This window comes from Ornithodoros turicata, chromosome 2, assembly GCF_037126465.1.
Source record: "Ornithodoros turicata isolate Travis chromosome 2, ASM3712646v1, whole genome shotgun sequence".
Classification (NCBI taxonomy): Eukaryota; Metazoa; Arthropoda; class Arachnida; order Ixodida; family Argasidae; genus Ornithodoros; species Ornithodoros turicata.
Window position 1 is genome coordinate 57,097,940 of NC_088202.1, and position 72,089 is coordinate 57,170,028.

Genomic DNA, 72,089 nt, shown 5'->3' on the forward strand with positions numbered 1-72,089 from the left:
CTACTTTGTCGGCTTCATTGTGTCCATAATTGGTTTGCTCGGAACACGAAATATGTCTGCATTCGTGAGGCATGATCTCTTCAAAAAAAAAAAAAAAAAAAAGAACTCTCCAGTGCCTTATTTAATGGGCAGGGTGCAGACAAAGTACCAGAGGGACAAGAGCGTGTTAGTTGAAATTCCACATGGTAAAAGAACCCGCACGGACAAACCACGCACGCACGCACACACACGCCCGCACGTATCCGTGTGTGTGCGTGTTTTCGTATCCGCAGTCAACATCGGTTTTATGTAACTATATCACGGAGAGTGTCATAAGCCAGTTTTAGTTAATGATAACGGTTTTTGGTAATGCCACTTTCAACTTCGCGCTCTTCGTATTTCTTTGATAGAGAATTCCAACCGTGACGTCGAATTATTTTGGAAGTAGCGAGTGCCTTTTAAGAGTATTCTTATATAGGTAACTTTGAAGAGTAGGTATTTAGCACTCTAATGAGTTACTTTGTTTCCCGGTATTCAGTAACTTTCCTTAAATACTTTCTGTGAGTTGTTGTTGTTCTGCGAGTAACTTAGACAAGCCTGTTCTCGAGCAAGTCTTTCGCGCGAGACCGGTTGTCTAGACAAGGAACAAAATATTGCGGCATTTCCAAACGTTGCGCAATGCTACCCGCTTCCTGCAGCCCCCTTCGCAGCTTCCGTCTCTTCTCATCACTGCGCTTGACCTTGTGTCGATGCAGCGGGTTCCCTCGGCACGTAGTACGCAATGCAGCCTTTCCATGGTCACATTCACGGTTGTCGCGAAGCAGCATATTTGCGTTTGGAATAAGAAACGCGAAAGCGATACGCTGAAGGAAGCCTTCAAGCCACGCAATACACCTATCACATCATACCGCATTTGTAGCTGGAACTATCGCGGAGGTTAGAGAATAACGTTTTAGAGAAGAGGTTACATTTCAGAGGATTACGTTCCAGCGAGAGGAGAGCTCGCTTGATCAAATTATGTCCGAAAGCAGGTGCCTCAAACTCAAATCGAGTCGCGTGCCGCATTGACCTTTCACCATATCATGGAGGGCTACGCAGAAAAGAAGTGGCGGTAATTTGCATAAAAGATCCTGATATACAACATCAAATAACAAGAAAATATAGAGAAAAACTAGGAGCGTTGTACGTAATTATTGTAGAGCTGGACGCTCTGTGCAGAATTCATCAGAATTCATAAAAATTAAAATACGATGGCCTTTGTTCATAACTGTTCCGTCTCTGCTTCGTTAGTCTTTCCCTATTTGATTTGTCTGAGATGAGACCACGTTAATCATCACATTAGTTACGGTGGCAGTTTACCAAAGTGCACGCGCAGACCAGGTTGCTGTGTGCGTAACTTGATGAGGTTCATGAGCCACAAGAAGCGCTCGCATGCGAAAATTCTGCCTAACATGGACAGGGGCAGCAGTACGGCGGGCAAGGCTAAAAACAATGCCTGAAAATGTGGTTTTATTCCGAATTCCTTTTTTTTTCTTTTTTTGGTATGGTGGCTTCCGTCTGCTTGGTGGTGAAGGGGCCGCAAGCCACAGAGTAGATCATCGCGGGCCACATTCGGCGAGCGAGCCACGTGTTTGAGAACTGTGTTCTGGAGAATAGGGGGCACTTCTTAGAGAACACCGTTCTCGCGAATGAATTTCAACACACCTTTTGCTGTTGTTGATGTTCGACACATATTAATTCGATAGTGCTAATTTGTGCGATAGTGCTAGTGATAGTTAATCGATAGTGATATCGATAGTTTTGCATCACTAATACTAGCTCCTGCGATCGTATGGTTCGTAATTCATTCAGTCAGTAATTCATTTTTTGTCTTCCGTGATGCGCTTGGGCGTATATTAAAAATATCTTAATAAGAACATTATAATTGCGTGTCAGGGAAAATTCACTTTTTAAAATTTTCTTCTGAATCGTTCCGAAAATCGAAATTTTCTTGTTGGACCTGCCGACTATAGATGTAATTGCTTCAAGAGTTTCATGACTTTGTACTGACGAGCCCAATCACCCAACCTTCCACACTTCTGAATGTCTATGCATCACGACAGAGAAAGAAGGCGGAATAAAACAACAAAACCAACAGAGAGCTGACTAGAAAACATTTATTTCCAGATGCTTGAAGACATGGGCGTACTAAGAGGGGGCAAGTCCCCCTCCCCCCGCGGAGCTTCAAGGTCACTTGTGAAAATTGCACACTCTATCGGTCATACGTCGTCGCGGTTGTTCTCAGATGTCATAATGGTATTGTGAGACGGAAGACGTAGCATCGTATCCCGCTCATTCGCTCTCACTCTCTCTCTCGCTTCCTTCCAGATCTGGGATCTCAATAAGCGGTTCCTTGGTTCCTGTTTCCTTGCCACAATATGAACCTCTGAACACCCGCGCAGCCCGAAGCATCCGTCTCCACCAAAATAAGTGAGGGGGTTGCAGGCTTTGCAGCCCCCTTGGGAAGAAATCCTGCGAGCGCCCATGCTCCTAGACAGTGATGGGTAAAGTACCTCAAAATTGTACTTAAAGTACAAATTGTAATTCTAAGGAATGTACAAAGTATATGACATCATTTTGACTTGAAGTACAGGAGAGAGTACTTAAATAGAAATGTACCTAAAGTAAAGTATTCGGAAAAGTACTTTAAAGTATCGACCAAGTACATCGTAAATAATGTCGCTATATATACTGTTTTGTGTGGCAACAGTTACTAGGTGAGGTATCGTTTCATGTGGAGGAGTTTCAGAACATTAATCCAGCCGCCGAAAAAGAAGTTCAATTTTTCTTAACCGCACTTTTTTCTTGTGTCCACATTGGAGTTTGAAACTGACGCTGACTTTACTATGTCCTGCCTCCTGGGGGCAGTGTTGCGCTGGTGTTGACACCCTAACATACAGGCACGGTGAGCGCACTTCGTTTTCGCACCGCATTTCGTTTCTTGTGCATCCAGTGCGGTAAAGGTGCAATAAAATAGGTTCAGCTATAGTTTAACCTATTTTTTTGCACGTCAGTGCCCAGCAAGCCATATATATCCAGAAAACGTCTACAGGATATCCTGTTTCGGAAGTTGGGATATCCCACGGACTTTGCCACAGAGCCCATTTACATCCCCGAGACGTTCTGTGGACTGGCACTTCTTTGTCATTTGTAGATCCTGCGAATATCCCGGGAACGTCTTTTTAGGATATATGGACGTACGTGGGACATCATGCAAGCAGGTCCAAACATGCACTTGCTTTTAGTTGATACGTATCTGACATGACAACACCACCCTGATATGTATGTAAATATATATGTATTCGCATACGTATTATGTCAATGTTAATTTTTACGTGTTGTGTAGTAATAACAGGTCAAAAATTCAGGGAATGCAGTAAGCCCCGCCAGCGTTCGACCAAACTTTGACGCACGGTCCACCAAGGCTGACCATGCTACCACACGTGCTTCCACCCTAAAAAGAGCAGGCACCCTTTTTGTCCCCTCCACCGCGTACGCGAATTTGAAGGAAGCATTCACAACAGTTTATGCTGACAAAATGCCCAGAGCTTATAGTGAAATAAAGGCTGTTGGGGCAAGTTCGTTACGTATTTGGGCCGTGATACACCTGTAACGGTGAGGAGGTGCTTATTTGCAATTAACCCGTGAATCTGCAGAGACATGGTATAACCAATAATGTTTCTCACATTCCTTCATGCCCGATACTGTGCTTTTTAATTCAAGCTATTGTCTATAATGGGATTAGCTGCTGAGTGGAGCTATCAAAGTGATCAAATTCCACTGTTGCTTGACGATGGTTACGAATATAGATAAATACTTTCACGGCTAGCAGCACGCGAACGATAGAAATATATAACGATTTTGCTTGTTCCCCCCATGCAATTAACGTTTACAGAAGTTTTTGTTTGCTCTCAGCAGAACAAAAATGTGGCTGTCAGAACAAGATGTCATAAACTTCTCGTTTTATCGCATATCTTCAGTCAACGTCCTGGCGACGTTCCTGTGACGTTCAACCAGTGCCCAAAATCTCGTATACTGGATCTTTCATGGGTATCCAAGGGATCTCAAGGCTTTTCCTCCATTCAAATGTCCAAAGCGAGATATCCTGCAGACATACCCAGGACATCTGTGATTTACTCGATAAAATAGAAACGCGAATGTCGTTCTGGGACATCCCACAGATATTGGATGGATGTCCAGATATTCAGGACGTTCACGAGCTTGTAAGGATATCCTAGGGATATTAGTGGTTTACTGGGTGGTTACACATATTATCATGCTTATCGACCATACTGTCCGTTATCTGCAACTGACAAGTAGTTATCTCAAGTTTATGCGACCAGCGTCTCCTGCACGCCGCGATTAGGCGTTGGAAACCAAGGCGTCTTTGAAGCCATTTTTCGTCCGCCGGATTGGCTTCGAGCTTCCACTCAGTGTTTCCTGACGTTGTATGGTGTCACCGCTGTGTGACAGCTGCGTTTGGTGACATTTGATTTCGCTCTTTTGCTCTCGGACGAAGAATAAGAAAATGATACGATACTGAGAATTCGTGGTCCTAATCTATGGTGAACTAGTCCTTCTAGTTCGTCGTACCTAATCAAACGCAAGTGTGCGATTTTTCTTCTCCTTCTTTTCTTCTTATGGCGATAAAAGTACTTTGCAGTAAAGTACCCCCAAAAAGTACTTGAGGTCCAGCACAAAATACACGTTCAAGATTGTACTTGAAGTAAAGAACAAGTACTGAGAAATGTAGTTAAAGTAGTACTTAAGTACTTGGTACTTTAAGTAATACCCATCACTGCTTCTAGAGCACGCTTTTAACAAACTCTCCGTCTGGGCGCTTCAGCGTAGAGTATTCAAGCGTAGAGCATTCAAGCATCACCACAACGGGATCTTCGAAGAGGTAGACTAGAGGGAACGCAAGCGCCACGGAGCTGCCGCAAAAGATTCGTCGTTTGCGAGACGAGATTGGTGTTCCGTCGTCTCGTTACTTCTCGGTGCACATTGCGTGCTACCCTTCTCCACTCCGTACCCCGTCTCACCCGCCTACCCTTCCTCTCCATTCCTCTCTCTCGCTCTGGGAGGCATGGCCGCTGTCGTCTCCTTTACATGTACGGAGAGGTGAACTGTTGTGTTTGCTCTGTCTGTTTCCTGTCCTGCGTCCGCAACTGAGTCCGTTGCTGTCATTTCACCTGACGATGGCGAATCGCAACACCAAAGTCGTTATCGTCGGTGCGGTTGCCGTTGGAAAATCATGGTTAGCCACATTCATCTCTTGAATTTCTCTCTTCTCATGTAGAGATAACGATGGCATCCCCTGTCTCGTCGCACAGCTGATCGTAAGCGAGTGGTGACTTGGGCGGCCCGCGGCGACCCTATCTTCAGTCGTTCGCTCTAGACGATTTCATGTTGATGGAAAATTGTATGTATGCATATTTATTGTTTACTTATACGTCAAAGACTCCATAAGGCATTACATAACGGGGAAGCACTCACAAAAGGCTGAACATTAATTTCGCACACGGGAAAAATTGAAAGAGGAGATAGCGTGGTTGCAGTGAAGTAATATCATAGTTGATCAGTTACCAGGTAAGTCACAGATAAGAGATGAATCGAAGCGATCGAGGTTAGTTGTGAGAGTTATATGCCCCGGAAGAAGATTCCAGTCGTTATATGTTTTTTGTTTTCGGGAGTAGGTGTTACGAAGGAAGTCGTGTGGCATAGTGGCACTTTGATCTTGTGGATATGGCTGTAACGTCGGGATACCGTCTGGATTTGCAAAACGGAGCTCTCTACTGGATATGCTGTTATATATTTTGTGAAGAAGCGACAGCCCAGCGACATGGCGCCTGTCAAAACGTTCTATACCAAGGTCAGTTTTATGTTTAAAGGCACTTGGAAGAGAGAGTAGTTAGACGTGATGCACACACATGATGTGTTAGAACAGATGTGTCTGAACATTTGATATATTAGGTGTTCTGCCCTCACGCGTTCACTGCCCTGCCTCATTGGTCTACTAAATGAAAACGAAAAAGACATGTTCGTTTGTATAGCTTTCGAAGTGCTGTTTGTTGGTGCTTGAAAATTCGACAGAAAGCACTGTAAATGTAAATCAGTTGACTCAGACACGGAAGCAGGGCGCACATAACCGAAGGACGCGCAAGAAGAGAGCCCACATCGTCGGCCTGGCAAAGAGCCAATAGTACCTCGGTTTGTGGAATGTTTTGGTGGTGGATGAGCTTATATGCATTGTTACAGGACGTTCTGAAGAAAGCGGTCTGGCAAGATAGGATAATCATACCATGCATTCGCATACCCGATAGTGACCAGAATATTTTGGCGGTAAATGCGCAAAACGTCACAGCTTTCTGCTGCAACATGAGCTCTCCACGACATGTCTTTCCGTGCTTTTCTAACCATCGAGGATATCATACGGCTCCACCTGCAAGATATTCCGTAGCAGATTACGCGACCAATGGTGTTGTCTGCTATGTGTGCAGTACGCTATATCAGAGGTGGCATCCTCACGATTGCAGATGAATGTGAGGATGCCCACACCCTCACATCATCCTCACCTCACGCACATGGAGGTGAGGCGAGGAAAATTTTCGAGAAGCAGGTTGAGGTGATGTGGAGTGTGGAGGTGAATTGCGGGTCGTTTGAAAGGACACGAAGAGCCAGCTTTTTTTATTATCAAGGTAGCGGCTTTTGTGCTGTAAGCACAGGCTCTCTGCACCAAAAATGAGTCCGCTGTAACTCCGTTAGTTTAAGACTTTCAGTTGAGTCAGATACACGAGAGATGTGTCAGATCAGATACATGTACGAGTGAATATAGCTTACGTCTGCTTTATGTATTTAGTTTAAATTTCAATACAGTCAAACTAGACAGTGAGTCATATTACATGATGTGCCAGATACATGAACAGGTAAATACAGGGTGTCCCAGAAAACGTGTCATCGAATTATAATAAAAAAAACTACGCCACCTAGAATCATGCGGTCAACGGCATTTGTTCTTTTGCCAACTCCTGAAGTGAATGTCATATATCGTACGATTAATTATGAAAATATTTGCGAACTGAACTCGAAATTTGCCAAGTAAAGGTCACCTTTTTACCCCACCAATATGAAGAGCGTGCCGAATTCACTCAAATTCATGATAATTGACAGTGATATCCACGAGCTATCCCATCGGAAAAAATAGCCGAACATCGTGCTTTTCGGAGCACTGGACCATAACGCGCAATGACTTTTTGAGCGCAATCGCTCTCAGTCCGACGAAAGGAGGTTCCAAAGCCAGCCCACAGAGGGTGCGTTCCAAAACAAACCCTCGAGTCGAGTAGGTCACATGACCGAGTTGTACCATGTGACCACAGAGTACGCGCCCGGTCGAGTAGCTTTGGGAACACATGGGGGACTCCGACTGAGTTAAGATGGAGGCCGGTGTCGGCACCGCTCTCATCTCGCGCGCGTCACATTTGTTTTGCAGAGACGACGATAACGGCGACTAGGGATGTATTGTGAGCTGTCTACAGGAGTCACCACGCTCCTTCGGACATAGTTGATCTCTGTCTTGTCGGCCCAGTGGGCATTTGGCCTTTTTCGGAGAAAACCCATTTCCGCAAAGAAAACGTTAGGTTGCCTCGTGAAATTTCGAAGTTCGATTTAAGAAATTAACTTTCCGTCAATTGAAATGATATAATAGAGTTACCAATATGTGGCAAAAGTTATTGGCAGAAAAAAATCCCTTGACCACATGTCTCTCCGGGGGCGTATTTCGAAACCCTGACCGATACAGAAGAGCGGCGGCGGCGGCAGCAGAAAACCCCGAAAACCCGATGCGTTTGCTGTACGGACGCCGACGCCGACGGTGGCTATTTGTAAATTGTACGCATCGCCCACAGGGCAGGGCGGAGGGTGGTGAAATGTACTGGAGAACAAGGTTAGGTTGGAACACGCACGTAATTTTGAAGTTCTTTACTATGTGTTTGGATTACAAGCAAGGGTGGGTCAAATTTGACTACCCCTTGGACTGTAGATGAGACGGAACGTTACGAAGTTATAGTTGAAACCAGACAGATATTCGGAGAATGTGTTACGCCATATAAAGCAAGAGGGCAACAACTTTTAATTTGAACGTTCGGAAACTGTCACACAAGGAACAATATGTCCTGTCGCACTGTTAATGTCAATGTCATTCTTTCCCTGTCTGATTTAGTATGTGCCTCCACCCACATTCGAAGCACATCAAAACAGTCTCTTGCGTCAAAACAGTTGTCATTTAGGAGCCTCCACTGATAATTCATATGCTGTGAGTAAACAGGGTACGTAGATTTGATCCACTCTACTGAACTGTCAATACGATGTGTCATGCTATGTGTTGCTTTATAGTGTGTAATGCTAAGGCTGAGACATACACTGAAGGCAGGAACACAAACAGGCTATCTGTATTTCAATGCAAAAGTGAAGACCTTGTTGTACTTATTATATCTCCATACAGATAATAAGTACTTACAAATGTCAGCACACACTAGTAGACAGGTCCCAATAGTTATTATACTCTAGGGAATTTTTGTAAATTTTGTTATATTTTGCAACATCAACAACCGCAACAAACTTGCAGGCGAGTCAATCGAACGACAGATGTGGCATGACTTGTATTAAAGGAAAATGATATTGTGTCAAATAAAGAATAATGTAATGATTGGATATTTGTAATAAAGAGACAGAAATTGTAATCGAGCAGCATCGCTTTGGGTGAGACTGACTTTGAAGGCTGGCTGTCGCTGCATCGAGCTCTTCTTCCGAGTGGGCATAGAGGACCTACAGTCAGGAAACAAGTGTGTGTTGTTCATACTTGACACATATATTTCAATCGAAACTGTCAAATTAATTCTCTATGTCTTAAGCTGGGTTGCACTACTGCAGATTAGACCTCCGTAAACTTGAGAGTGCAGTGCCATGGACTGTGCAGGCAATGGCTCATTTGTATGTGCTCCTAATTGAATGAAAATTCTAACATTTAAATTTTACTAGTGACACTTTTGGAATGTATGTTTTACGTATCGGAACCTTCAGTGAAAAATATTTAAAGAAAACTATGTTGGCAATTGGTGATTTTTTCAAGTTATCGGTTAGTTACAGTTTACACATTTTTTGTACAGAGCAGTGTCCAAAGCTTCAGCTCACTTGACGTATCCATGGCATGTTCATTTGTCTGTCACACAAACAGGGGTGACAAAGGATAAGACAGCGTTCACACAGGCCGACGTTCTGCACCAACTGCACATTCATGACCGACTCAAATTGGAGGGAATCTGTCACCGAACGAAACCTTCAGAAATTGGTTGTGCATTGGCAAGTCAGCGAGAGGAGCATTGTCACATGACTTATGCCCTCACTTCGAATGGTGATGCAATTTTATTTGTGTCATAGTGCCGAACTACTATTATTAGATTGCATTGGTTACGAATTGTGCAGGTGTAGCTGAAAAATAATAGTTCTTAAAAGGTCAAAGCCGCAGAGGCATCCCAGTTGGCATTTCTTAAGAGAATGTTGTTCTCTTGGTGGAATAAGATGATGTGAGATTGTTTGTCTGCGGAGCTGCCTAGTTGGTACTTGTGTATACGCAGATGGCACCGCCTCGAAGTGGGTCTGTTGGTCTCTGTGAACACTGCTTAAGGAACAGCCACAAGGCATACTTTGGAATCCTTCTCTACCTGACTTGTAAACAGCAATGGCTATGATGTCATTCCGCAGGTGAGACAGCACGTTTGCATCATGAGACGACACGAGTGCTGTGCACCAGTGCGGTAGAGAAGACCAGTGGCGTAGCCACGGGGGGGCTCGAACCCCCCCCCCCATACCTACCACAGGCTGACCCACGCAAATCGTGCAAATCCGAGGAGAAAAAGTAATATATATATATATATATATATATATATATATATATATATATATATATATATAGCGGGGGGTCCAGCGGGACGATTACAAAAGTTATTGCAGTTACCGGCGTCTAACCAGCATAGTTGAATACTTTTGAAACTATGAGCTTTTCGAGCTACTTGAAATCTCGTGAGGCGGCCTCACAGCTCATGACACCCCATATATAAACTCATTATTAAACGTTCAAATATTCTGTATTTTCATCTCTCATCTCGCTGTGTGCGCAAGCATGAGTTTGTGGGCATACCCAGGATCAGCGGAGGAGGGGGGGATTTTTTTTTTTTATATGTATCTAGCTCCCTCTACCTTGGAGGTCTGGCTACGCCACTGGAGAAGACGAATGAAAAGCGAAGTGTATCTTCCATGTGACCCTTAATTTCCGCCCCCTATGTGTGAACCACGCGGATGAACACACAACTGACAGCAGCCAAAGAGCACATTTGTACAATGCTTCACGCAAGAAATATGTAAACAGAATCCAACTAATAACTTGAAAAAGTCACTTAGTGTCAATGCAGTTCGTTCTCAGAATATTTTTTGCTGGAGGTACTGGCCCACTTGCACGAAACTTCTGCTAGGATGCTTACCTTGAGGCATTTCCTTTGACACAGCTCTGGCAGTGCATTTCGCTTATAGCAAAGTTTATGTCAGTAGCATGTGACACAAGCACTAGCAAGCCTGCGCCAAAGGGAATTCCTCAAGGTTAGGACCCTAGCAGAAGTCTAGTGCAAGCAGGCCCAGGTACTTACCCAAAAGTGTTCAAAGTAAAATTCAAAAGTTATGATATTTATTTAATTAGTGAGCACATGCAAATAAGCTACTCACTGCACAACTTATCTTTAGCGATAAGAAAGCTCTCCAATAGCACCAACTGATTATGAACTCAGGCTGCGGCCTCATACTCCCACATTTCATCAGTGTACGAGCAATGTGTCAGTAAATAAAAAAACAAAAAGAAAAAATACTCAGACTGGGGACCTTCACGAAAGAAGTCCAAAAGAAATGGGACGTGGACAACAAACGGAGTAACAATTAAATGGAGCGTTTACACTTTGGCAGTTTATTCCATGTAGCAGCTGCAGTTTTTGAAATATAATCTGCAATATTGTAAATTGTGGTAAGCGGACTTCTGGTAGGACTCACAGGATGTGAGGCCATATTTAGGTATGTTTGGTATCAGAGGGGTAGTGATTCTATTAGTAAATATATTGATGACACATAACAGAACCTTCTCATTTAATAGACGCTACCTGTAGTAATCAAAATGCATGTAAATCCTGTAAAAATATGCCTTATGAAAGAATATAAGGTGCCCTGTCTAATGCTTATGTACGAAAAGGGGGGCCATTCCCCCAAAGCCCTGAGATCAAGAGGAAAGTCTTCTCCTGCACCCACCTTCCAACACCTGCATACATACAGACATACATTATATCAATGTAAACAAAGGGGTTGTGTTGATAGGCCTGGTGGTTATGATGTTTTCATTGTCATCACGCATGCTTGTGTTTGATCAAAAGTTGACTACATTGAAAAGACAGAGCTTTTGTTAAAAACGCTACACCACTTGTTTTTCTTTGGTTTGTCTTTCCCTTTTCTTTCTTTCCTGGGAATAGGAAGCCGCCATAGCAGAGGCTAACCTTTCCCTACTATTTTTTAATATAATAAACATACCCCCCCTCCCCACACACACACACCACTATCCCTTGCTTTTACGAAAAGTGTGCTCTGTAGCCTGTATAATGGATGAGACCTGCGCTGGGTATCTGCAACCACGTATAAGACTATGCAGTATAATAATAAAACATAATAGTATATAATTAGTTATATTATTAATATTAGTTTAACAATACTAGTATAATAATAAACAACAAATATAACAGAGCATGTGTGGGCTTGATCATTTCACTCAACAAAATGGTTGCTGTGGCTGCAAGACATGAGCTTTATTAAACACAATTGTGTTACAACATTGTGTTTCTTCATCTGTCTTTCAGATAGTATAGCAAAGACAAGTGCTATCTGGTCTTAGAAGCAGGAAGCATGACCATAACAAACAAACAATAATGTATTTTTATGTATTTGTCCTTTCTATGTGTTCCAGCCTTAGAACATTAATTCTCTCATGTTCAACAGTTGCCACTTGTGTCGATACCGTCGTATGAATGTGTGTATGAGTGAGCAAAAATGTAAGAGTGAAAGAAGGATGAGTGAGAGAGAGAGTAGTTGATGTGTCCCTTCAGATGACGCACCCTTGGAAGTCGCTGGGGAGGTGTGTTAGCTTAGCTCAGTTGGTAGAGCCCTGGACCGGTAATCCAGAAGATGTGGGTTCGAGTCCTACAGCTCACTAGCCTTTTCAGTGACTTCCATCAATAATGTGGTTGCATGACAATAACTTGACCTACAATCACTGATAGAACAGCATAAATGCAGGCAAGCTGGTGGACAAACTGCATGGCAAACAACCCTGAGCAATTTGCAAATGTTGAAGACAACACGAAAAGACTGCATCCTGTCATGTTGTTTTCAGAGTACGTCCATTGATGAGGCCTGTTTACCACAAAGCATGACCTACAAGATTTGCAGAACAGTCTGCGTAAACTTCTAAAATACTTTTTTTGCGGGTTTCAAAAAATGGTGCAGTACAAAAGCAATTGCCAAAGTTCATCAAGCATCACATTGCTCTGCCCTGAGGGCATAAATAAACAAATCAGAAGGAAGCAGCATAACGAAGCAAAACGAATGGACTGGCCCTGCATGCAAGTTTTTCATATGGGCATAATTGCAAGACGTTGTGTAGAACACCAAATTACAGTAGACTCATTAATTCAAACCCCAGGTCATTACATATTTTTGTTCAAATTGTCATAAATTACTCCAAATATATGATGCAGCTCACATTTTTTAGCCTTTCCTCTAAAGAAGCACAATTACGAGTGGGGACACAAGAAAGCAGGCATAAGTTAATAACTGCAGAGATATTCAAAAGAAGCATGTCGATGGTTACTAGCTTAACACGTCAGTCCTCAAAACTAAATGTCTGATGTCAGCTAAAGCCGAAGCAGTAAGGGTGCCTTCTTTAAGAGGCAGGCATCTGGAGGTGAGCATTATGTTCAAAGGAGGGTGTCTCAAGAGGTGGCGTCAGCAACATGCGGAAGCCATCTTCTGCCAGTAGGAGGGTTTCACAAGGGAATGAAAAATGTTGATTAGGCAAAAATGCCGTTCAGTTAATAAGCTTTTCAATACACTGAAAACTGTGAGCTAAACATGGAGGTGACATGAAGTATGCAAAAGTATGAATTATCGTAGCTCGAGGTAATGAGAGAACACCTACATTAAAATGTAGCAGGTACCAGACAAGTTTTGTCGGTTGTTTGAGGTCTATCTTATTAACTGCCGTGAACTTGCCTGGGCTATACTAAAACGCAATATATTTACCCTTTCTTGTGCAACGATGGCCCGCTTAAAGACACGTCCTGAAGCTCACTAACACAACTGTTACCAGATAGCCGTACACATGCCAGTACTGTACATGTTCATCGCATTGCCCTTGGTGGTTTGTTTTTCTTTTCGTTTGCCTTTCTTTGCTGGGAATAGCAACCCGCCGTGGCGCAAGCTAACCTTTCCCTCCTATTTTTTTTTACATAATAAAGATACCCCCCCCCCCCCCCTGGTGACCTTTTACGACTAACCAATAGATGTATCTTTGTGTTGTTGAGGCTGTGTGTTCTTCGAGTTTCCCCCTACAATCTGAACGTTATAGCAGTGAGTGGGACCAGAATTCATCAAAACCATGCTCTTAAGCACAGAAAAATCAACACTTTTCAAAAGAAAATCTCATCGATTTAAAGCTTTCTGGCAGGTGTTTACACAGCCTATAGGAAAACCAAAAAGTTGTAACTCTAGCGATATGGTGCTACCATAATTGATATGTTGTTTGTGCACAGCAAACTGAAATATTAAAAGGCCGTTATTAGCGGCAAAACATGGGGAATACAGTTGTAATGTTTTTGTATTACACGGAATTACGGACTTCACTGATGCCGTCCAACTGCAACGACATGCATGAAGCCCAAGCAAGTAATTTATCCTGCAACATGTGGGGGTTTCGTGGAAACGACATTGCTGTGTGACATTGCAAGTATTACTCTAGTGACATGAATAAATAATCCCTTTTGTTTGCTTGTAATGAAAAAAAGAGAAGAAATTGAACTTGTCTCCAGACTTGTTCTGCTGCTCCTAACATAAATTCTCATCCCCTCCACTCCCTAAAAATACTGCTCATGTGCTCTGCTCGCAAGTTTCCTATTCACTATGCACATGGTCGCTGTTCAGAAGTCCACTAGGCATACGTTCACTAGCAGTCCACTATTCACAATTATCCCAGGATCATGCACAGAGAATCCTAAAAGGTTGTATCCATCCCACAGCTCTGAACACAAGTGCCTCCAAGGCAGCATCCCTAGTGTTCGGTGCCCAAAGTCCCAACACCTTCACTATATTGAAGACACTGCTGTCTAGTCGAGCCCTTTTTGTTTCATAACCTGGCAGTGCATGTTACTGTTTTACAGAGCTGCAGTGCCTTTGCATTTGTGAGCAACATGTTGTACTTAAAGCTTAATTTATGTGCATACATACGTACAGCATGTGATGGTGTGGGTATGATCAAGATTGGGTCAAGTGGGTGCAAACACTGGCACTGTATTTTTTTTTAGTTAACCCACTCCCTTACCTTGATCAGTAAACATGTGAACCTAGACACCTTCCCATTCCTATCTTGGTTTGATAAGTTAACAAGTTTCTAAGTTTGCTAGATACCCCCTTGTAGAAGCCATTGTATGACAGCTTTCCTAAATAATAAAAACAAGAGCATTGTGTCATGTGTTAGTTGCCAAAACTGAGGGCTCCCAGTAATACCCAGCCAGCAGTGGCCCCAGCCAAACATGAAAAGCAAGTTGTAAGCATCTCATGACCATGTCAAATACATCTTGTCACTATTCCTAACCAAATTCACTTAGACATGTTTTTCTGGAGCTACAATTCTAGTTATGACTGGTAATGGTCAATGGTTGTCTCCAATGAACAATTCCGTGGTGAATCTGGTATGTGAATGAGGTATTGCATAAACAGGTGACGGGTGAAACTGATGATCTTTCGTCCTGAAGTGATAACCACTTTTGTCTCTTTGTCCATTACCATCACAGTCATGAGCTGACCACAGTCATGAGAAGCTACATCACAGTCATGAGAGTTGACCATGAGACACAGAGACTGTCATAGCCATGGGATACAGAGTAAAAAATGAAATCAGATAATATAATTTACACAACAAATGGCGATTTCAATATTCCTCATGGAACGTGCAATTGCTAAGTCACAAAGTTACCAAAGTAATGTCTTGTTGAGCTGCGTAGTAATGAACTAATCTAAAACAAGTAACTAACTAATGCTTGCGTTCAGTTTGTGCAGTTCAAATGAGAAAACAAACATTTCAGGAATAAATGTGTGATAAAATTGGTCACTTCTCGTTGGGTGATATCAAGTGAGACACAAGTAGCTATACCTAAATGTTCCAACTCGTCAAAGCATCCCTTCTCTCTCCAGAAAACAAACAATGTGAATGCCATTCCTCATCATAAGATGACCAATGCAGTGATACTGACTTCATTATTGTTTTTGCTTTTACTGGTAGCTTTTGTAGAAGTATGCTTTTCATTCATTTTAGTCTTGCTATTTTGGTGCACTTGCCTTTTTAGGTATGCATGTGTATATTATGCATAATGTTTTCTCAAGTTCAGGCCACAGTTCCCTGTTAGCAGTCAGAAACACTGAATAAGGGACAAAATATAGCAATATAAAAACCTGTGTAGATTCTTTATCATGCTGTGTACATTTATCCACAACATTTAGTAATGAAAGGCAAGTGTAGTCGACTTTTTGCCAACATGTAACCACAAAAGTAAGCTGTATCAACACTATGGCCATAAAAGCTTATAAATATTGGTACAGAAAGATATGTGAAGTGCACTGAAATGCACCATAAATACAGCCTGATTACGTGTTATACCCGATTCCACCCCAGAGTCTGAAGAGTTCGTGTTAAACCAAGTATCGCCCTGAATTCAATCACGTTTCAATCATGAACTAAACTGGGTGCACATTATTTGGATTTGACGCTCAAGACCACTACATGCAACTTTCTCTGCGAGAGAAAAAAAGACAAAAGGAATATAACCTGAAAACGTCAGAGTGTCACACACACAGTCTTTGTGCACGCACTACGCACAGACTTCAGTACGGCGCCTTTGCTTTTGCAGATTCACTTCAAACTTCTCTACACGCCGCAAGGACCGATTTTCAGTTTCTGTCCCACTTTTACATTCGAACATTTTCAACTTCCATGCCGTGTATTAATGGCAACTACCACCCAAATAGCAGCACAACATCGCTCTCATACACTGAAAACACCGACTCTCTGCGGACTCACGCTTTCAAACACAAGTAGCATAAATGTTGGAAGAACTTGCGCGTTACTTAACGCGTAATCTCAAGGCACGTCAACCAGCAAGCCAAATCTCTCTGTTTCTTTTCGCTCAACCCATCTGTCCCAACCCAACACCACAAAACGTAACACCGCCTAGCAGCGTCCTGCCCAACGCGACGCATCGGCATCGGGTTTTCAGGGTTTTCTGCCGCCGCCGCTCTTCTGTATCGGTCAGGGTTTCGAAATACGCTCTCCGGGGCGTACGTTTTTTACTATGAATTTCTATCATGGTTGGTGGACCACCCTGTAGAGCTGTGACTTTACAAGGACCACGTGGCTACAAGGCAGTGAAATAAACATTGCAGAACAGCTGTTAGTGAACATATGCTAAATAGATTATGGAAAAGCACGTACATGAAGACAAAATAGAAAAGCGCACCAGCGAGACTGTCCTGGGAAATGTATCCGGCTCACATGTCTTTTACGCCCAAAAGACATGTGAGCCTGGTCCTCAAAAACCATGTCGCACAATCCCCATCGGAAGAGTGTTGCCATTTCGGTGTCCAGTTGTGTATTGATAACCCGTCGTGGAGGTCCAGTTTTTTCGACAACCACACGTTCAGGCTTCAGCTGGTTTCGATACCGCGCTTTCGCGGAAAAGACCAGACGACCAAAGCATGACGTCATTACTTGAGCGAACCTTCCCTGACCGGCCTTCGGAGGAGAGTTGAATCGAGTTAACTCTCTGGTTACTCCACCTTGTTTTGGAAGGCGGGTAGTGACGTCATCGAGTTACTGGACCCGGTTTTCGAACGGCGCTTCGGGTAGAGAGCTACTCCCGAGTTCACTCGAGTAGGTTTTGGAACGCACCCAGAGTGATTGTAGAAAAAGTAACACTTCCTAAAATTGGGAGAGAGAACGCACTATCCCAGCGAAAGTCGGACGCGATAAGCCATGACTCTCTTATCTCTTTCTGCGATGCCGGGGTGGCCTGGGTTTCCAACCTCCTTTCGTCGGTCTGACAAAGATTGCGCTGAAACATTCATTGCGCGCTATCCTGTGAGAGCTCCGTAGACCATGATGTTCCGCTATTTTTTCCGACTATAGCCGACTATATATTTCCAATGGAATAGCCCCTGAATATCCCTGTCTGTTATCATTAATTTGAGTGAATTAGACACGCCCTTCATATTGGTGGGGTAAAAAAGTGACCTTTACTTGGCAAATTTCCGACTTAAGCTCGCAAAAATTTACATAATTAAACTTACGTTACACGACATTCACATCACGAGGTGGCAAAAACCTAGTAACAACAAATGCCGTTGACCGCATGACTCTAGGTGGCGTAGTTTTTTTATTATAATTCAATGACACGTTTTCTGGGACACCCTGTATAGTTTGTGTGCTTGGTTTCAACAAAGCTAAACTAGTCAGACTGTAAGCAGATATGTTTCACACATTACTTGGAAAGATAGTAAATGACAACCAATGACCTTAACAGAGACTGATGTAAGAAATGGAGGCAATAACACGCGCTTTTAGTGCAATAAGCGTAGAAACTGGCATACATTCCGTATTGTCACAAGTTGAACGACTGTGCTTTTACTAACCACAGTTATTAGCAATGAAGTTTGGTGAAAAGGCACAAGAGATTTGTGTGTTCACAATGTAATTTTATTTGTCAGTTAAGACATAAGTAACTAGCAATCTGTACAGCTCGCCTACCTGATGGCTTCAAAACCTTGTCTTCAAGACAAGGTCCTCGAATTCCAACTACAAATGAATACGTCTGCTATTTAAATAGCATTGGTCGATAATATGAAGTCATACCAGACAAAAATGCAAGATGTACAAGTAAATTAGAAGTATAGCTGCACACCGTCCCAAACACAACCTTCGCAGCTCCATTATCATTCTCGCTTGAGATATACTCGATAAAAGTAAGTCCTGTTTTGCCAGTATGAAAAACAGAAACAGCTCAAAATTGCTCGGTTTGAGCGACTTCTCTACCAATGTGCCCTACGTTCAATTTTTAGTGTTTGTACATGCATGCAGCGGATATTTGATAAAAGACGGATGAACCAAGCAAGGTAATGAATCTTAATAGTGGGTACTTGTACCTTTTTGTCAGGAATGAACCAACGAAGCAGTAAAAAAGACCTGCTACGACACATACACCTACCCACTCGTAGTACTTTTCTGATTGCGTGTTAGAGCGGCTTAGCAACCGTGGCTATGAGCGTTGCCGCTCCTAATAGAAAGAGCAATTGTGAAGTGAAAACGTTTTGTAGAAATATGCTAAGACGAGACGAAGCAAAAAAATTATGACAAGCAGGTTGAGGTGAGGTGAGGAAGATACTTTAGAGAGAAGGTGGAGGCGAGGTGAGGTGAGGAAAACTTTTCAGAAAAAAATTAGATGAGTTGAGGAAAAATGTTCTGGAAAATGTTGAGGTGAGGTGAGGTCAGCAATGTGTTTTATAAAAAAATTGAGGTGAAGTGATGAAAACTTCCCCAAAATTGAGGTAAGGTGAGGCGACGAAAAACATCTGGGACGAAAATTGAGATGAGGGCAAAGATCTTGAGGGCATTTGCCCACTTCTGTGCTATATACTGCCGAGACTCCGGCGGCCGGCGAACGCTCAACATAAGACGCGGTTAAAACCCTTTAACGGGCGGTCATAGAACGCAGGTTAAATGCATTTATTCAGCTTCCACATGTCGTAAAAGTGCAAAGCTGAAAGCGCCAGGTCGCTGGAGCGGTCCATTTAGAAATTACCACAAATTTGTGGAAATTGTGAAAATTTATACAAATCTGATGTCAGTGATCTCAATGTGTCTCAAATACGTTTACAGACCGGTAGACAATGCTACCAACGCTTAGAAACAGCCAATAAGAACGGGGAGTAGCCACCGAAGCCATGCAATTCCCAATGGCTGCATAACCCCTAAACGGGCACTTAGACAATTTTGTATAGGTCAGAAGTGCGTGTTGACAGAGAGCCCAATTAGACGAGGGAGACATTTTTTGTCTGCATGTGCTAGGAGGGCCATATTACAAAAAAAAAAAAAAAAGAAGAAGAGAGAGAGAGAGAGAGAGACTTTTGCATGCATTGCCGGATCTCAGTCTGGGGAAATATCCTGTACAATGACGCTCCTACTCCAAAGCGCCATAACGTTTGGCGCGCGATCGTCGTCTCTCTTTTTAGGTGGGACACGTTTCGTCACGATACTTAGTGAAACAACAGAACGTTGTTTCAGAAGTAGAATGTAGGTGTGGGCACTCTTCAAGCACTCTCCTCAGACTCAGAGAACGACAGTTTGAACATGCTCAACAAAATTGTCGAGCTGCCTGTTAAAGGGTTCTTCCGCCTCATGAGCATTTTTTTTCCGCTTTTTCTCCCACTAGTGAATATATGAAGTACCGATGAAGTATATGAAACTATGAAGTGCCGATATCGCTCACGTGAATACAGGGATACATCACAAGATTCGGTGACTATAGGGGGACAAAATTTCAAGCAGCATATTTGAAAGAGGTCAATTAAACTGACGGATGAAATGTCGATTTTCATAAACCTTTAAAGGTCGGCTACGCCGATATCCTAAACATTTCAAACGTTTGTGATATTCTGAAAGCCCACATCGAACTCTCCCCAAAATACACGTTCACTCTCCCATTTCGCTACATTATCACGTGAGAAAACAGATAATTCATTCCGAAACACACATGGGGCGCGGCCATGTTTTATAACGTTGATGCACCCTACCGGGCACTGTGACATGTTCGCGTCTTCGTACTTGTCAGTGGATCACCTACGGCTTTTCGTGGGTTTTCATATCTCTGTTTGAAGGTGGCGGACGGCGGGGTTCCGCGATGAGTGAACATGTGCGGCAGCTGCGAACTCATCGGTGAGCCCGAAAAGTTGAAAGGAAATTGGCTGACGTTTGACAGCCGTCCTCTGTTTGCCCTCAAAGTTGAGACAATGTTAACATCCAAACAACGTCAGCCATAGGTCTCTAAGACATCCTGCGTTGGAAGACTCCTTCCTGTCTGGGGAGTCGGTTGACAAGCTTCCTGGCGGGGTTGCCATTAAGTGTTTCTCCCGTGTGTGTTCTGTTCCGTGTGAAAGGCTGAGCTGCGCTACAACGTTTTTTTCCCTTTAATTTCACAGTTTCTTCAATACATTCAAGAATGATGAGGGGAGCACAGAAGCGTTTCTAGCATCTGTCACTACAACACTTAGTAAGGCTTTTCGCATAATTTTCGTGTGACTACTGGTGTGGCATTGCACTGGATTGTATAATACTTGTGGTCAAACTATTTCGTTTTCTTTAGCTCCAGACATGTTTAGGAAGTTGGTCAACGTCGACAACACGGAGCTATGCCTGGAAATATGGGTGAGTCCTTATTCGTGTCAATGACAACCATTCAAACCAATGAAGTATCGCTTTCTCAGAGTTGCATCTTTGTGCCTGTGTCATTAGAATGATATTGGGGATATTTTTGTTTAATTTTAGCTGCCAAACATCTGCCAATGTTGAGGTTATCCGTGAGAATCGGCTTGCAGTGTAACTGTAACACAACTGCAAAAACGGGATCAGTGCTGTTTTCATGGCACCTTGTTAAAATTTGGTGCGGATAAAAAACACCTCGCATAATCTCAGTAGCAGTCTGCCGCTCCGTAGTGTTCGTTCTGAATTCGGCCCCAAGCAAAAGCTTAAAAAAAGATACAAAACAAAACATACCCGCATGTTTTATGGTGGTGCTCAGAATCATTGCGCAAAATATTTAGCCTCAAATTCGCAGCCCATTGTGCATATGCAGAGTTGTACACCTGACCCTGTTGCAAGCAATGTGTTACTGTGTTAATCTGTTACTTCGTTTGATGGCGAAGCGTTAGCCGCTCTACATTTTTAAATCGGTAACTAATCTACTATTTCCGTAACAAATGTACGGTTGTGCTATCATTTAACCTTACCCATACCGATATTCTCATGGTCCGCCGCCGCCATTTTCACCAGCTGCATTTCTTACTTTGGAACCCTGTCGTACCGCCTAGCGCGCTTTACAAAATGCTGTATAATGGGCCGATGTGTTCCGTGACTAGGATCGTATCACAACCAGGAACCGTGCTTCAACAAATGTTCGATTGCTTTCTTGGTACCTACAGGGAATGACCAGTGCAACTCTGTTATCAATTCGGTCAGGGCGTTGTGAACCGCAAACCGAGGTCAAGGCATTGCACGCTGTATATACAGGGTGTCCAAGCTAAATGCGAACGTATTTTTTAAAAATATATATATATATCACTTTTTTAGATGAAATCAAATGCAATATAGCATATACTGAAGGGCACTCCCTAGGAGGGCACCAGCAAACTCCTAAGCCAATGTCCTAATTAACTTTCAATATTGAACTTTTTCATTATAAAACCTACGAAGTTGTCCCAATGAGAACATCTGGTCCCTTCGGTCACCTGGTACCATAGCCGTTTCCAGAACAAAAATCCGTTCAATAGATCATCCGCAAAAAATTCGTGAAGGAACACAATTTTTTCCTTTATTTTGTTCAATACGCATCTCCAGAGGCGCGTCCTCCCTTCACTCCCGATGTGAGAGGGTGAAGGAGCACAGTGCCGCCTCATGCGTCGAAGATGAGCTTTAATACGAGGGGTGTTCAAGTCAAACCGGGACTTTCTGTCTCCTGGCTGTACAAATGACTCGCGCTGCTTCTTTTTGGTCATTTTCACACGCGACAGGCCTCCGCGTTCACCACGTGGTAGTCCAAAGTTTGTGCAAAACAGAAGACACGTGCTGGACAAGATGGCCGACAACGAGGTGAGCGCGCATATCGAACAGCGAATTGCCATGAAGTTTCTCGTGAATGAAGGCGTAAAGTCATCTGAAATTCACAGAAGATTTCAGGCTCAGTATGGCCACGATACACCTAGCCGCAACAAAGCGTTTGAGGGGTGCAAACGGTTCCGAGACGGCCGTACATCAGTGCAGGGCGACCCCGGCCGGGGCGGCTCAGAGCTCAGTGTCAGAGTTCCTGAGAACGTCCAACATGTGATTACGTGGAAAAATAAAACTAATTTCTCGCCTGTAAGTTCATTTTACTTTTGCGAAAAATAAAAAGTCCCGGTTTGACTTGAACGCCCCTCGTAGCTTGCGTAAATAAAGCAAAAACAAACGCTGTCGAACACTTCCCTTATCTCGGGTTGCATTTCCTGTTTTCTGTTCATCTTTTTCAAGGAAGCCAACCTACCAACCTTCCTGTACCGCGCTCTCCAAGTCTCTTCGTCAGCTGGACTCTCGCCCCTTCTCCCTACCGAAATTGCTTGGTCCCTGGCCCAATCCAATCCAGCAACGCTGTGCGCTCAAAGGTCTTTTGCATTTGGACACCATCAGACTTCGATCGTTATTGTGAAGAGGCTCGTTATTTTATTCCCCACATTCCCACCAGCAATGGGGTAGAGTATCGCCTCTGGCGATGAACCTCCCCAAAATCCAAAGTCAAAATAAAGTTGTTGTTGTGTCAAGGAAGAAAGAGGCGGCACTGTGCTCCTTCACCCTCTCACATTGAGAGTGAAGGGAAGACGCGTCTCTGGAGATGCGCAATGAACAAAATTAAGAAAAAATGGTGTCCCTTCACGAATTTTTTGCGGACGATCTATTCAACGGATTTTTTTTCTGAAAACGGCAACAGCATCAGGTGACCGAAGGGACCAGATGTTCTCATTGGAACAACTTCGTGTGTTTTATAATTAAAAAGTGAATTATTGAAAGTTAATTAGGACATTGGCTTAGGAGTTTGCTGGTGCCGTCCTGAGGAGTGCCCTTCAGCATATGCTATATTGCAATTGATTTCATCTCTAAAAAAGTGATATATATATTTGTTTTAAAAATCTGTTTGCATTTAGCTGGGACACCCTGTATGTAAGTAAAGGGCTAACTGGTTTGGGGTATGGTAAAGTTAATATAAAAACGAAAAAGTAGAAAGCGTCCAAGATTACAAACAGCTAGGAAAACACAAGGGAAGTTTATTGCAGATTATGGGAGAAGTCGATGTTTCAAGAGGAGCAGCCTTCAACAGGACTTGGAAATGCTGAAAATGGAAAAGATATGCTGCTGTTGCAGTGTCGAGTTGCGCCTTTAATAAACTCCCCTTGTATTTTCTGTTTGGAATCTCGGATCCATTCTACTTTTCTCTGCGTATACATGTATATATATATATATATATATATATATATAAAGAGGGGGAAAAGCCATGAAAGAAATAAGTAAATGACGCTAGACGTGTTTGAAATTCAAACTTAGATTCAGATGGCTTCTATGGCTGCACGTAGAGAAACAGATAATGAAAAAAATAGCCGGAGCTCTTTGGCTGCACGTATAGCATATGTTTGTAACTCAAACGTCGCCATGCCAGTACTGGACAGCTGTTTCGGCCTTGTTGGGCCATCATCAGCAGTACGCAGGCAGGCAACGTTTGAGTGGATGGCGTCAGAAGGTCACGTAACACGTGATTCCTCCCGTCAGGGTGAGATAACTCACTCACTGAAAGCCCAGTGCAAAGCCAGTGAAGTATAAAATGAAAAAAATAGCCGGAGCTCTTTGGCTGCACGTATAGCATATGTTTGTAACTCAAACGTCGCCATGCCAGTACTGGACAGCTGTTTCGGCCTTGTTGGGCCATCATCAGCAGTACGCAGGCAGGCAACGTTTGAGTGGATGGCGTCAGAAGGTCACGTAACACGTGATTCCTCCCGTCAGGGTGAGATAACTCACTCACTGAAAGCCCAGTGCAAAGCCAGTGAAGTATAAAATGAAAAAAAATAGCCGGAGCTCTTTGGCTGCACGTATAGCATATGTTTGTAACTCAAACGTCGCCATGCCAGTACTGGACAGCTGTTCCGGCCTTGTTGGGCCATCATCAGCAGTACGCAGGCCTGCGTACCTGCCTGCGTACTGCTGATGATGGCCCAACAAGGCCGAAACAGCTGTCCAGTACTGGCATGGCGACGTTTGAGTTACAAACATATGCTATACGTGCAGCCAAAGAGCTCCGGCTATTTTTTTCATTTTGTACTTCACTGGCTTTGCACTGGGCTTTCAGTGAGTGAGTTATCTCACCCTGACGGGAGGAATCACGTGTTACGTGACCTTCTGACGCCATCCACTCACACGTTGCCTGCCGGCGTACTGCTGATGATGGCCCAACAAGGCCGAAACAGCTGTCCAGTACTGGCATGGCGACGTTTGAGTTACAAACATATGCTATACGTGCAGCCAAAGAGCTCCGGCTATTTTTTTTTTTCATTTTATACTTCACTGGCTTTGCACTGGGCTTTCAGTGAGTGAGTTATCTCACCCTGACGGGAGGAATCACGTGTTACGTGACCTTCTGACGCCATCCACTCAAACGTTGCCTGCCTGCGTACTGCTGATGATGGCCCAACAAGGCCGAAACAGCTGTCCAGTACTGGCATGGCGACGTTTGAGTTACAAACACATGCTATACGTGCAGCCAAAGAGCTCCGGCTATTTTTTTTTTTTTCATTTTATACTTCACTGGCTTTGCACTGGGCTTTCAGTGAGTGAGTTATCTCACCCTGACGGGAGGAATCACGTGTTACGTGACCTTCTGACGCCATCCACTCAAACGTTGCCTGCCTGCGTACTGCTGATGATGGCCCAACAAGGCCAAAACAGCTGTCCAGTACTGGCATGGCGACGTTTGAGTTACAAACATATGCTATACGTGTAGCCAAAGAGCTCCGGCTATATTTTTCATTTTATACTTCACTGGCTTTGCACTGGGCTTTCAGTGAGTGAGTTATCTCACCCTGACGGGAGGAATCACGTGTTACGTGACCTTCTGACGCCATCCACTCAAACGTTGCCTGCCTGCGTACTGCTGATGATGGCCCAACAAGGCCGAAACAGCTGTCCAGTACTGGCATGGCGACGTTTGAGTTACAAACATATGCTATACGTGCAGCCAAAGAGCTCCGGCTCTTTTTTTCATTTTATACTTCACTGGCTTTGCACTGGGCTTTCAGTGAGTGAGTTATCTCACCCTGACGGGAGGACTCACGTGTTACGTGACCTGCTGACGCCATCCACTCAAACGTTGCCTGCCTGCGTACTGCTGATGATGGCCCAACAAGGCCGAAACAGCTGTCCAGCACTGGCATGGCACGTTTGAGTTACAAACATATGCTATACGTGCAGCCAAAGAGCTCCGGCTATTTTTTTCATTTTATACTTCACTGGCTTTGCACTGGGCTTTCAGTGAGTGAGTTATCTCACCCTGACGGGAGGAATCACGTGTTACGTGACCTTCTGACGCCATCCACTCAAACGTTGCCTGCCTGCGTACTGCTGATGATGGCCCAACAAGGCCGAAACAGCTGTCCAGTACTGGCATGGCGACGTTTGAGTTACAAACATATGCTATACGTGCAGCCAAAGAGCTCCGGCTATTATTTTTCATTTTATACTTCACTGGCTTTGCATTGGGCTTTCAGTGAGTGAGTTATCTCACCCTGACGGGAGGAATCACGTGTTACGTGACCTTCTGACGCCATCCACTCAAACGTTGCCTGCCTGCGTACTGCTGATGATGGCCCAACAAGGCCGAAACAGCTGTCCAGTACTGGCATGGCGACGTTTGAGTTACAAACATATGCTATACGTGCAGCCAAAGAGCTCCGGCTCTTTTTTTCATTTTATACTTCACTGGCTTTGCACTGGGCTTTCAGTGAGTGAGTTATCTCACCCTGACGGGAGGAATCACGTGTTACGTGACCTGCTGACGCCATCCACTCAAACGTTGCCTGCCTGCGTACTGCTGATGATGGCCCAACAAGGCCGAAACAGCTGTCCAGTACTGGCATGGCGACGTTTGAGTTACAAACATATGCTATACGTGCAGCCAAAGAGCTCCGGCTATTTTTTTTTTTCATTTTATACTTCACTGGCTTTGCACTGGGCTTTCAGTGAGTGAGTTATCTCACCCTGACGGGAGGAATCACGTGTTACGTGACCTTCTGACGCCATCCACTCAAACGTTGCCTGCCTGCGTACTGCTGATGATGGCCCAACAAGGCCGAAACAGCTGTCCAGTACTGGCATGGCGACGTTTGAGTTACAAACATATGCTATACGTGCAGCCAAAGAGCTCCGGCTATTTTTTTCATTTTATACTTCACTGGCTTTGCATTGGGCTTTCAGTGAGTGAGTTATCTCACCCTGACGGGAGGAATCACGTGTTACGTGACCTTCTGACGCCATCCACTCAAACGTTGCCTGCCTGCGTACTGCTGATGATGGCCCAACAAGGCCGAAACAGCTGTCCAGTACTGGCATGGCGACGTTTGAGTTACAAACATATGCTATACGTGCAGCCAAAGAGCTCCGGCTCTTTTTTTCATTTTATACTTCACTGGCTTTGCACTGGGCTTTCAGTGAGTGAGTTATCTCACCCTGACGGGAGGAATCACGTGTTACGTGACCTGCTGACGCCATCCACTCAAACGTTGCCTTCCTGCGTACTGCTGATGATGGCCCAACAAGGCCGAAACAGCTGTCCAGTACTGGCATGGCGACGTTTGAGTTACAAACATATGCTATACGTGCAGCCAAAGAGCTCCGGCTATTTTTTTTTTCATTTTATACTTCACTGGCTTTGCACTGGGCTTTCAGTGAGTGAGTTATCTCACCCTGACGGGAGGAATCACGTGTTACGTGACCTTCTGACGCCATCCACTCAAACGTTGCCTGCCTGCGTACTGCTGATGATGGCCCAACAAGGCCGAAACAGCTGTCCAGCACTGGCATGGCGACGTTTGAGTTACAAACATATAAACATATATATATATATGTTTATAAGTCCCAAACGTCGCCACACCAGCATTGGACAGCTGTTTCGGCCTTATTGGGCCTTCATCAGCAATGCGTAGGTGGGCGACGCTTGGGCGAGTGGCGTCGGAAGGTCACGTGGAACGTGATGTCCTCCCGTCAGGGTGAGCGACTCACCTCTGAAAACGATGCTGGTGTGGCGACGTTTGGGACTTATAAACATATGTTCAACGTGCAGCCAAAGAGCGTATGCTATTTTTCTCCATTTAATACTTTACTGGCTTCGCACTGGGCTTCCAGAGGTGAGTCACTCACCCTGACGGGAGGACATCACGTTCCACGTGACCTTCTGACGCCACTCGCTGAAACGTCGCCCACCTACGCATTGCTGATGAAGGCCCAATAAGGCCGAAACAGCTGTCGAATGCTGGTGTGGCGACGTTTGGGACTTATAAACATATGTTCAACGCGCAGCCAAAGAGCGTATGCTATTTTTCTTCATTTAATACTTTACTGGCTTCGCACTGCGCTTTCAGAGGTGAGTCACTCACCCTGACGGGAGGACATCACGTTCCACGTGACCTTCCGACGCCACTCGCTCAAACGTCGCCCACCTACGCATTGCTGATGATGGCCCAATAAGGCCGAAACAGCTGTCCAATGCTGGTGTGGCGACGTTTTGGACTTATAAACATATGTTCAACGTGCAGCCAAAGAGCGTATGCTATTTTTCTTCATTATATATATATATATATATATATATATATATATATATACAGGACAATATATCAGACGGCTACGAAGTTGAATAAAAGTGAAATAATGAGTCGTGCACTACAGATTACAGGAACGTTAACAAAAACTAGTTTATTTAATGGGTAATTTAACACATAGGTTAAACAAGAATGGTCGACGTTTCGACAGTGGCACTGTCTTCGTCAGGACAAAAAGAAAACTATATATATATATAAATATATATAGAAGTTGCAGAAAAAGACGCGGAAAGATTTTACGGAGGCTACAAACACTAGTTTATTATGTAGGGAGATGTTAAAAAGTAAAATGGGCAAGGGGTCGACGTTTCGACAGTGGCACTGTCTTCGTCAGGAAAAAAAAAAGAAATATATATATATATATATATATATATACACACACACAAATGCATTTAAGCAGCGTTCATACGGGAAGAGCGTACATAGGTCATGATAAACTTGTCACGTGAAAAAAAAAAAGAAGAGGAAAGAAAATGCACACATGTGACATAATAAATGCTAACTCAAGCTTCCATAGTAGGTTAAAGCGGAAACACTTGGAGTGCTTAGCCAGCTAAGCTCTTCTAAGCTCTTGCAGTGCACAGCTAGCTAAGCTCTAAGAGTCTAGCTAGCTAAGATGCTCACACTGCAAATGCAGGTGGCAGTGCATCAGTGCAACTAATGTTCTGTGAATTTCGGGAGCAAGCTTTTTTTTCAGAACCTGCCATTTGTGGGGACAATACACCCAATAAACACCCTTCTTTTGGATGTAATATGTGACACCCCTGTTACACCCATCATTGGGGTGTAGCATTTACATTCATAAGGGTGTCAGTTATCTAACACTCATTTAACACTCATAGGGGTGTAAAAAAATTTACTGCGAAAGGGCACCGATCGCAACAACGAAGCTGCCAGGCAGATCGCCGTGCGGGAAGGATAATCCCGACGGAGTAAAGCGCATGCGCGTCGCCCCCTTCTCTCCCATCTGATCGTACCGGGTGTGCTGAACCGGTTCCCGAAAACTCTCTATTGGTTGCAGTAGGTACAGTATCTTCACAGTAATCTTATCAACGGCCTACTAACACCCTCTATTACTTTGGTGACGGGTACGACCACAATCTACACATATATTAGAGACCTCGACAGATGGTAAACGCCTATGGGGGAGCCGAGCCGTGGGTTAGTTACGCTAGTGGCCGCTAGGAGCGCCACGTAGCACTATTGGATAGCGTGCCTCAATACTAGCTCCTTCTGAATATACAGAAGGAGCTAGTATTCAGGCACCCTACTACTAGAGGGTAGTTCCATTTATAATCGAATGATGCCCGCCGGTCACATTTTTTATTTCCCTAAAAAAAATATGTGTTATCCCACCCATAAAGAGATGCAAAAAGTGCCCGACCGCAGGTCTCTGCGATATTTTCTTCTCCGTCCACGGCGCTTCGAAGCAACCGGCGCGCTTTCGCGGCTTAAATTTTTTCCAACTTCGTGACCTTGTATCTCTTGAACGAGATGTCCAATTTGAACGAAGTTTTTTTTTTTTTTTTTTGCTGACAGAGTGGATGGTGCACGTTCTTCCGTTGACTATTAAATTTATATGGTCAAGAGAAAAGCATGCAAAAAAAAAAAATCCCGAAAACGCAACGGAGATCCTTTTTAGCGCACGTTTGGAAGGTCATGGCCGAGGCCCTGAATCTCTGACTGTGATGTTCTTTGCATGAGCAGAAAGATAATTCTTTGGTCTTTCGTTTGACGTTACGTACATTGCTTTATCTTCAGCCATTATCCCGTAACAATGCCGTGAACACGGAAAGGTAGGGGAAAATTCTCATTTTCGCGGCAGTTTTTACTCAAAAAGGAAATCTTCAAATTTTCCGATATTTTTTACTAACATAGCTGAGACATAGCTCTTTCAGGATATGTTTGCTTATTTTGTATTACGCTTATGTTATGTATTTTGTTTGTATTATGTAAAATGTTTGCTTATTTTGGTTCTTACTGGGCGCGCAATTTTTTTTCCGCACCCCTATTGGGCAGCGCTCACAGGGGTCAAACACACGTACAAAGCACTACAGACGTACAAAAGAGCGTGAAAACTTCTACCCCAGCCCCCTGTCTTTTTTTTTTTTTTTTTTTGCTTTCGGTGAGGGTACCGTCATGCCTAAGGCCGACTACAGTAATATGCACAGATCACTGTGATGTCCGCAGACAAGCAAAAGTTCGTTGCTTAGGCTTTCCCACCCGGTTAATCCCTCCAAGGTTACGTGCTTGAAGGAAATCGGACGTGGGAACATGGCATTTGTAAATACACTGGCTTTGCCGAACCAAAGCGCGAGACGTCTATTCTCTTGTAATTCTGTTTTGTTATTTGCTGGTTTCTTCTACTTCTGTTTCTTCTTCGTCGTCTACTACGGGTGCCTTAGTGGGCTCACACCAATATCTTGCTCAGATGTGCTCCTGTTCACAGTCTGCACAAGTTCGGTGGGGTCACTGAAGTCAGCGTCGTCAGGGCTTGAAGCCGGGGGATCTTGTTCACCTGAAGGTCCCGCCTCAGCAACCTGCAGCCGAAACGTGTTGCAGCAGTTCACACATATTTCGTCGATGCCGTGGACATGGACTGCCTCCGAGGTGCTCAAGATGGTATTCAAAAGCCCTGACCCTATCAATGATACCGGCCTGAAGTTCATGTTCTAGGGTATTTCTTTCTTGTGTCGTTGAGTGTAGTCCTGGCAGTATAGTGGACTTCTGGTGTGGCTATGGCTGGCCATGAGGAGCGCAGAAGTACACGCTACACCTACGAGAAAACGAAATCCATATGTAACATCGAGGAAAGCAAGGCCCTTGTCTTAAAATGTGGACAGCGGCGAGGACGCCGTAGACGCCTAAAGACGGTCTTTCCCACGCAGCGCCTCGACTTTCTGAACCCATTGGAAGGCTAACGAATCGAATAATCGAATATATACTAATAATAATCGATAATAATAATATTCCAATAATATTTCTAAAAGGAGTTCACATTGAAGAAATAAGGGACCGGACATGTCCTATCATTCCCAGGAAGACCATGCGACCAGTCCTTGGGCGATCTGTCGGCATCGTGGCATATCACCTGAGTGTTTCAAATTCCGTCTTTGTTCACAAGTAGAAGAAACCAGCAAATAACAAAACAAAATTACAAGACAACAGACGTCTCGCGCTTCGGTTCGGCAAAGCCGGAGTATTTACAAATGCCATGTTCCCATGTCCGATTTCCTTCAAGCACGTAACCTTGAAGGGATTAACTGGGTGGGAAAGCCTAAGCGACGCGTAGGCGAAAGCCTACTTTGACTCCTTTCATACCTACAACGAGAGTATGGCAGATCATTAGCACGCTTGGGACGCCGACTACCCAGACATACCCGTTTAGAGCATTGGCTATCTATCGAAATACGGACGAGAAGACGGTGGCTAATGAATTCTGCATGTCACTTGCTAAACCGTCAGTGGCATCTGCAACTAGCGTGCATCAAACATCTGTGAAAGAGGTCACGGACACCACGTGCTTTACCCGCAATGCGCAGTGCGAAGCACTTGACTTCGACTTCAGCCTTGCGGAACTCCAGGCTGCATTGAAATCAAGGGCTCGCCAGTCATCGCCAGGTCCTGATGGTGTTACATATAGGCATGTGGTTAACTTGGACCCAACTGCTCAGACTACCTTACTGCATATCATGAACGCCAGTTGGGCGCAAACTATCAGCGTCATGGAAAGTCTCTAGAGTGGTTCCTCTACTCAAACCCGGAAAGTCCCCTCGTGACGTCAATTCGTTTCGTCCCATCAGTCTCTCCAGCTGTGTGTGCAAGATCATGGAAAAAATGGTCCTGAGTCGGTTGGAGTGGCTCCTAGAAGCGCATTGTGTTTTCCCTAACTCCATGTCCGGGTTTCGTAAAGGCAGATGTACAATGGATAGTGTGCTGGACTTGGTCACGTATGTAGAACATGAGCGCGCTCAAGGCCGGACAACTGCAGCAGTTTTTCTGGATATTAAAAGAGCATACGATACGGTCAGCCACAGTCACGTACTCCACGACCTCTTCACTCAAGGCATCCAAGGGCGTGCTTTACGGTGGATTGCTGACTACATCCAGGGCAGGTCTGTTTACATGAGGACGGAGAACGGTGCAAGCGATAATCATGCTCTCACATGTGGAGTCCCACAGGGGGGCGTACTGAGTCCTCTACTGTTTAATGTGGTCTTATCATCTCTGCCACAGCTGCTGCCAAAGAATGTACATATTACCATCTACGCTGACGATATATGTTTGTGGGGCTCCGGAGTGCAGATGCCTGCGCTACAAAAACGTCTTCAAAATGCGCTAGACGTAACTGAAGGCTTCTTAATGCAGAGAGGAATGGACATCTCAGCAGAGAAGACGGTCTTCCTTCCATTCACCCGAAAGAAATTGAAGCATTTTCAGTTGCATCTAAATGGGCAACGAGTAACAAGAGTATCTCACCATCGCTTTCTGGGAGTAATCATCGACGCACAACTCTCATGGGCTGCTCATGTCAAATATATAAAAGGAAGAGCCGATGCGAGAAGCAACGTGTTGCGTCATACCGCAGGTTCTCACTGGGGACTGTCGACCAGATCCCTATTGGCCATACAGAGAGCTCTCATTCGGCAGATGATTGCATTCCACCTTTCGGTGTTACATGGTATATCTGACACCTCAGAGCGAACACTGCAGAGTGCACTATCCAAGGGCCTGAAGATTTGTCTTGGAGTACCGTGCGCCACTTCTAATATTCTAACCACAATAGAATCCCGAGAACTTTCGCTCGCTGTGCTGCGGACACAGGAATCAGTGCGTCATTATGCGCGGCTAAGCACGTCACATTACAAACACCCGCTTGCGCGACAATTAGTCCACCGAAAATCGAATTTTTCAAATGCGATCGCTCAACACCACCGAACAATTCCGAAGGCGCAAAGACACGAAACGGCGCTGCATCCTCCATGGACATTTATACCCCCGGTAGTTTGCACGTCCGTACCAGGTTTGCAGAAAAAAGCACATCACCCAACCTTGGCGATCCGACAGTACTGCCTTGCCGCAATGGACAATCACAAGAACAGGACGGCGATTTTTACTGATGGCTCGACGACGACCTCAGGATCTGCATCTGCATTTGTGGTACCAGAGCATAGTAGGGAAGGGATCGCGAGACTATCGCATCGCACGTCGTCGACCATGGCTGAGTGAGTTGCGATTAAAATGGCAATAGATTATATAGGCACAAGGGAGATACCGGCTCAGTGGGTTATCTACTGTGACTCCAAGGCTGGACTTGAAGCTATACAATCGTTCTTGACTGGCGGACGTATTAATCCAGTTGTTCACGACATACTGAAAGAATATGCAGGATCGTACATCACCGGTCATGACGTCCTCATCCAGTGGATACCTGGCCACATTGGCATACCGGGTAATGAGGCCGCAGACAAATTAGCGGACGTAGCACATCTTTCGTCAACAAACTATGTGGTGCCATTTTTCAAGGCAGACGTGAAATCGCTACTGCAGTCCATTTCAAGAGCAAGTATGGAGGAACAGTGGCAGGAAGCTGATCGCCAATCATCTCTCCTCTTCAAGATCGACCCGGATGGGAAATACAGGTTCCCATCCGGTACACGGAGACCCATTGAGACGCTGCTGCATCGTTTTCGGTTGAATGTCCCGTACGGTCAACAGTTCCTCCACAGGATTGGGCGGGCAGACTCTGCAGACTGTTCAGTGTGTGCGACAGTGGAGGACACTGAGCACATTCTCCTGCATTGTACAAAGTATGCTCCACAAAGGGCTAGGTTGATGTATACCCTCGACCGCCTGGACAACAGGCGTTTCGACGTGGTGAAAGTGCTCGGACTGTGCATGGGACCCAAGAAAGCGAGACACTGCCTTTGCGGCACTTGAGAACTTCCTTGTGAGCTGCGGCATCGAACTCATATTTTAGGATTTTGTGCGAGTGCCTCTATCAGTGTGTATCTTTGTAGTGTGTATTTGTAGTGTGTATCTTTGCATTAGTGTGTATCTGTTTCTCTGCATGTTCTAGTGATATTTATTCACTTGCACCTAGTGTACTAACACACTAATTGTTGGGGATGGGGAATGTACTTTGTTTGTTTTTGGTTGTTTGTAGGTTGTTGTTTTGTTTTGGGAGTAGCAGAACTAGTCAGGAGACAAGTTCAATTTCTCCCTGGTTTTCTTTTAAATAATCAATCAATCACCTAAGCGACGAACTTTTGCTTGTCTGCGGACATCACAGTGATCTGTGCATATTACTATAGTCGACCTTCGGCATGACGGCACGCTCACCACAAGCAAAAAAAAAAATATATATATGTATATAAGGGGGAAAAAATTAGCAGGAGCTCTTTGGCTGCACGTATAGCATATGTTTGTAAGTCAAACGTCGCCATGCCAGTACTGGACAGCTGTTTCGGCCTTCTTGGGCCTCATCAGCAGTACGCAGGCAGGCAACGTTTGATCGGATGGCGTCAGAAGGTCACGTGGCACGTGATGCCTCCCGTCAGGGTGTCATAGGACACCTCTGAAAGCCCAGTGCAAAGCCAGTCAAATGTATAATTATACATTTGACTCTTTGTACGTGTGTCTGACCTAGAGCACTGCACGGGCCCGGGTTTACCCGAAAGCCCGAGCCTGGCCCGGGCTTAGCGTTTTTTATGTGGGCCTGGGCCGGGCTCGGGCTTCAGCCGCCGGGCCCGTGCCAGGTACGGGCTTGACAACGCCGGCCATAGTCGCATGTACGCGAACGTACGACGAGACTGCTAATTTTCATGTCACTTTTTTTCCATTAGGTATGGGATATCATGGCATTGTCATCTGAGAACTATCACTTTTTTATATGTGATCATGTTTATTTCATGTAATGGGGCTGGATTTCACACGTGCACTCACACACATTTGGGAACGATTGGTGGGGCGGGCGCGCTGAGATGTTTGCCGACAAGACGAAAGGAGTTGGGCGATTTGGGCAACAGAAGGAGCGTCCTTCGCTTCACCAAAGACAGAGAGGAGCAGCCGCGTACTACGACTGCACAGGACACCGCACTCTCTGTGACGCTGATCAAGGCGGTCACCAGCCAAGCAAGCAAGCAAGCACCAAGCACAGAGCGGCTTGCAGGCAGAGAAACACAGCCGCTCTGTTCGAGTGTACCTCCTCACTCTCTACCAATTAGCTGCGTCCTTTTCCTGTGCTCTTTAGTAAATCTAAATACGCATCCGGGCCTCGAGACACATACAGCAGAGGCGGGCTGGGACCGGGCCTGAGCATGGAAACAGTCGGGTACGGGCTGAGCCCGGGCCGGCGGAGTCGGGCCTGGGCCGGGCTGGATATCTAGAGAAGACGATGGGCTCACACCGGGTGCGGGCCGTACCAGCCGGGCCTGGGCCGGGCCCGAAAATTAGGCCCATGCAGTGCTCTAGTCTGACCCCTGCGAGCGCTGCCCAATAGCGATGCGGAAAAAAAAAAAAAATTGCGCGCCCTGTGGGACCAAAATAAGCAAACATTTTATTGCATATCCTGAAAGAGCTATGTCTCAACTATGTTAGTAAAAAATATCGGAAAATTTTAATATGTCCTTTTTGGGTAAAAACTGCCGCGAAATTGAGAATTTTCCCCTACCCTTCTGTGTTCACGACATTGTTACCGGATAATGGCTCAAGATAAAGCAATGTATTTAACGTCAAACGAAAGAGCAAAGAATGATCTTTCTGCTCATGCGGAGAACATCACAGTCGGAGATCCAGGGCTTCGGCCATGACCTTCCAAACGTGCGCTAAAAAGGCTCTCTGTTGCGTTTTCGGGATTTTTTTTTTTGCATGTTTTTCTCTTGACCATATAAATTTAGTAGCCCACGGTGGAATGTGCACCATCCACTCTGTCAGCAAAAAAAAAAAAGAGTCGTTCAAATGGGACATCTCGTTCAAGAGATACAAGGTCACAAAGTTGGAAAAAATTTAAGCAGCGAAATCGTGCCGGTTGCTTCGAAGCGCCGTGGACGGAGAAGAAAATATCGCAGAGACCTGCGGTCAGGCACCTTTTGCATCTCTTTGTGGGTGGGATAAAATATATTTTTTTCGAGAGAAATAAAAAAATGTGACCGGCGGGCATCACTCGATTATAAATGAAACTACCCTGGAGAGAGGACACGTACTGTACGGGACGCGGTTGTCTAAAATCAGCACTCCGTGTTTTATCCCATCTCAAATCTCCACGTGTTGCAAGACTATTTCTTTCGAGAAATAAACACATGCAGCCATGGTCCACCTTCAAATACAATATTGGCACAACACTTTCAATCGCAACAGAGGTAATAAGGGACGGCGAGGCACTGACAGGCGATTTTAGCCAACCGTGTCCCCAACCGCACATTATATCATCATTGCCACCGTCATTCGTCTGCTACACAGAGTATGGTAAGCTAGCTCTAGCTGGTGAGTCATTCTAGCTCACCATACACAGAGTGTTGTTTGCTATGCACACGCTGCCCTCTTCTTCGTCGTCAACGTGCCTGTACGGCCCACCCCCACCATACATTGCCGCGTGTTAGGTGAATCGCGTGATAACGAATAGTGCTAAGTAACACCAAATCCGCGATTGCCAAACGACTGTCGGAACTAGTACCCCGGTCCTGGGAGCTTTGCACACGTCCATGTCTCTAGTATAGTAGTAGGTCGTGGGTATGACACCGTTATAGCCAACTCTAAACCAGGGTTTTCTCTGCTGTAACATCATCCAGTTTTCGTTCTGTCACACATGGAAACAATCGATTGGAGACGAACTTGCCGATCGCGATCTATCAGATCTAAAAAGAAAAAAAGGAGAAAGAGCCCTCAGGCAGAGCTTTGTGAAGTCCGAGAAGGTGCGTGTACAAAATATACGAGTAATGTGCGGTCATGTGTCTCCTGAGGGCCACATTCTCTTCAAAAGAAATCCACCAGATTGCTCGCGCATCACCCTCGACGTCACGTTCAGGGCGCCTCCACGCGGTCCGCCCACGTTGCTATGGGCGAGGATGTAAACTTCCATGTTTCGCGCTTCTCGCACTGCTACTGGACAGTAATCTAATCGAACATATTATATGAAGGGAAAGTGCTAAAGCCACACTGACCAAAGCTATGCTGCCGATGCGGCCATTTTGTGTTACTGACATTCATCGCCTGAGTTCTTCTGATGCTCTAAATTACTAAAATATTGTTTAGCGGAAATTTGACTCACAATATCTACTTTTCGTGTTAGCAAGTATCGCTACAAACAAACAAAAGCAATGTATTTCGTCTTTAGATTGCCTACCGGAACCAGTTTGTGGCTTGACCAATAGAAGTGATTTTGGAATCTGTTTTATCAATTCTTCTCAAGATCCAAGGCGCGAGCTCATAAACATCGGGAACGCCGTCTTGGCGTCTGTCACGTGTAAGGTAACTTTTTAACGTCGAAAAGTAATCGACTGTAACACGAACCCGATTAAACTGAAGCAATGAACATAATGCGCCAGCGTTCACTATAACGGAGGGATTTAATGATTGGTGTTTGCTTTGAGGTTTTACTGATGTATCTGCATGCTGTAATCATGACCACATATAAAAGTGACGGAACCATTCCATTTTCAGCTAAACTGATGACATTCATGTTCATTTTAAACTCGAGAACGCAATCGCCATTCCGTGCCATTATTTCAACGATCGTGCTTCCTTTGCACAACTGTCGCAATACCTTTGCGAAAGCACATCACAGATAGGACTAAATCATACGAACTTCAAAGGTCCGCGTGATTTCTGTTTAAATATGACCGGTTCCGGTTGCGGTTCCGGTTGGTCCAAGCAGGGCGTTCTCGTGAGGTGGTCACGCTCCTACAACAACGCAATTGCACGCATAAAGAGAATATTCCATCCATACCGGTCGATTCCGAAACTATAGCGCAGTTCTACTCCGCGTCCATCACTGATAATAACGCCGAAAATCTGACGCGAATTTGTGGATTCGTTCCTGTGCAGTTTTATGTGACACATGGCAAGAGCAGACGACGCATATTGAGAGTATTCCAGGATTCCCTCTCTGGAAACGTCACTCGCACAAGGCCAATCAGTGAGTGCCCTTTGGCGCGGACGAGACCAATCAGGGAGCGGCTGGAGAGACCTAGGTAGCCTTGGCGACCGATCGACCGACCGACAGACGGGCGGGCGAGCCGAAATACTAGGGCGCTGCGTGTGCTCTGTGATCGGGTTGCGGAATGTCGTTTCTGGTTAGCGTCGGACGTGCTCGTACAGCCACGAGTCTAATACCGTGTTCCCACGCAACATGGTAACGTCAGAACCCACACTGGTAAGCGAAAGTCGATGTATTTGCCGAGGACCTTTGACTTGGTATATTGCGACGCGAACGCCAAGCAGACGACCTCGGAGAAAATCGCCTGCGCTGCGCTCCCATTCGTGTGCGTGGCTTACGTCATCATGGTGCAGAGGGAGTGCGAATCTTTAAAACTCGTTTATTTAATACGTTAGCTGTTTTCGGAAGAGAATCTTGGCCAAGTAGTCTATGAAGCGGTGACGAAAATTACCGTACCGTTCTCATACATACGTTCCCAGGTGCGATGTCCCCTTTCAAGGCTTGATCATCGGTTGACGGCGCATGACATTCCGTTCCTATTGTTCACACTTGCTTTATTTGACGACCAGTGAGAGCTTACAGAGAAAGTAATCAGGTGAATTACTTTTGACGAACAGTACCCCTGTTGTGCAGCGGCACAATGACCGGCTGACACTCCAGACGAAGCAAAATAATTTAACAGATAAGGGATACCCACCAGAAGGTTGTTAGAATCAGCCAGCGGCGTTTTGACTCAAGATTGAAACCCCGAGCAGGGCTAGCGATCAGGTGCGTTGAAATATCGACCCGTCCGGCCGATTAGTTTAACCAATACGCAGAGTTAATCTGTTTCCTTTCAAATTCAGTAGTAGCCGTGGCACTAAATGCATCTTGAAAAAACTATTTGTCTTTCACTTTCATTTGAAGTTAGAACTCATACGACAAAATTCATCCTATTATAGGACACTTCTGGAGAAGAGCGGTTCTGCAGTCCACTTGTGAGCACGTTCTACCGGAAGGCGGACGCGGCGATTGTCAGTACGTATACTTTGGTGGCACCAATATTTTATGGACAGGCAATATCGTAGAGACACGACACAACAACACACAAACATTTCAGTGATATACAGGGCTACTACCGCGAGACTCTTCTGGACTCATGTAATTACGCAAGTGAGAAGCCAGAAACAGTTCAAACAGTTATTGATATATTTCGCTCTAACCTTCACATGCAGAATGAAACGCCCCCGAAACACAAAGCAAACCTGCGATGATTTCGTTCCGCAGCATGCGTTTTCCAGTGGCTGATACGGATCGAATTTACTTGTTTCGCTGGTTGTTTCAGATCAGCCGGCTCCGCAATGAAGCATTCTTTCTTCTTCTGCAGAGAAATGCAGCTACTCCACCGAATGCATTCCAAAATGCCCCACCGAAACGTTGACGTCACTTTCAGATCTTAGGAGGCATAACAGCAGCTAGCGTTATGGGAGACTACTTTCTCCAGGCTCTTGACTGGAGCGTTGGTATTTTGCACGGAGGAATTTGGATTCGGTTGCTTCGATGCCAGATTTTGCTGCTCTGTACCGGAATTAGCTGCTCGCTCCAGATCGACCAGTAAAAGTCGACATAAAACACGCTGTCATGACACACCTCCGAATCTAAAACGTTGAGGGGGGCCGAAATAAAAGCATACCGTGATACAAATTGATGTCATTCACCACCTGTTCAGAAAGAAGAGGTGGCGTGAAGAACCGAATCACCGAAGGACCGAAGAACCGCATCAAAGCACAGCAGCGTTCGCTGTACCCTGTGCACGATATGCCGGAGAGGGTGTGATGCAGTGCTTCCTATTGGCGGTGGACACTACGTTGGCGCGGACGCTTCACCAATTTAAAGTGGCACCACGGACTAATTTGTGTGTCTTCAGAACCTTACCGAATGCATGCCATTACAATCTTCGCGCATGCACTACGTTCTCCAAAAATATTGTTTCTCTGTGCGACGTGGAATTGCCATAAAATTAATTTCTGGTCTTGAGAAGCATGACGTCTACCAGCAATCTACCAGCCCGTCTGGTAACATTGTTCCTCGAAGGACGATTTCCGTGTCCTCGTCGCAGCTCTTAGCAGTATTCCAACGTGTGGCGCGGACGAGTTCTGTTGCTAGCAGAGAGATGTCGGAGCTCCCGGTGACTTGGAGAATTCGAAACGACGAAGTTTTGCTAGGTCTTTGCTGGTTCTTCGCTAGTTCTGTGCCCCTCTGAAGTGAACCTCAGAGGGGCACATGCCACGAAGAAACACTCACCGGAAAGCCACCTCTTCTCCCCCTGCCTCGCATGCCTCGTGGAGGTGGAGGCATCCCCCGACCTGGCAGCTGCACAGAGAAAACAAATAAATCAAATTATGCTGTTGCCTTCTTAGTCAAAATGTTTCTGCGCTGAACTTGGAAGTCGGTGATGTGTGAAACGTGTGACAGCAAAGACAGGTTGCAGTACAGTGATTGTACAGTAAAGCTACCTAAATTCACGCGTATAAGCAGCACCGCAGCTGAGCCGCGGGACCCGTTTTGAAAAATTTCGGGCAGATAAGCCGCATTCGAGAGACAAGCCACGGGCAATACAACGCGACTGATTTGTGCGACAAAGGAGACCATAGAGAAGGCCATAAACCCTGCGGTCCATACTCCGGGGTCGGCCTGGTGTACAACAAAGGAGGTCAGTCCTAGTGATCTACCATGATCTGATTGTGCCCTTGTTGCGTGTTTTTCGTGGATTGACGGGTCAGTGGCCTACTAGAAGACATGGATCACTGTCACCACTTTTGTTAAAGCTGCTTGGGAGAAGCCACCAGGAAGTTCAGTCTACTTGAAGTTGGACTCGCCCCTGTTACGCATTGTTCGTGCATTGGCAGGGTGGTGCTGTTTCAGAGACACTGTCGGCCCTTTCGTTAAAACCGGTCTATAGGGAAAATGCCCGGGCAAAATAGTCATCAGATAAGCCGCACCGGTGAATAAGCCACAGAGCCGGAATCAACAGATGCCAGAGGAATCAACACCTCCCGTGTTGATTCCTCGAATTTTAAAACGGGAGTCACTGGAGGGGCGATGACGTCATGAGAGCCACACCAGGACACCGAGCAAGATTCGCCTCTCTCGCCTCTCGAGTTGCTTGAGTCCAATAAACGAACACAACCCCCACGCGTGAGCGTTGGGTCTATACTCCTTTTGAAGGCTTCCGAGCTCAAGCTGGCTGCTGAGCGTCGCTTCCTCGGTCTTGCTTACACCGTCATTTTCTACGTGTTATTTCATTCTGTCGGCTTCTTTCACAACGCACATCTTTCTCGGTGTTGCTTACATCGTTGATATCTGTGTGTTGCGTGCATCCCGTCGGCTCCTTCCAGAACGCACCGCAATACAAAACACTGCTGCCATTTACTAGGAAGCGACTTCCTAATTTTCACCTGCACGTCAACGGCCAACGGCTACGAAGAGTGTCTCACCGCGCCTTTCTATGGGTCATTCTAGACAGAGCCCTGTTCTGGTAAGCGAAAGTGCGCCGTAACAAACAGAAAGCGGACTCCACCATTAATGTCACGCGCTACATCAATGGCTGTCAGAGGGGTGCGTCATCGAAATATTTGCTGACCGCACAGAATTCACTCATACGTCCTCTGGTGATGTATCACATTCCAATATTACACGTCCCGTTTACCACATAGGAGTCTGTCCTTGAAGCTGTACTGGCCAAAAGCATCAAAGTCTGCTTAGGTGTTCACTGCTCTACATAAAACAAGTTGGCAACTGCAGAGGCTAAGGAATCACTGGTGGCATTCGTTCGTGTTCAAGAGTCTCTTCGGCATTTCCTAACGCCTGTCCACGCGGCACCACAGGCACGACCTAATTCGAGCTATAAGTAGGAAGACTAACTCCACTTTCCACAAGGCCTGTCCTGCCATATCATAGCCATATGTCCAGACATAAACGCCCATTTCCCATAAAGTCCCATTTGCCTCCGTGGCGGCTCCCAGCGTTGGTAGCATGGTTCCTGGTCTACTTGCAAGAGAAGGGTACCTGCTTCTGTCCAACGGCAGATAACTGAGGAACCAATACATCACATAGTCGTCGAACGCAGCGGTGTTGCATGCAATGCTCCTCGCTGTGGAATATGTAATGGCGACGCGCTTATAGACGAAGTGGGTAATATAGCGACTCGCAAGCCGTTCTCCAGTGTCTTACATCTGCCTGTCAAAAGTGACATCCTAGAATTTTATGACAGTGCCGTGAAGGATGGACATTTCATAATATTCCAGTGGATACCACGCCGCTGTATACATGGGCACGACACAGCTGATGCTGTAGCGAGCAGAGGACATCAGAAACGCTCTCCCCGTCAACTATAGCAAAGTAACTCTGACGCAAGGTGCGTGCTGACCATCATGTGTCGTGAACTGGCTAAGCAACGATCACTCTTCTGCTGGGTTCGGTCCTTCCTTCATCAACAGGTTGACCGAAGGCTCGCAGTTACCTTACCGCTATTGTTTCAGCGCAAGTTTGCCGCGTTGTTTCACCGGCTTCGCCTAAATGTGCCTTACAGCGGACGATCGCTACATAAACTTAGGAAGGTAGACCCCCCTAATGGCCGCATGTGTGGGTGTGTAGAGGGCACTGGCATACTGCACATGCCATAGAGTTGCCTGTCTGCCTGCCTGCCTGCACATGCCTGTCGACGATGTGAGGGGCAGCGGCAGCATCTCCCAACCACTTTGACCCGACTGAAAAACTGACCACTTGATACAACGAAAGTCCATGGGTCCTTGGCTCCCGCCCTGCAGGCGTTCATGCAGTTTTTGGCAGACACTAAGCTGGTAAATGTACTGTGACTGTGACATTCATGTGACGTATGTGACACGCAACAGCTCTTTTCTTTTCATTTTTATTCCTTAAAGGAACATTGAGGTGATATTTAGCATGGCTCAAAACCCTGTCGCATTCCTCAAGCTGTTCAAGACTTAGAGGTACATGTGACTCTCTAGCAATGTGCCGTAGTGTGCGTTTTAATTTGATCCCCGCAAACTCTCCTTAACTAAACAGCGACCCAAGGGGGCTGCATAACGGCTTCTTTATCGGTAATGTCGTGCAACGCGTCCCTTGTTTGAGAGCAGCTAAGTTGAATACATTTACGTATACGCGAGGGCAAGCCCGTGCGAAGTGGCAACTCTTTTGTGGACAGGACACGAAGAAAATAAAACTGAGCCGTCGAGCGCGTTTGTGAGTGAAGGTGTTCCTCGATTTGCTTCCTACTCGTGCGGTGGTGCTTGCGGGCTAGACAGTAGCAACAGACATTCGGATGGGACGCGATCGCTCCAATCCAGCAGGAAAGTACTTTACGTATGACATCACGACAAACAAGTCCGTTTGTAGCATGTGCTTCAAGAAAGGAGAAAGCCCATTTGAACAGACAGTAACCTACAGGAACCAGGAGCTACCAATTTCACAGCTGTCTATTAATATGAAATACCATGTATGCGGAATAAACGGGTTTACATTTTGTAACATCTATATTTTTATTTGTGGGGATGAATATTCCCAGCAGAAGCAGAACCGGTTAAAAACCGATATGAACCGTTATTTTTTTGCTCCGGAGCAGAACCGGTACCGGATCGTTTATGATGTAACCGGAACGAAAACCGGAACGAAAAACGTTTCGGTTCGACACCCTGCTTTTTTCTTTGTTTCTTTCTTCTCAGCTCAGAGCAGATCCGCTCTACGTCACGCGTCACATGCCCGAGGACAACATTACGTACCGACCTTCCATCGTTCTCCGATGCGCGTTTTTCACGTCTTGCAGGATTTTTTTAAAGGTGTGCGGCACAGAGGCCTCGCTCGCGCTCTGCACGGCACCTGCACTCGTCGTTCTTTCGCAAGAGCTCATCTTATTCAATGCAGAACACGCCGCAGCGAAAAAAAAAGTTCGGGGTCTCAGTGCTCCTTCAACTGTCGTCTTATTTACTTTCCTTGATATTTAATGGAGCTGAAGTAGCCGGGTCTCTCCCTATGAGCGCTACACTCTCCATTTTATTTTTTCCTTACACAAAAGGACACCAGTTGCACAATTTCATCTTGCTTGAGGCGCAATTTTCAGTGCCAGCTGCGTCTGACTCCACTTCTCATTAGGTATCTTATGCCTTATCGTTATAGAGTGTGGTCAGATCCAACCGCGTGCATTTGCTTACAGATACGGGACAAGTCTCTTGCCTTGGACTGTGTCATATAATGTCAATGCTGGTGCGATGCATTTGGGTGTGTCACACCAAACGAACACCCCTGCTTTCATCTTGAAGGCACCTGGCTCATCTGCTAACAGGTACCAACCCACTAATGTGGAGTAACAGGTACATATTATCCTGTGACCAGCCCGTCCGTATAACACCCCTTTAACTCATGCTAAATGTACCGTTGTCGCACCTAAAGACAAAGACAATGACTGGGGCTTGCTTTTACTTCGTAAACCCTGTTTTTCACCGTACAAAAGGACTCGTTTGAGTTCAGGTAGCTGGTCAAAATTTGTTTTTGTGCTACAGAGGGTTCGTCAGGGCTACGGAAAGCAGTGGCGTCACTAGGGGGTGCGGGGGGTGCGGTCCGCACCGGGTGAAGCGACGGAAGGGGTGACGCGCCGCACCAATACTGCCGCTTCCTCCCGTTCTCTGTGGCACGATGACGCCAAAAACATGTGGAGCCTTCTGCGAGGCACATTTTTTTTCTGAGTGTGGTGTAATATGTTTATTTATCATGAATAGCCTGGAACGAAAATCCTGGTATCCGTTAATGGGGGCATGGGGTGGGGTGGGGGTGGGGTGACGCAAAGAGCTCCCGCACCGGGTGACGCGTACCCTAGCGACGCCACTGACGGAAAGCAAAGATCTTCAAAATCTTTCTGGGATTTTTTTTTTTCCTTCTTGGGGTATTTAGGAAAATATGTATCTGAAGGCTAAGGCAAAGTACCATTAGAAATATAATTTTGCATGTTCAAATCCTCGCATATCTGCTCCAGGCTACCAAATCTAGAAATGTATTTCAACGCAAAGGGCGCGAGTAAAATAAGAGGGACAACAAGGATCCGCATCCCTGACACCTGCACTACGCTTTATTTGTCTTGAAACTATTCTTCCTGCGCACTGCTTCGACATGGCGTTGTAGAGATCTGCGCGCAACGGCCAGGCTTTCTTATTTTGTTCTGTTATTCTGTCCTCCACAAAAATAAATAAATAAAATAAAACAGCCATCTCTGCCTGTACGCCGTTTCGCGTTTATCCCTATCCGTTTCTTTCCTCCGTCACTTGTCACGTTACGCGCGAGTCGGGACAGCTACACCAGATAGATTAGAAACAGTTGGAATTCTTCTTTTGCGAAAAATACATGAATTCATGTGTTTGTTCATTTAGCGCACCTCAGCTTGTGACAACCGAACTTAGTCTTGCACATAACGAACTTTATTTCTGTCTTTCAGTGTACGATGTTACACGTCCTTCCAGCTTGAGGGAAGTATACTTTTGGGCAGACCAGGCCAGAACCATGTCTGGGAACGAGAATCTGATGCTCACCTTGGTCGGCAATAAAGTTGATCAGGTAAATAGGCTTTCCATTACTTCTGCATCGAGATCCCGGTGCGTACGTCAAAACAGTTACACCGAGTTACTCACTGATTGATGCAAAGACAAAAAATAAAAATAAAGTGGAGAGGCTACCTCCTCGAACGAGGAAGTCGGCTGTTCCGAACCGCGTACGCAAAACATAGGTCACCTTTTGTTGAACATTTGAAAATGAAAAAGATGTGCAGAAAGATACAGAGGCGCGAGAAGATGTGGAGCGTGTTAGTTAAGTAGTAACGGTGTTAGCAAACCTGAAAAAAAAAAAAAAAAAAACACGGACGGACAGAGATCTTGAAACAGGTCTTGAATTCTGTGTGTTCTGTTGCTTTTGTTGTCATTTATAAAGTCGGGCATTGTGCCTTCGCTCATCTGCTCTGCCCTAAACAAGTCTTGCTGCCATTTTGTCTCTGATAGTCTCGTCATCAGGTTTGCCGCTTAACAAAAGCAGGATTTGGTCCGAATTTGTTGGATTCAGAGTAAGTAGATTCTTTCCTGAGCATAGGTGATGTAAAACGCCGTCGTTTAAGGCTGCTTCTGCACGCGTTTGTATTCTACAGGGTGTCCCAAAAAACGTGTCATTGAATTATAATAAAAAACTACGCCACCTACAATCATGCGGTCAACGGCTTTTGTTCTTACAAGGTTTTTGCCACCTCTTGATGTGAGTGTCATGTATCGTAAGATTAATTATGTAAATATTTGCGAACTGAACTCGGAAAATTGCCAAGTAAAGGTCACTTTTTTGCCCCACCGATATGAAGAGCGTGCCAAATTTACTCAAATACATGATAATTGACAGTGATATTCACGAGCTATCCCATCGGAAAAAATAGCCGAACATCATGCTTTTCGGAGCACCGGACCATAACGCGGTCAGCACTGGTCACTACCTCGGGTGTCGACATCGGTAGCGCACGACAAGTGGCGAATTGTGTCCGCTCAGCATCACGAAAGATCCAATGCATCGAGTGACGTTGGTGGTCGCATATAGGTTGGCTGTCGGTTGTTAAGCAGGCACATGTGAGTACTTTCCATTGCTTCCAACAACCTCCTTTCCCCATCCATCCGTCCCTCCCTCCTACGGCTTCCCGGAGTCGTATGATGAGCATTGAATTCACCCAGCGCGAGCTCAAGTTCGAGGTCAGTCCACAGAACCTGTACCGCGGGACGACAGTTAACAGCATGTGCCCAAGGCGGATCTTCCAGGTGTCATAATCATTAGAGCGATGACAAACTGACCTGTGTGTGTGTGTCGGGGGGGGGGGGATATCTTTATTAAGAAAAAAGAAAGGAAAGGTCAACCAGACAGGACGTAGGCTTACTATTCCAGAAAAGAAAAGGAAAAGAAAAAGAAGAAAAGGGAAGGAAAAAGGAGAATAGGAAAAGCAGAAAGAAGAAAAAATAAAGGAAAGAAAAAGGAAGAACAAAAAATAAACAACACTAAAACTGAAAAATCACACACATGGTCACACAATCACAAAGCGTTGAACAAGGTTCGAAGCGTGGATAAAACAGAGGAGCGCAGTGGTGACGGCCCGCAAGGTCGGCTGAAGAAGAGGACCCAGTAAGGTAGCCAGGGTGCTACAAACAAGACTTTCGCGCACGTGACTGCACTTCTTCAGGTTACAAAAATATGAACATGGTACAGGCACATATAACAGGCACAGGCATATACAGGGTGTTTGCTCTAACGTGTCCAGAAATTTTATTTAAGCGAGCGATAAAAGAGAAACGAGCGCTACTTTTGAGGTCCTTGACTAAGTAGCAGAAAAGTACCACTTGCTTTTCCTTTATCGCTCGCTTCAAATATAATTTCTGGACACGTTAGAGCAAACACTTTGTATATAAGGTATATATATGCCTGTACCATGTTCATATTTTTGTAGCCTGAAGAAGTGCAGCCTCGTGCACGAAAGCCTTGTTTACCATGTGTAAATAAATAAGTTGCTTCTACCGTTTAATATCACTCTTTGATTTACTCACCGCCGGCAACTTGACATCGCCTATTGGTTTGTCAATTTCTTAGGGTGAATATTGGGATCTTCGAGGTTCCATTTAGTTTCCAAATTTGTAACATGTATTGTTTGTAGGTTTGTAAATAAGTTGCTCCTACCATTTAATATCACTCAAAGAAATTGCATTAAAAGCCTCGCAGTGCCTCGGGCAACGTGCCACTAGCGAACAAATGCTGAGGGCTGTCACCTAAATGTGTTGCACCCGCATTTAGATTCCTAAAACATGGGCTCTATGGCCACATGAACAGGTGAAGCCTGCCTTGCTTATCCATACTATTTACTCTTCGTTAGAATTCAGCGGGGCTTAACTTAGGAGAGTACTTAGAATCGAGGAGGATCCTCAGCCACGTCTTCCTGGGTGGGAAGACAATGAAATAAATGCAAAGAAAAAGTATTTCATCGGTGTCTCGCTTTTCCGCCACTGTGTACCACATTTTATATGTTATTGAAATTGGCGTAGCGGAAAAAGCCTGCCCCTGTCCGAATTTGTAGCGGAAATACTTTTTCCGTTAACAATTTAAAACGTGGTGGCACCGCTACTCGGCTTCTGAAAAAAGCACCGTACACGGCAACGCCGGTATGTACAACACTGCAATTACGGCATGCACCGTGTGTTGCCATCGAGTGTTAGGCCATCGAGATGTACAAAGACGGCGGTGTTCGAGAGTCGGCGGAAACCTAACTGGTTCCTTGAGCTCTACCTGGTTGTCGCAAGCAGTGCTGTTAAAAAGCTGCGGCATCTTGCCAAAGATCATAGAAATCCTTTTTCTCGTGGGACTTGAAGGTGAAGATCGCAGCACCTTAACTACATTTGACGCCGGATGGCGTGCGAATATATCGCGTTTTGGTAGTTAGCTGCTCGAAGAAATACTACCGTGCGGTAACGTAGGGCGTTCTCTGACTGGCCTCTCGTCTTCCTTGGCGCACGACACTATAATGTTCAATGGTCACTTGTCTCAAGAAATCCAACGCAAAGAAGTATTTACCCGGGCCGAGGGCGTCAGCAATTTGGTGGCAGTGTAGAAGTTGCTTTGACACGCCGTCTTCCGCGAGGGACGTTACATTACCTTGTGCCGAGCTTTCGGCTCACTTTAAGTGGGCTAAAGTGATCCACAGGCCGACGGCTGTGGCGTCGCTCATGATCAAAGCTGTCCCGCGACGTAAATCGACGAATTATTCATTATTAAGAGCAGCGCATGCTAAGGGATATGTGTGTACTAATCCGTTTGCCTCGCTTATCTTCAGATGCCATCCAGGAGGATTACGCGAGGAGAGGGAACAGTGGTGGCAAATAAACTTGGTATGGACTTCTATGAGGCATCATCTCGTGACAAGCTCTCCGTGGATCACGTCTTTCTCAGCATTGCAAGAAAGTATGCTGCTGCAAAGGTAACAGAGCTCTGTGGAGAAGGCTTCTGTGGCTATAGGAACTAGTCCTGGCGTTAGTATCTGTATAGGCTCATTCACACATGCGTTTCTTGGAGCTACGCCGCGTCCTCTGCTACGTGAAGCGCGATGCGAGGCGTTTCGAGCCGCTTTTCGAAAACCGCTCTGTGCTGCAGTTTCGGAGGGCAGAAACGCGAATGCTTATGATTCGGCCCATGGGACCGCTCGCATAGGGCGGAAGTGGTTTCCTTTGGTCCAGCGGACCTCCCAGCACAACAGCTATGCCTCGCGGGGATCTGTTGTACTTTCTTATATATACAGAGGGTGTTTTTTTTATATTTGTTACAGAGTCTTTCTTTAAAAAACTAGCAGAGCAAAATAGATGCCGTTTTTGCAGTTGAGTTATATGGCCAGCGAACATTTTCTCGAAGAAATCACTAATTACTTAAAATGTGTTAATACACCTTTAATTTGGGGATTTCGCGCAAAAGGTAGTTAAGAGAACGGAAGATATTCCTCGTTGAAAGCGATTCCTTGTTCTAAAAACCCTTAAACGCGCACGTGTGTTGAAATATCTGTCGCTGAATTTCGCTATGCAAATAGGTCGAAACAACAACTACACATGTTTTCGAGCGCAGAAAGAGCGACAGGCAATCCACGTGAGGGGTGCACCTGTTTTGAAGCGACGGAGCTGATCGGTGCAGGAGCTAATCTGTTGGCCGGATAGACAGCTCTCCGACGCGGACAAGGCGAAGGTCGCTTCATTTCCAGAGAAACCAGGGTGTTCCACCGGGTCATACAATTCTATTTAAAAATCTACTTGTCTGAACATTATGTCATCAACACGATTTATCTAGATTTTCCCATTACTTCTGAGGACTTTTCTTGAATGTAATTCGCGAGAAATTCAGTTTTCCAAATTGAAGTCCGAAATTCGCCAAGTGAACCTCACCTTGTTTTTTTGTTTTGACAGAAACAGAAAGCGCATGTAGAATTTACAAAATTCGAGCACAAAATACATTCACTGCTACAAAGGTAATAGCCGGGAAAAAAAAAAAAAGGTGCGAAAGCCGTCCTTTTGAAGAGCGCACATTGGCGGCCAAGCTCATGGGTGCGTTCCAAAACAAACCTTCGAGTCGAGTAGGTCACATGACCGAGTTGTACAATGCGACCACAGAGTACGCGCCCGGTCGAGTAGCTTTGGGAACGCGTGGGGGACTCCGACCGAGTTAAAATGGAGGCCGGTGTCATCACCGCTCTCATCTCGCGCGCGTCAGATTTATTTTACAGAGACGACGATAACGACGACGGGGAATGTACTGTGAGCTGTTTACAGAAGTCACCATGCCCCGTCGGACATAGTTGGACTCTGTCTTGTCGGCCCAGTGGGCATTTGGCGTTTTCAGCACTTTGTGTATGTAGTTACTTACTGTGCAGTTACATTGCTTGTCTGGTAGCATTTCTTCCAAGACACTGCAGAATTATTTTTAAGCCCCTCTATTGGAGAATGAAAGGGAAAAAGCAGCTGACATTGTCGTGATTTATTTGTAAATTTTTTGTAGGATGGAAGTTTTCACGTACCATTAGCTACCCCAAATGCATGAAGTGGATACATCCCGTTGCATTTGGTAGTCAAAAGAAATACGCTGTGCAAGTGCGTCTCTGCACATGAGAGGAGGCAGTGAGAAGGAAGAGGAAGGGCGCCGCCGTAGCCAATCGGGCTTCCCAAGTGGAGTAACCGGGAGAGGAGATATGCGCAGAACGCTCGGTTACTTGCAGAGCGTATCAAAAAAGGAAAAGTGGTAACATCATGACGACAGAAGATGAAAAATACAAAAGGTGGAAGCTGCTGGTTGGAATCCTGGAACTGAGGTAGCGGTGCGGGCGTGGTTTGGGTCACGGAAATGTCCGCGGCGTCGGAGTCGAATGTAAGCTGAACGGCTGAAACAAAAAAAACATAATCAGAGCGCGATGAAGCGGTTCTGATAGTACACGTATCGCGAAGCGCACAAACGCCTCCTGTTTCATTCATCTTGAAAGAAGTCTGAGCTTGGGTGAAAAGACTGGAGATTCGTGACAGAGTTCTGTCGTGTTGTCCCTTCCTTCCACAGCTCACAATTTATCCAAGTTCCACCCAAGCATTTATCCACCAACTTGCCTGCGCCTATGGTACATATTTTATCTGAAACCTGTTCACACGAGCGTACCGACAAACCATCTTACAACTGTGAGGGCAGAGGAAGAAAAGTAAAATTCCATTTAAAATCCCATTTCCGACACACGCACACAATAATAATAATAATGCTGGTCAGTAATAGCCCTTGCTCCTAATATGGTTTTGAACGTTTCACATAGAGTTGTGCCTTTACAAGGACCACGTGGCTACAAGGCAGTGAAACAAATAAACATAACGAAAGGAAAGTTAGGTAGCAAGCGAGCTGGTGGTGACGATCCATGGCTTGAAAACCCGAGACGAGGTAGGGACGATAACAACCCGTGTATGTGTTTGTCTGTTATCGTCCCTACCTCGTCTCGGGCTTTCAAGTCATGGATGAAATAAACTTTGCAGAGCAGCTGTTAGTGAACATATGCTAAATAGATAATGGAAAAGCAACGCACATGGAGACGAAATAGAAAAGCGCACCAGCAAGACTAACTTTGTCCTGGTAAATGTATCCGGCTCACATGTCTTTTGGGCGTTCGCCTGGTCCTCAAAAGCCATGTCGCACAATCCGCATCGGAAGAGTGTTGCCATTTCGGTGTCCAGTTGTGTATTCATAACCCGTCGTGGAGGTCGAGTCTTTTCGACAACCACACGTTCAGGCTTCAGCTGGTTTCGATACCGCGCTTTCGCGGAAAAGACCAGACGACAAAAGCATGACGTCATTACTCGAACGAACCTCCCCTGACCGGCCTTCGGAGGAGAGTTGAATCAAGTTAATTGACTCTCTGGTTACTCCACCTCGTTTTGGAACGCGGGTAGTGACGTCATCGAGTTACTGGACCCGGTTTTGGAACGGCGCTTCAGGTAGAGAGCTACTCCCAAGTTGACTCGAGTAGGTTTTGGAACGCACCCCATGTCTGCGTCAAGATAATGCAAGATGTAGCGGAAGCAAAAAGGTCAGCTGCCCGTTTCTGTTTCCTTCTCTCTCTTCTTTCAGATAAATTGGCGTTGCAACCATGTAGCCGTTAAGCTCGGTTCACACCATCGCGTTTCAATGCGTGCATGCGGCTGCGTGCCAGCGACATTGAGCTGACAGTGAATCATTACAACGGAACCTCCTTCATGATAGAACGAAGGTACACGTAAGACGCTGTACGCAGCCCTATAGACGCTGTAATGTGAATCAGCCTTTATTAGAAGAAGGCTGGAAAACTGAAATTTCAGGCACACCTTGGGACAAAAGTTTGCGGAACACGGCACTGGCGTATTTCTTTATCGGAACGGCTTCCTGCTAGATATCAGGAAGAGGTCGAATAAGAAACGGACGACCAGCTGTTCTACCCATCTCTCAGTATGTCTGTCCGCTCCTGTTTGTTGCTAGGGTGTCGCTCCTATGGAGAAATGCTACACCCCCGGTGTTCCGTAAACGTTTGTCCCAAGCTGTACATGACATCCTCGCATGGCTTCCTTGGGAGGTATAGGTGCGGCCGCCAATAAGTATGGTTTTCGCTTTTTTTTTTTCTCTGGTTATTACCTCTGTAGTAGTGAATGCATTTTGCGCTAGAACGGGTAAATACTGCATGCGCTTTCTGTTTCCGTCAGAAAAGTCAGGTTAACTCGGCAAATTTCAGAGTTCAAGGGCCATTTCGCAAAATGTTTGAGGAGCATGCGCAAAACAGTGGCGTATTCTATCGGAACTTCGGCGAAACAGTTTGGTTGTGATTGGTCGCGTGCCATTCGTATCCATGTGGTGTCGGGTTGCATACTTTTGCGGTGAGAGGCAACATTTCGTGAACTTATGGCACAGGAGACTTTTGATAAAGATGGTAGTACCATGTTCGTTCAGCAGTTGCAAAGCAAAGTACAGCAAGGGGGCAAGTTTGGCTTTTTTCGGTTTCCGTGCAAACGACTGGACTCACAGCACAAGAAATCCAATGTTTACCCGCTGCTCGGGCAAAGACCACCGGCTAATAACCTTGTTCCGACCTGTGATGCCGTCAATACAATGTTCCATCCCGGACGCCCCGTGAACTTCATGTTATGTCCCAAATTGCGTGACTCATCGAATCAGTCAACAATACAACTCTTTATGACCAACGGAGACAGCACGCCAGAGCCGTAGCGACAGGGGGGCGAGAGGGGGCAGCCGCCCTGGGCGCTTTCGCCAAACGCGAGGGCGCCGGACGCAGGCCATGGCACGTTGGTTGGACAGGATAAAGCGGGAACGAAGACAATTTGAATTTACGATCTCTGTGTTTTCACCTCTTTGTGTGCAGGGCTCAGTGGGAGAGGTGGAAGGGGGGGCGCTTCTGGCATACCCTGCCCTGGGCGAAAACTTGCCTCGCTACGGCTCTGCAGCACGCACACGGTTATAGTTGACGTCATGATTACTAGTTACTACTGACCAGTTACTACTGACTCAGAAATCCCAGTGACTCAGAAGTAGAGGCGAAATCTCCCTTGGGATAAATAGCGTTGATTCCATAATGTTCAGACAAGTAGATTTTTCAATATAATTTTATGACATGTTAGGTGAAACACCCTGTATACAGGGTATCTCAGAAAATGTGTCATTGAATTATAACAAAAAACTACGCCACCCAGAATCATGCGATCGACGGCATTTCTTCTTAAGGGTGAACCGCATGGCACGAAAAACTGTCCGAAAACTGGCCGAACCGAAATCGGGACCGAACTTTTTTCTGTGGATCACCGCATGCTACCGAAATGCACTCCGAATTTCGGCCGAAGACTTCTAGCCTTGGGGAGCATCGCCTTTCAACCATCCAGGTCAATGAGATAATCCCTGTATTCATGGGAGTAGAAGTGGCACACACACGGCAACAGTCAACCCCACTGCTACGTCATCGTTGCTATGGTTCTTTTTCCGGCTGGATAGCCATTGGTTGCTTCTACTTTTTCGGTTGGCGTCACTTCCCATTTCGGAGGAAAAATCTGGCTTGGCCAGATCGGGCCGAATTCGGCACGGAATTCTGTTCTCCGAAAAAGCTCGGTCCCGAATTCGGTTCGGAAAGAATTCGGACGCTTTTCGGTCCATGTGGTTCACGCTTTACTAGGTTTTTGCCACCTCGTGATTTGAATGTCATGTAACGTATGTTTTATTACGTAAAGTTTTGCGAACCGAACTCGTAAATTTGCCAAGTAAAATTGACTTTTTTACACATCAATGTGAAGGGCGTGCCGAATTTACTCCAATTCATTATAATTGACAAGGATATTGAGGAGCTATCAAAACAAAGCAGCACAGCATGCATACAAACAAGAGGATGCATGAACAAAGAGGATACCAAAAACAACGGCACGCTTTTCTATCCTGACGGCTCGGCTATGTGTGACAAGCTCCTCTTGGCCGTGCCGCGAACGCTGAGGCAACGCCGCTTTTTGAAACATAGGTGTGAATGAGCCTTAAAGGTTAAACGAGAGCTATTTTGCATATTAGATGTGTGACCATATGTAAATTAGCCCTCATGAGTTCAGGAGGCAACGTCCAATGTTTCTGTTGTGCGCTGTTCATGCTATTTTGCCTCATTGTAGGAGGGCCTTGCATGCTACGAATGTCTATTCCGAGGTTTGTGCATTGAAATAGTAAATAACAGCGGCGGCTCCAGTAGATTTTTTGTACAGTTTACTGAAAGGGACCATGAAATGATTCTGACGAATTCTGAGTACCCTGGCGGAAACGGTTCTCAATATCAATAATATCCTCAATATCATAAACACATCGACTTTAAACCATATTCAGTATACCGTATAGTTAGCCAATCGGCAACATCACCTGTGTTTGACGTCACGGGCAGTATGTCTCTCAGTCAGGTCGTAGTAGCTCCCGTTGACAGCCGTGGTTAATATAGAATATTTTCGCTATTTGAACTTCATATTTAACAGGGTGGATGCTTTATATGGAACAAATTAAAATTGTCACAGGCTTGTCAAATTTCTTTTCATGGTCCTTTCAACGCATTACGTTTGTTTGCTTTGCGACAGCGTGCAGGCGTCTTCCACGCGATGGAGACGGAGACGGAGGCAGAGCAAGCCTTGAAGCTGTCCACATCGAAGAGCGGGAAAGTTCGCCCGCGTAAGAAATGTTGCTGACAGTGATACACTCCGAAACCTCATCTTGTATTATATCTCCATACGCTCATGACCCATAGAGAAGACCCGGATACGTCGTACAGCAGTGATCCTCCTATCAATCAATAAACCATATTCATGTTAAATTTCTGTTAAAGGGGTTGTGACACTTCGATAGATGTGGTTTACTACATGATGCACGCATAGTACTACACTGCATAGAACTGAAAAAAAAATCTTCTGGGTGTCGTACTTAGCGCGATATAAGCCTCCGAACACACACGCGAGTAAAGCACAGACGTCAGATACCTCAGAGACCCCATTGGTAGCCGTAAGCACGTGACCTCCCTTGCGCTGCCTCACGTGCGGCTACGGGTGCTGCTGTGATGTCAGAGACGGGATGAGTTTCGGTATTCCCGGTTCCAGATATATGCTCTTCTATTACCCTCTTCGATGTAAAACTTGGAATCACGGAATCTCCGTGCTTGAAATACAGGTTGACATCGGGGCAAACAACCGTCTTTTACGTTTAGGAGTGAGGTAGGGTAAGACAGGGGTATAACCAGCCGCCGGCTCGAAAGCGAAACGCACCGCTCCGAAAATATTGGCGCCATTGGCGCACATTGACTGATCTAAATATCCCTAAGTGGCTGCGAAATATTTGTGTAAATATTTGGATGCTCATTGGTCTCCTAGAACTGGCGCCAGGCTTCCTACGCGCTGATTGGGCGAGTGTCATTTGATTGAGGAGCTTGGATCCGGACGGTCGGTCGAGCGGAGGAGGAAGAAAAAAAAATGGACACAGCATACATATACATACAGCTCACCATAATACATGTCCAGCCACGCGTGTTCTCTCTACAACAACCGTTGCGCTCGCAGACGCTAGAGGGTAGTTTAGAGGGTTTTCAATGCTTTAGATTTAGATTGTGGCGAACTGCTAATGTGAAAACGGAATGGCGCATCCAGCTGATCATCACAACAGCGGGAAGACAAACATGACAGGGAATCCCAGCACCTCCAAAGGACGCAGAAATCGTTCATGAGGAAGTCTGCACTCTTTCCGATGTCCCGCTAGTGAACGGTAAGACAAGTTTGGTTACTTTTTGTTACCGAAGGAAGCAATGCAGGTTGATGTGAAGTGTATTTGTGAAGTGTTTATGTGAAGTGTATTACGTACAACACGAGTACTCTCTTTACGTACGAGTACGTACTCTGTACGTTAGCGGCGTTCCATAGTGCAGTGCGTTGCACTATGATACACCAGGACACACTAGGATACGCCACTGATCAAATTATGTGTCGTTATGCTAGTATGCTGTGGTTATGCTAGTTATGTGTGGTTATGCTACCCTAATGCACGTCGCAGCCGTTCATTCACTATGATCTACGAACATTTGTGACACGTTTGCTTTGGTATCCAAATACGAAATCAACATCGATTGCCTATTCATAACAGTGATTTTCGTTACGCATCATCAATAGATTGTTTTGGTTTTATTTTTCAGTGCTCCCGTAGCCATCGGCAACAACGATATACCTGGCCCAGCTGCTTTCGAAAACTGTATACCTGTACATTCTGGGTGTGCGAACTGCGATTAGCTTTTGAACTGCTCTTCGATGTCGAAGCATCTAAAGCTGCAGTGAAGCCTGTTACAAGACGTGAAAAAATATGTACTGTAACTTTTTTTTTTGTAGTGTACTTTTTTCGAAATAGTTCGCGTGGACAAATAAACTTGCTTTATCAGACGCCATCGCTTTTTGTTTGTGTGCTTTGGGACCAAATGTTCATTACTCTACAGCAAGCGCGGACGAAAAACGGACGAGGTTGGGGATAGGGGTGAACGAGAAGAGAGAGACGAAAAACCCGAGGAGAGAAGGGAAAGAAGGTTGGGAAAGGAGGTCGGTCTGCGTATGCGCACTTGACCATAGCTTTGTTCCCGCGCTGCTGATCTTGACTGCTGTGAGTGGCTCCTGCAGATCACGTGGTTTGGGAGCCCGCCATATTCCCTGGGCCATTGCGTCTATGGGAGCTTCCGGCGGATGGTTTAGCATAGGGGTAACTTGGGATGTCGTGTCGCTCGCAATCTCTTTCACGTCAATCCCAAAATTCGCGGTCAACCCCCGCCGGCGCACTCCGTCACTATACTCAGCCACTATGCGGGAAGCTGTCTTACAGGATGTTAATTCAATGGGAGACAGCGTTTATGCCAATTAACAGCAAAACAGAATAAATTTTTTAAGATGTCATCGTCTAATAGAGGAGAACACCATGTAAAGAACCCCTGGAGACATGAAAGGCACCAGCAGAATATAAGCCTAGTGCACCCTGGCCAAATGAATTTTAATGCATAGCGCCTATGGGGATTCCGTCGATTTTTGCACATCGCCCATGTTTAGACTAAGATTTTTAGACAAAGGCAGTCAAATTCTAGAAATGTCATCGCCTATTTTCGTTCAGTACGTCCTCCAGGCCACATACCAACCACGGCACGATGTGTGAGTGTTAATCCTGATGCACCCAGGGCCTTCAAAGTTGCGACTCAGACAGGGTTCCCCTCCTAGGCGCTCGACGGACTAAGTCCCAGTATTATCGTAATACACATGCGCTGAGACTGTACGGCCGGTCTGAAGGAGTTCGAAACGAGAACGGTCATTTTTTCCAGAACTCGAAGTGGCTGACAGAACAGACAACTTTATTTTGAGTGAGTAATATGCAAATGATACCGTTTTGTATTTTATATCGCTTTTATATTAAACTATACAACTTGATAAAACTGTCCATTTCGAATGCCGTTTTGGAAGCGATTTTGTCAAACGCGACCTTTCAGGGTGCAACAGGAGAACAAGGCACGGGGTTCAAACCCCGTGATCTTACTTTCACATATACATACACATATACATTACATTATATTACATAATCAGCTTAGGATATGTTTATTATCATCGTTATATCAAATGATATTAAGCCCCGAACTTGATGAAATTCGCCATTTGGCCGTTTTGGAAGCGATTTTGTCAAACGCGACCTCTCAAGGAGCAACAGGGGAAGATACGGGGTTCTAACCCCGTGATCTTACTTTCACATATACATATTATAAAATCAGCTTAGGACATCTTTAATATTAATTTTATATCAAATGATATTAAGCCCCGAAGTTGACGAAATTGGCCACTTGGCCAGTTCGAGTGCCGCTTTGGAAACGATTTTGTCAAACGCGACCTCTCAGGGTGCAACAGGGGAACAACGTACGGGGTTTAAACACCGTGATCATACTTTCACGTGTACATATTACAAAATTAGTTTAGGACATCTTTAATATTATTTTTATATCGAATGATATTAAGCCCCGAAGTTGACGAAATTAGCCATTTGCCCATTTCGAGTGCCGGTTTGGAAGCCATTTTGTGAAACCCGACCTCTCAGGGTGCAACAGGGGAAGATACGGGGTTCTAACCCCGTGATCTTACTTTCACATATACATATTATAAAATCAGCTTAGGACATCTTTAATATTAATTTTATATGAAATAATATTAAGCCCCGAAGTTGACGAAATTGGCCACTTGGCCATTTCGAGTGCCGCTTTGGAAACGATTTTGTCAAACGCGACCTCTCAGGGTGCAACAGGGGAACAACGTACGGGGTTTAAACACCGTGATCATACTTTCACGTATACATATTACAAAATTAGTTTAGGACATCTTTAATATTATTTTTATATCGAATGATATTAAGCCCCGAAGTTGACGAAATTAGCCATTTGGCCATTTCGAGTGCCGGTTCGGAAGCCATTTTGTGAAAACCGACCTCTCAGGGTGCAACAGGGGAACAAGATACGCGGTTCAAACCCCGTGATCTTACTTTCACATATACATACTACAAAATCAGCTTAGGACATCTTTAATATTATTTTATATCAAATGATATTAAGCCCCGAAGTTGACGAAATTCGCCACCTGGCCATTTCGAGTGCCGTTTTGGAATCGATTTTATCAAACGCGACCTCTCAGGGTGCAACGGGGGAACAACGTACGGGGTTTAAACACCGTGATCTTACTTTCACATATACATATTACAAAATTAGATTAGGACATCTTTAATATTATTTTTATATCAAATGATATTAAGCCCCGAAGTTGAAGAAATTTGCCATTTGGCCATTTCGAGTGCCGGTTTGGAAGCCATTTTGTGAAACCCGAATTCTCAGGGTACAACAGGGGAACAAGATACGGGGTTCAAACCCCGTGATCTTACTTTCACATATACATATTACGAAATTTGTTTAGGACATCTTTAATATTATTTTTATATCAAATGATATTAAGCCCCGAAGTTGACGAAATTGGCCATTTGGCCATTTCGAGTGCCGGTTTGGAAGCCATTTTGTGAAACCCGAATTCTTAGGGTGCAACAGGGGAACAAGATACGGGGTTCAAACCCCGTGATCTTACTTTCACATATACATATTACAAAATTATGTTAGGACATCCTTAATATTATTTTTATATCAAATGATATTAAGCCCCGAAGTTGACGAAATTGGCCATTTGGCCATTTCGAGTGCCGTTTTGGAAGCGATTTTGTCAAACGCGACCTCTCTGGGTGCAACAGGGGAACAAGGTACGGTGTTCAAACCCCGTGATCTTCCTTTCACATATACATATTACAAAATTACCTTAGGACATCTTTAATATTATTGTTATATCCAATGATATTAAGCCCCGAAGTTGACGAAATTCGCCACTTGGCCATTTCGAGTGCCGTTTTGGAAGCGATTTTGTCAAACCCGACTTCTCAGGGTGCAACAGGGGAACAAGGAACGGGGTTCAAACCCCGTGATCTTACTTTCACATATACATACTAAAAAAATCCGCTTAGGACATCTTTAATATTATTTTTATATCAAATAATATTAAGCCCTGAAGTTGACGAAATTTGCCACTTGGCCATTTCGAGTGCCGTTTTGGAAGCGATTTTGTCAAACGCGACCTCTCAGGGTGCAACAGGGGAACAAGGTACGGGGTTCAAACCCCGTGATCCTCCTTTCACATATACATACTACAAAGTCAGCTTAGGACATCTTAAATATTATTTTTATATCAAATGATATTAAGCCCCGAAGTTGACGAAATTCGCCACTTGGCCATTTCGAGTGCCGGTTTGGAAGCCATTTTGTCAAACCCGTCCTCTCAGGGTGCAACAGGGGAACAAGATACGGGGTTCAAACCCCGTGATCTTACTTTCATATACAGAATCAGCTTAGGACATCTTTAATATTATTTCTATATCAAATGATATTAAGCCCCGAAGTTGACGAAATTAGCCATTTCGAGTGCCGGTTTGGAAGCCATTTTGTCAAATGCGACCTCTCAGGTTGCAACAAGGGAACAACGTACGGGGTTCAAACACCGTGATCTTACTTTCACATATACATATTACAAAATCAGCTTAGGACATCTTTAATATTATTTTTATATCCAATTATATTAAGCCCCGAAGTTGACGAAATTCGCCACTTGGCCATTTCGAGTGCCGTTTTGGAAGCGATTTTGTCAAACGCGACCTCTCAGGGTGCAACAGGGGAACAACCTACGGGGTTTAAACACCGTGATCTTACTTTCACATATACATATTACAAAATTTGTTTAGGACATCTTTAATATTATTTTTATATCAAATGATATTAAGCCCCGAAGTTGACGAAATTGGCCATTTGGCCATTTCAAGTGCCGGTTTGGAAGCCATTTTGTCAAACGCGACCTTTCAGGGTGCAACAGGAGAACAAGGCACGGGGTTCAAACCCCGTGATCTTACTTTCACATATACATACACATATACATTACATTATATTACATAATCAGCTTAGGATATGTTTATTATCATCGTTATATCAAATGATATTAAGCCCCGAACTTGATGAAATTCGCCATTTGGCCGTTTTGGAAGCGATTTTGTCAAACGCGACCTCTCAAGGAGCAACAGGGGAAGATACGGGGTTCTAACCCCGTGATCTTACTTTCACATATACATATTATAAAATCAGCTTAGGACATCTTTAATATTAATTTTATATCAAATGATATTAAGCCCCGAAGTTGACGAAATTGGCCACTTGGCCAGTTCGAGTGCCGCTTTGGAAACGATTTTGTCAAACGCGACCTCTCAGGGTGCAACAGGGGAACAACGTACGGGGTTTAAACACCGTGATCATACTTTCACGTGTACATATTACAAAATTAGTTTAGGACATCTTTAATATTATTTTTATATCGAATGATATTAAGCCCCGAAGTTGACGAAATTAGCCATTTGCCCATTTCGAGTGCCGGTTTGGAAGCCATTTTGTGAAACCCGACCTCTCAGGGTGCAACACGGGAAGATACGGGGTTCTAACCCCGTGATCTTACTTTCACATATACATATTATAAAATCAGCTTAGGACATCTTTAATATTAATTTTATATGAAATAATATTAAGCCCCGAAGTTGACGAAATTGGCCACTTGGCCATTTCGAGTGCCGCTTTGGAAACGATTTTGTCAAACGCGACCTCTCAGGGTGCAACAGGGGAACAACGTACGGGGTTTAAACACCGTGATCATACTTTCACGTATACATATTACAAAATTAGTTTAGGACATCTTTAATATTATTTTTATATCGAATGATATTAAGCCCCGAAGTTGACGAAATTAGCCATTTGGCCATTTCGAGTGCCGGTTCGGAAGCCATTTTGTGAAAACCGACCTCTCAGGGTGCAACAGGGGAACAAGATACGCGGTTCAAACCCCGTGATCTTACTTTCACATATACATACTACAAAATCAGCTTAGGACATCTTTAATATTATTTTATATCAAATGATATTAAGCCCCGAAGTTGACGAAATTCGCCACCTGGCCATTTCGAGTGCCGTTTTGGAATCGATTTTATCAAACGCGACCTCTCAGGGTGCAACGGGGGAACAACGTACGGGGTTTAAACACCGTGATCTTACTTTCACATATACATATTACAAAATTAGATTAGGACATCTTTAATATTATTTTTATATCAAATGATATTAAGCCCCGAAGTTGAAGAAATTTGCCATTTGGCCATTTCGAGTGCCGGTTTGGAAGCCATTTTGTGAAACCCGAATTCTCAGGGTACAACAGGGGAACAAGATACGGGGTTCAAACCCCGTGATCTTACTTTCACATATACATATTACGAAATTTGTTTAGGACATCTTTAATATTATTTTTATATCAAATGATATTAAGCCCCGAAGTTGACGAAATTGGCCATTTGGCCATTTCGAGTGCCGGTTTGGAAGCCATTTTGTGAAACCCGAATTCTTAGGGTGCAACAGGGGAACAAGATACGGGGTTCAAACCCCGTGATCTTACTTTCACATATACATATTACAAAATTATGTTAGGACATCCTTAATATTATTTTTATATCAAATGATATTAAGCCCCGAAGTTGACGAAATTGGCCATTTGGCCATTTCGAGTGCCGTTTTGGAAGCGATTTTGTCAAACGCGACCTCTCTGGGTGCAACAGGGGAACAAGGTACGGTGTTCAAACCCCGTGATCTTCCTTTCACATATACATATTACAAAATTACCTTAGGACATCTTTAATATTATTGTTATATCCAATGATATTAAGCCCCGAAGTTGACGAAATTCGCCACTTGGCCATTTCGAGTGCCGTTTTGGAAGCGATTTTGTCAAACCCGACTTCTCAGGGTGCAACAGGGGAACAAGGAACGGGGTTCAAACCCCGTGATCTTACTTTCACATATACATACTAAAAAAATCCGCTTAGGACATCTTTAATATTATTTTTATATCAAATAATATTAAGCCCTGAAGTTGACGAAATTTGCCACTTGGCCATTTCGAGTGCCGTTTTGGAAGCGATTTTGTCAAACGCGACCTCTCAGGGTGCAACAGGGGAACAAGGTACGGGGTTCAAACCCCGTGATCCTCCTTTCACATATACATACTACAAAGTCAGCTTAGGACATCTTAAATATTATTTTTATATCAAATGATATTAAGCCCCGAAGTTGACGAAATTCGCCACTTGGCCATTTCGAGTGCCGGTTTGGAAGCCATTTTGTCAAACCCGTCCTCTCAGGGTGCAACAGGGGAACAAGATACGGGGTTCAAACCCCGTGATCTTACTTTCATATACAGAATCAGCTTAGGACATCTTTAATATTATTTCTATATCAAATGATATTAAGCCCCGAAGTTGACGAAATTAGCCATTTCGAGTGCCGGTTTGGAAGCCATTTTGTCAAATGCGACCTCTCAGGTTGCAACAAGGGAACAACGTACGGGGTTCAAACACCGTGATCTTACTTTCACATATACATATTACAAAATCAGCTTAGGACATCTTTAATATTATTTTTATATCCAATTATATTAAGCCCCGAAGTTGACGAAATTCGCCACTTGGCCATTTCGAGTGCCGTTTTGGAAGCGATTTTGTCAAACGCGACCTCTCAGGGTGCAACAGGGGAACAACCTACGGGGTTTAAACACCGTGATCTTACTTTCACATATACATATTACAAAATTTGTTTAGGACATCTTTAATATTATTTTTATATCAAATGATATTAAGCCCCGAAGTTGACGAAATTGGCCATTTGGCCATTTCAAGTGCCGGTTTGGAAGCCATTTTGTCAAACGCGACCTTTCAGGGTGCAACAGGAGAACAAGGCACGGGGTTCAAACCCCGTGATCTTACTTTCACATATACATACACATATACATTACATTATATTACATAATCAGCTTAGGATATGTTTATTATCATCGTTATATCAAATGATATTAAGCCCCGAACTTGATGAAATTCGCCATTTGGCCGTTTTGGAAGCGATTTTGTCAAACGCGACCTCTCAAGGAGCAACAGGGGAAGATACGGGGTTCTAACCCCGTGATCTTACTTTCACATATACATATTATAAAATCAGCTTAGGACATCTTTAATATTAATTTTATATCAAATGATATTAAGCCCCGAAGTTGACGAAATTGGCCACTTGGCCAGTTCGAGTGCCGCTTTGGAAACGATTTTGTCAAACGCGACCTCTCAGGGTGCAACAGGGGAACAACGTACGGGGTTTAAACACCGTGATCATACTTTCACGTGTACATATTACAAAATTAGTTTAGGACATCTTTAATATTATTTTTATATCGAATGATATTAAGCCCCGAAGTTGACGAAATTAGCCATTTGCCCATTTCGAGTGCCGGTTTGGAAGCCATTTTGTGAAACCCGACCTCTCAGGGTGCAACACGGGAAGATACGGGGTTCTAACCCCGTGATCTTACTTTCACATATACATATTATAAAATCAGCTTAGGACATCTTTAATATTAATTTTATATGAAATAATATTAAGCCCCGAAGTTGACGAAATTGGCCACTTGGCCATTTCGAGTGCCGCTTTGGAAACGATTTTGTCAAACGCGACCTCTCAGGGTGCAACAGGGGAACAACGTACGGGGTTTAAACACCGTGATCATACTTTCACGTATACATATTACAAAATTAGTTTAGGACATCTTTAATATTATTTTTATATCGAATGATATTAAGCCCCGAAGTTGACGAAATTAGCCATTTGGCCATTTCGAGTGCCGGTTCGGAAGCCATTTTGTGAAAACCGACCTCTCAGGGTGCAACAGGGGAACAAGATACGCGGTTCAAACCCCGTGATCTTACTTTCACATATACATACTACAAAATCAGCTTAGGACATCTTTAATATTATTTTATATCAAATGATATTAAGCCCCGAAGTTGACGAAATTCGCCACCTGGCCATTTCGAGTGCCGTTTTGGAATCGATTTTATCAAACGCGACCTCTCAGGGTGCAACGGGGGAACAACGTACGGGGTTTAAACACCGTGATCTTACTTTCACATATACATATTACAAAATTAGATTAGGACATCTTTAATATTATTTTTATATCAAATGATATTAAGCCCCGAAGTTGAAGAAATTTGCCATTTGGCCATTTCGAGTGCCGGTTTGGAAGCCATTTTGTGAAACCCGAATTCTCAGGGTACAACAGGGGAACAAGATACGGGGTTCAAACCCCGTGATCTTACTTTCACATATACATATTACGAAATTTGTTTAGGACATCTTTAATATTATTTTTATATCAAATGATATTAAGCCCCGAAGTTGACGAAATTGGCCATTTGGCCATTTCGAGTGCCGGTTTGGAAGCCATTTTGTGAAACCCGAATTCTTAGGGTGCAACAGGGGAACAAGATACGGGGTTCAAACCCCGTGATCTTACTTTCACATATACATATTACAAAATTATGTTAGGACATCCTTAATATTATTTTTATATCAAATGATATTAAGCCCCGAAGTTGACGAAATTGGCCATTTGGCCATTTCGAGTGCCGTTTTGGAAGCGATTTTGTCAAACGCGACCTCTCTGGGTGCAACAGGGGAACAAGGTACGGTGTTCAAACCCCGTGATCTTCCTTTCACATATACATATTACAAAATTACCTTAGGACATCTTTAATATTATTGTTATATCCAATGATATTAAGCCCCGAAGTTGACGAAATTCGCCACTTGGCCATTTCGAGTGCCGTTTTGGAAGCGATTTTGTCAAACCCGACTTCTCAGGGTGCAACAGGGGAACAAGGAACGGGGTTCAAACCCCGTGATCTTACTTTCACATATACATACTAAAAAAATCCGCTTAGGACATCTTAAATATTATTTTTATATCAAATGATATTAAGCCCCGAAGTTGACGAAATTCGCCACTTGGCCATTTCGAGTGCCGGTTTGGAAGCCATTTTGTCAAACCCGTCCTCTCAGGGTGCAACAGGGGAACAAGATACGGGGTTCAAACCCCGTGATCTTACTTTCATATACAGAATCAGCTTAGGACATCTTTAATATTATTTCTATATCAAATGATATTAAGCCCCGAAGTTGACGAAATTAGCCATTTCGAGTGCCGGTTTGGAAGCCATTTTGTCAAATGCGACCTCTCAGGTTGCAACAAGGGAACAACGTACGGGGTTCAAACACCGTGATCTTACTTTCACATATACATATTACAAAATCAGCTTAGGACATCTTTAATATTATTTTTATATCCAATTATATTAAGCCCCGAAGTTGACGAAATTCGCCACTTGGCCATTTCGAGTGCCGTTTTGGAAGCGATTTTGTCAAACGCGACCTCTCAGGGTGCAACAGGGGAACAACCTACGGGGTTTAAACACCGTGATCTTACTTTCACATATACATATTACAAAATTTGTTTAGGACATCTTTAATATTATTTTTATATCAAATGATATTAAGCCCCGAAGTTGACGAAATTGGCCATTTGGCCATTTCAAGTGCCGGTTTGGAAGCCATTTTGTCAAACGCGACCTCTCAGGTTGCAACAGGGGAAGAACGTACGGGGTTCAAACACCGTGATCTTACTTTCACGTATACATATTACAAAATCAGCTTAGGACATATTTAATATTATTTTCATATGAAAGGATAATAAGTCCCGAAGTTGATGAAATTGGCCAATGGCCATTTCGAGCGCCATTTTGGAAGCGATTTTGTCAAACTCGACCTGTCATGGTGCAACAGGGGAACAAGGTACGTGGTTCAAACCCCATGATCTTAGTTTCAGATATACACATTAGAAAATCAGCTTTGGACATCTTTAATATTATTGTTATATCAAAATATATTAAGCCCCGAAGTTGATGAAATAGGCCATTTGGCCTCAACATTAGCGTTAGAAACAGGAATAGCCAGTATGCTAAAGGCGCACTGCGATAACAAAGGCCATCTGCTGGAACGGGTCGTCCAAAACTGAATAGGAGATATATCCACCTGAGGGGCAGGGCATGCAGCATATTCGAAAAACTCGCGCTTTATATCATCCATACGAGGTTCATCAGCAGAGCTGAGGTCATCCTCCTATAAGCGCTTACGCACAACGAAGCAAGGGCACAGCCCGAAGATAATGCCACGCTCGAGAAATAGTCGACAAAGGGAGATTCCAAAGGGATTTCCCCTTGCTGTTCCAGGACTGGCAGCTGTCAGGATACGAGAAATTCGTACTTTTTCGGAATATTCCGAATCTGAAAAAAATTATTCGGGGGGTGTTTTCCGGCATTTTTCGGAAAATGCCGAAAACCACGAACCCTAGGCATAACATAAGCCCTCGCGTCTTTATAGGTGTGTAAAATGTCTGCCACCATGATTAAAGGGGTTTTTGTCCGTTTTAAAGGGCTCTGCTGTAGCCTTTTATGCAGTTTGCGGCCGCATCCGTTATAATTTCAGTAGAATGGCAATAGCATAAGCCGTTGCGTATACTTATATGACTTTGGAACTATATGATACAAGGGGTATCGACCGTTTTAAAGGGCTCTGCTGCCGCATTTTCCGTATTTTGCGGTAGCCTCTGTTACAATCCCAGTAGAACGGCATTGCACAAGCCATTGATGACATGTCATCGGCAGCATGATACAAGGGGTCTCGCCCGTTCTGAAGGGCTATGCTGCATCCTTTTCCCGATATTTGCGGTCGCCTGTGTTATGATCTCGGTAGAATGATATAGTATAAGCTGTTGATAATATGTCTTTGACAGCATGACACAAGGGGTTTTGCTCGTTTAAGAGGGCTCTGCTGCCACGTTTTCCGAATTTGGCGATCGCCTGTGTTATAACTCAAGCAGAATGGGTGGTTTGCAACTTCCTGTCAAAATGACGTAAGGGAAGTTGCAATGTCACGTGGATTTACGCTTCCGGTCCGAAGTTCTGCTGGAGTCTTATAGAGTAAGTGCGATTTTCAACCTAAAAATAAGCTAATGTTCCGGGCGTAAATGCACTAATTCTGCGGAAAAGGGACATATAATGTATCGCATACCCTTGGATCCTGCGCCTTTGGAAAAATGTTGTCAACGTAAACGAAAATTGAACTAAGGGGTGTAGGCACTTGTCACCAAATGCCGTGCTGTGTACTTATCACGTTGAATTGTGCGTGGCTGTGATAAGATTATCAACTAATAATGTGAAAAGAATATTACTAAAGCCACAGCTTCTTCCCAGACTAAAAGAAAACGATTACATGCGTACTATCGTCAGAGTGCCGAAGATTGCAGCGTAAAATACTGCCTGCACATTTTGTTGTGCCATATCTGAAATGCTATCTGTTATCTTTGTTATTTGAAGCGTCAAATTGACCGCATTGTAACAGAACATTTCCCGCAGCAAAAGATTGCGATTTTGAAGCGCACGCCGAACGAAACCGAAACATGCACGATGTGTCACGAAATATTATCTTTGTCGCAAGAAAAGCACGTGCGAAGTATTTGTTACAGTACCTTACTTCTTTGAGGTGCAGGCATTCCCAGGAAAACTCATCTTGGTTGTCTTTTAAGCCAGATGGTATAAGTTTTGCTTTGCTCCAATTGAGCGCAATTTCGGACCGGAAGTTCGAAGACCCAGCATGCGTAGCGCCACTTCTCAACTTGAAAACCACCCATAGGATTACCACCAAGCCACTGATAACTTTCTTTCTTTCGCTCCATGATACAGGGAGTTTCGCCCGTTTTAAAAGGCCTTGCTGCCGCCGTATCCAAATTATGCGGTCTCTTCTTGCGCAATCCCGGTAGAAAGGCATAGCATAAGCCGTCATTAATATGCCTTTGGTACCATGATACAAGGGGTTTCGTACGTTTTAAAGGACTCTGTTCCTGCCTTTTCCGCATTTGGTGATCGCTTCTGTTGCGATCCCTGTAGAAGAGCATCATAAGCCGTTGATAATATCTGTTTGGAACCATGATTGAAGAGGCTTTGCCCGCTCTAAAGGGCTCTGCTGCGGTCTTTTACGGATTTTGCGGTCGCCTCCGTTACAATCCCAGTGGGAAGGGCAATAGCATAAGCCGTCTCGAATATGCCTTTTGCACCATGATACAAAGGGTTTTGCCCGTTTTAGAGGGCTCTGCCGGCGCCTCTTCCAAATTTTGCGGTCACCACTGTTAAAATCCCAGTACAAGGGCCTAGTATAAGTCGTTGATGATGGCTTCGCTATGCAGAATACACCAGTGACTCTTTGTGGTGTATTCCTTGGTTGCCCCTGCCATCATCGGGGTTGCAGAAAGGTTACTTTTTACTTTTCTCAAAGAAGTTGGCAAGTGATGCAATGTTTTAGAAGGACACTGTGGGTCATTTCTTGCAGGTCGATGTGTAAGCGAATCATGGACTTGTTTATGCGTGCTGCACTTCGAGAAAAATTGGTTGATTACCATCACTCTGAGAAAAAAGGGAGTCAAAAACACTCCTTTGTCGGGGCAAAAAGCTGTAACTCCCAGGTGCAAAATTTTAGGCTTCTGAGGAGTTACCTTAACTCCAGGACAAGAGGGAGTAAGGTTAAAAACCCACAGCGGAGTTCCGTTAACCCCCTGTTGCGGAGTATATTAAGCACCTCTGAGGGAGTTGAGCTAAACCCTGTCACAGAGTATAATAAACACCCCCCATGGTGTAGGGTTCAACCTGTGACAGAGTATACTGAACACCTCTGACAGAGTTGGGTTAATCCATATGCTGGAGTATGATGGACCCCTCCAATGGTGTTGGGTTAACCCTTGTCACAGAGTATATTAAACACCTCTGATGGACTCAGGTTAAACCATGTGATGGAGTACACTAAACACCTTCAATGGAGTTAGGCTAACTCCCATGGAAGAGCATACTAAAAGCCTGTGAGGGAGCTTATCAAACACTTGTGGGGGAGTATATGAAATGCCAGTGAGGGAGTATAGTAAGCTCTGATGATGGAGTTATGTTAACCCCGATAGTGGAGTCCAACTAACCCCCAATAGACGATATGCATAAATCCCAGGCGCCAGTGCGATGCAGTGTCTTGGGAGCCTGTTCATTCCCTGGCGCTTCCTTCTCCTTCCTGATGGCATCAGGTTCGGAATGAGGGAGAGAAGGATGGTGCCAAAGGAACGAACAGGCTCACAAGATGTACCGCATTGCACTGGCATCTGGGATTTATGCATATCGTCTATTACAGGGTGAAAATAAACCTCTAATGACGACTAGCTTCCTCAAATTCTTCCAGAACGCACAGCATGACCCTACAGTGCACTCAAAAGCACCACCGCAGTCTTTAATTTTGAAAGAACGTTAGTAGCCTCACCGTGAGGAAAATATCACAAGACAGCAGATACAGGTCTCAAACTCACTCGTATGGTATACATATCAAATGACCTACTTTCCTTCCACTTGGTTCATGCATGCTACAGATGCACAGAACAGACAAGAGGTCACATTTTGGGAAAATTGTTTGAAGTACGAGACAAACACGAAATGCTGCTATTATGTTGAGCCAAGGAATTTTCTTTTCGTCTACTCTCCTTTGCACACTTCCCATTTGAATTTTTTCAATTTGAACCCTGTCCCAGGGAAAGTAATAAGCTTCACATTGAACAGCCAGAGCAGAGGTACTTGCAGTAAGTCAAACCTGGTTCGCGCCATTCTCGTCCATTCTCAGGATTGGCGGCAACCCGAATTCTGGGAACGGGGACAAAATCTCGTCGGCGTAATATCGAAACCTTTATGTCATATGCAAGACAGCGACACAGTAATCGTGAAACAGGTTGCGCACCTTGCTAAAAGGCACTGCACTGAAAATCACGACAGAGCACAGTTTCGGTTTCTTTCTCATAGGCTACCATGTATAATTTTTTATTCGCCAGGGGAACAACAGAGATTAGAGGTAGGTGTGTGCTCCGTATTTTATTAAGTAAGTTACACGTCGAGGTAACCGAATCTGCTTGCGCACTTGCAAAAATTCTAACCGCTTTTCGCGAAAACGCGTTGTTAAGGAGCATTGCAGGGGAAGCACGCTTCCAGGCGAAATTGGCCGCCGATCCTGCTCGTTTATTATACTCTCATGACGGAGTACAGAAAGGGTCGAAGGAGTTACGATAACAGCAAGACGGAGTAACCGCGAGCGTGGGACTTTTCAATGGAGTTATCTTGACCCGGTGGGAGTAAAATAAACTTTTACTCCTGCTTAACTCCAGCTTGACTCCCTTTTTTCTCAGAGTGTGAACAGTCAAAATTCAAACGGCTTCGTAACGGATATGCTCTCAAGCGGTGAACCACCCCAGGGCATAGTCATGATTTATTTGTTGTTGTTGTTGTAACGGATATGTATTTTCATCTATGATGTCTTTTCCTGAGGCTTTAGCACTAGTGCTCGTAGGTGTCTGTTGCCGTGTAAATCTTCGGACTGCCGGCGATTTGCTGTGTAAGTTCACTTTTGTGCCCCGTATCTTGGCAAGTTTTCTTTCCTTGCCATATCGTCGCTGCTCTCTCACGCTGAATTCAAACGGAAGGTATCAGCCTTTGGTCCGTTGCGCAACTCGTATCAGCAGCGAAGAGGAACGACAATTTCTTCTTTGTCATTGTTGTTGCGGCTGGCACTATCATCAATGCGCATAGAAGCCAAGATGCGGTACCCGGCGTGATA

At 44.8% G+C, this 72,089-nt stretch overlaps 1 protein-coding gene across 11 annotated transcripts; it reads left to right on the forward strand.

Annotated features, from left to right (window-relative positions):
* The first annotated feature begins 2,358 nt into the window (after positions 1-2,358).
* LOC135385460 (ras-related protein RabQ-like) lies at positions 2,359-55,674 on the forward strand. 11 transcript variants are annotated; one of them, XM_064614780.1, is made up of 10 exons: positions 4,308-5,275; positions 5,352-5,607; positions 5,715-5,890; positions 8,237-9,777; positions 20,620-20,690; positions 20,784-20,845; positions 39,184-39,259; positions 45,726-45,844; positions 49,128-49,271; positions 55,438-55,674. In XM_064614780.1, the coding sequence occupies exons 4-10, from the start codon at positions 9,755-9,757 to the stop codon at positions 55,543-55,545; spliced, it is 603 nt and encodes a 200-aa protein (XP_064470850.1). In that variant the 5' UTR covers positions 4,308-5,275; positions 5,352-5,607; positions 5,715-5,890; positions 8,237-9,754; the 3' UTR covers positions 55,546-55,674. The 11 variants fall into 11 exon arrangements, with proteins under 11 accessions (XP_064470856.1, XP_064470857.1, XP_064470850.1 ...); XM_064614779.1 differs by having other exon boundaries at positions 4,308-5,250; positions 5,318-5,607; XM_064614781.1 differs by having other exon boundaries at positions 4,308-5,250; positions 5,318-5,440.
* The last annotated feature ends 16,415 nt before the right edge of the window (positions 55,675-72,089 follow it).

Bases quoted from the DNA above. Each gene is read 5' to 3' on its own strand.
- LOC135385460 (XM_064614778.1), top strand. From the start codon at position 5,217: ATGGCGAATCGCAACACCAAAGTCGTTATCGTCGGTGCGGTTGCCGTT. The intron at 5,276-20,619 runs GTTAGCCACATT...TTAATTTCACAG, and splicing joins GTTGCCGTTGGAAAATCATG to TTTCTTCAATACATTCAAGA. The intron at 45,845-49,127 runs GTAAATAGGCTT...GCTTATCTTCAG, and splicing joins TCGGCAATAAAGTTGATCAG to ATGCCATCCAGGAGGATTAC.